Source organism: Coffea arabica, chromosome 5c (genome assembly GCF_036785885.1).
Source record: "Coffea arabica cultivar ET-39 chromosome 5c, Coffea Arabica ET-39 HiFi, whole genome shotgun sequence".
Classification (NCBI taxonomy): Eukaryota; Viridiplantae; Streptophyta; class Magnoliopsida; order Gentianales; family Rubiaceae; genus Coffea; species Coffea arabica.
Window position 1 is genome coordinate 16,457,374 of NC_092319.1, and position 72,089 is coordinate 16,529,462.

Sequence of the window (72,089 nt, forward strand, 5' to 3'; positions counted from 1 at the left end):
AGAACTTCACTTGTACACCCACCAACACCTTATCACCCTCACTGGCCAGTCACCTCACAAACTTGCCCGGGCGAACGAAATCACAAACTTGAGCTTGAGTCACAAGCTCGGGTCACAAACTTGGTCACCTTCTCGGTGAACCGGATTTACAAAATTGGTTCATAACATGAACCTACAAACTTGGTGACCTCAGACTAAGTTGGACTGCCTTCGACCAAGCCCTAACCGGCTCGAATAGTCCAACCAGGTCAAGAGTTCGCCCCAAACTCACAAACTTCACAAAATTATTCAAAATCACAAACTTTGCAAACTTTACAAACTTTATTTGAAAGTCGCCCCGAGCCACAAGCTCAAGGGTTTTGGTTCCAAAAGGTTCATATACATATGCCAAGTACAATTATACATCCAAATTAGGGTTTAGGTCGAGTGCGATAAAGTACACCCTTGCCTAAGTGCCCTTTTCACATATCTCAAACACATAGCAAAGAAAACACACCAAACTGGCCTGAATACTTACCCAGAAACTGAAATAGCAAAAGTACGAAGTCGGATCGAAATGAACAGCTAGTAGTGGGCCCCACCAGTTCCGCCCAACTCACCACCGTCTGAAATAGAAGATTGTGTCACATAATATCGCAAACGACTACTATCGTGCCTAAAACAAGCAAAATGGCAAAAACGGCACGCGCGCACGTAAATATGACGAACGGAAACGGAGACGGCCGTTAGCGGAAACGGCAGATTTGACACTCGTTTCTAGTTTACTCATAAGTTGAGTTACGAACATCGGATTAAGGCGTATGAGAGGCCATATCGAAGCTTAAAGGATGAACAACAACTGTTATGAAGACATCCAGAACTGAAACTGGAGGCTTTAGTCCCAAATGAACCAAACACAATCACTTACGAAATCTGGCCAATGTACAAATGGTCAGTTTTGAGTGCAAACTATTTTCTATGCTACACATGGTCAAAAGAGCTGAAAATTGGTAGTTAGATAGTTCATTCCAAATGGAACAACTTTCATGAAGGTCAGAAATCCAAATTCGGAACGGAAATTGGTCATCAGGACCAAAACAGATTTCTGGTCATTTTCACGGGCAGGCCTTGTTTGCTCGGCTATATCTCAGATTTTATAAATCCGATTCATGAAATTCCAAGGGCGTTAGAAAGCTCTGATATAGGGCTATAAGTTTGGTGTTTTGGTCGGAAGCCCAAACAGCTTGTAACTCAGTCAAATGTGAAGCCAAAGTTCCAGCCATAAACTTTCCAAAAACGTACTAGAATCACAAACCGTATTTGACCTCAATATGCGGTAATGGCACCAAATTCACTACGGTTATCGGATGGGGGTGTAAGACCCACCGTTTCGAAGCTAAGAAACAGGAGTACAACAATGTAGAAGGCCACTCAGTCCAAATCCTAGCACAACTAGGTCAAATATGCAAAATACAAATCCAGAATTACCAAAACAGGTTTGCAAATCACATAAAACTGTAATGACTATAACTTAGTCTATACAAGTCCAAATGCCGAAATTCCAAAGGAATATGGTAGCTAGGACGTCCAGCTACATTTCATCAGAAGACACCAACATCCAAATCCAAACCAATTCCAGTCAAAATGGCCAATTACCAGTACAGTTTTCGCATTCTGTCCAAAGCAGAAGATCTACAGTAATTTCGTCATATCTCATTCTACATCAATCCAAATGACCTGAAATTTTACAGGCACCTCAAACACATCAATACCTACAATTTTCATGTTTTGAGCAAAGTCAAATTCGGCCTCTAACCCTATGATCCAAAACCGGACAGAATTGGGATTTTATGAACCCTAGCTTTTCATTTTCCAATCCAAATCCATAATTGGTTGCATTTATCCACAATTCACACCCACTAGAGTCATTATAGTCCATTACCATTCATCATACAAGGCCACAACATCCCATTCATATTAAACCAGAAAAATTCCCAATAAAATAAAAACTTCACCAAAACTCTTCAAATCAAGAAATAAATCATATATTCCATCACTCAAGCCACCATTAAGCACAAAAAAACCATCATTAAGTATAGGGGAAAGGTTGAAGCATCACTCACCTAATAACAAGAGAGAGGAAGATGATGGACACCTTAGCTCTTCCAAAAAGCTTCAATAAGCCAACCAATATCACCAAAAGGAAAGATTGTATGGAGTAAAACTAACTTAAACTCTTGATTTGGTGGATTTTGGTCCAATTGGAAGCTTGAAAGTTGAAGAATTTCCTTCTTCTTTGAGAGAGAAAGGGCCGGGCAACACAAGGAAGAAAATGGTGATTTTTGAGCAATTTTTGGATATTTAATCTTTTGGTCAAAAAAGTCAAGAAAGTGAATAGTAATTCTTAAGTCTTCTCCAATGAAATGGTGACACTTGTCACCACCATTAATGCATTCCTATCCTTTCTTTTCTCTCTCACATCAATCATATCTCACTCTCTACTTATCTCTTAACACCCGATAAATTTTACACAGTATCCGGAATTTAACTTAATTGGCCGAATTTTTCCGAACTTTTCGCACTAGTGGGTCCCACATCCGATATACGTTCTTAATTTCTCAAAATCTAACCAATATTAGAAAAATCATCTAAAAACTATATTTACTCATAAAAATTATCTGGGGAATTTTCTAATAAAGAAAATGTAGAAAAACGGGTTTTCAATCTTAACCGGAACTTAGGGTTTAAATCTTAATCCCTACTTAGGGTTTTCGAAATACTCCCAAAACCAAACGTTACCACCCAATTAATGAATATATCAACGTAGAACGAACTGGGGCCTCACACTTTCAATAAGTTTTTCTAGTGTAAGTCAACTACTTTAATAGTGTAGCTTTGTAAGGGTTATTCGAGTGATTGTAAAACTTTCTTGTTTGACCAAATGTGGTTTGGAGTAAGGAGGAAGTGATTCTTTACTTGTACACAAAAGATTAGTTGTAAGTTAATTAACTTGAAGAAACTTACTCTGTAAAGTGGTATCCAAACTCAAGAGGAGTTTGACATTTGGTTTGATATTCTATCTCCTTTTACTTACTATTTTGATATATAAACTGTTCATCTCTTTTACTCACAAGCACTTGTGTTTTCTCTTCTATTGCTCGATTGTGTGGTCGTTTGGAAAAAGAGGACAAGTACTCAAAAAGTGACTCATATCTTGGTAAGTTTTTAAAACCATCTAATTCATCCCCCTCTTAGATTGTTTTCGATCTTTACATGAACCCTGGATCTACTGCTTTGTTGAGTGAAGTATTATCTCATCGATTAATTGATATGCTCAAGTATTACCACCACTGTTATATTAGAGTTCGGGCCCGGTAGGGGGTTTGAATGATGGATAGAGATTGGAGTTAAGTGGTGCACTACTGGACTAGTTACTCTATTTGAAAGTTGACGGAGTGTCAACTACTATTTGATGAAGTTATGGTAGAGTTAATTCGCAAGAGCTGTTGTATCCTTTTACTTGGAAATGTTGGATATCCAATGATTTGTTATTTGAAGTGTTATTGCTCATTTTTATGAACTCTTATACTCGTTACTTTGATATTTCAAGTTTTATACGGTGGTCAACTTGCTACTTGATTTTTGCATGATGTTTGGAACCTCACTCAATTTTGACTCACCCTATTAGTTTTGTTTTCCTTACAGGAGGTACGAGCGTGGGCGTGAGACTGGTACAGACTAGCATTGTCTAGTTTTTGAATTTTTAGAATTGCACTCGCGCTAGTGCTCGATTAGGATTGAAAATTATCTGGAACTTAAAATCTTTTGTTATATTTGAGAATGTATGAACGACTGAGACAGATTTGAGCATAAATGTACATTCTAAATTTGGAACTGTTGTTTCGTTTCCTTTTGAAGTTATAACTTGTTGTCTTGAAATCGAGAGTGAGTGAGTCCTGACGAGAGTTGGGCAGACGGTCCGCTAAACCCTCGGGTACGCCCTAGGGAGAAGTGGGGTCGTTATACAAAGTGCTACATGAAACCCAATAGAGTAAAACTACAACCTTTTGGTTCTTTTCCCTCAAAATTTTATAGGATTGTGTCTAAATGCACTTTACATGAATCCTAACTTCCTTATCTTGACATGCATGCAATATTTGACCTAAATCAAAGTAGGATAAGTGTGAATTATGAAGAAAACCTTGCTGAAGTTTCTATTTTTGATGCTGCATGTGGGCCGATGGAATGAAGTTGGGAATTTTCAGCTTTACCACCAAACATTTTGTTGGTTTTGGTTAAAAACTTACTTCGTATATCATCCATTTCCTTAATCTAGTCATACATGTGAAATTTGTTGAGATAAAAGTAAGAAAAGATCAATTTTTAAAAGAAACATCAAAGATGGAAAAATTTCTGGTTGAACCATGAAGGATCAACTTTAATTCCTCCCATTTTGTTCCAGAAATTTGTTGAAACGTACAAAGAATTCACTTCGTATGTCATTAATTTCAATTATCTTGACATGGATGAAGTGCATAGTGGATTAAGTAAGGAATTTTGAGATTTTGGGAAGAATTTGAAGCTTATAGTCTCTTGGTTGCATGTTAGGTTTTAAAAACAAGGGGAAAATGAATTTTGCGTACATATAACATATTTTTTTTGTTATGATATACATATTAAATATATTTGATTTAGGGTAAAAAAGTTGTGAAAACTTAAATGATAAAATGGGACGGAAGTTTTATTAAACTTAGGTGAATTTAGATCCTTAGAATTTATGGTACTAAAATTAAGAAGAAAACTAAAGATAATGAATTTTAAAACAAAAGAAAATAAAGTAACACTTAATCAAAGCTAGAATGCTAAGTTATTTGAAAATTATAAACACTAAACATAAATTTTCAGAAAAAGTTAGGGTTATTACATAAATATATAAAGTTTAACAAAATACGAAGGACTAAACTATAGCTCAAAACCATAATTTTTTAAGATTTAAACTTGTTAATTAGATTAGTATAGAAAATACACCATTTAGTATCTTAGAATAAAAAATTTGAGATAATTACATATGCAAAAATACTTATGTCGGATTTCAGGAGTTGAATTTAGTCAAAAACCCTACCTTGAAAACATTGTGTAAATTGAACCTCAATCGGTGAGTGTTCCTGTTGTTATATGTGATTGAATGATTTTGATTGACACTTGGTGTATACTTGACCAGTTTATGATTGTTAGAATTCAATGGATGGTTTGGATGACTTATTTTGAATCAATTGAATGTATAAAGGTATTATTGCTGGAAGGGGTGTACTTTATTGCCCTTATTCCAAATGGAATTGAAAAGTTAATGTTCCAAAAGTTATGTTACTTGTGCATGTATTGTGGGTCGGGTGCGTATTGTATCACATCGGCTGAACTAGGTCCTAAAACCCATCGCCAGACAGCATATTCGAGCTGACAATGGACTTGGTCAAATAGGCTAGCAGTCTTGGATGTCGTAGATTAGTTGACCCATGGGAGATTATGGGTTTTTTGGTGTGTGAAATTGTGGTATAATTGAGTATTGCCTTGTAGCCAGTGATGATTAAATTGCTTATTGAATGAAATAAATCATTGGACGATTGACAGTGGATAGTACGGTAATAGTGAATTGGCTTCCATAGTGGGCTCGTATTCTTTTAGTGAATTGTGCTATTTTACTTCAAAGTTGTTAATGAGCCTTGTGAAATTTGCATATGTTATTATAAATTGATACTTTGGTTGGCAAATACTTGTTTCCTGTACTATTGCTTGCTTGGGACCTCACTGTGCATAAACTCATCCATTAATTGTTTTCCTTGCAGGGACGGCAGGGTAAGGGAGGTAAGGAATAGTGGATTTCAGTCTCGATATTTTAAAATTGTAATAAACTTGATTTGTAGTTATGATCTATGATTATAACTTGTACTTCAAGTCCTTTTGAGTTGCAACTAGGATTATATGACTCTTTTATGGTAATGATATGTTTAGATGAATGTGAAATAAATTCTAGTGAGAACTAGGCAGGCGATTCGTTAAATCCTAAGGGGTATGCCTTGGAATATGGTGGGGTCGTCATATAGAAGCCTATAGATAGGTTCGTTTGGGTTGGAGATTATTTGAAATTTTTTTTTAATGATAGCGCTTTTTACAATTTGATATTTGTAAGATAACAAGGAGGCTGCAAAAATGAAATACGATTGAAATACATGTTTAGATGCAATAAAAAAAATTTAGAAAAATTTAGAAATCCAAATAAATTTTAATAGCATCTAAGCATGGTGTATTGAATGACCAACTCTATAAATTTTGAACTCCAAATCAACCATGTTTCTTGTTTTTAGCATTATCAACAAAAAAAAAATGTATACTTCTATATATAAAAAAAATTAGCTACTAAAAGAAAAATTTAGACATATGCGCATTCCCAAAAGAAACTAACAATATCCCGATCATTTTTAGACTTTAAAAATATTTTACATAGTTTAATTTTTAATAACAATTTTTCCCATTATTAAGTCAAATTAGCAAGATAGTCTTCTCAATCTAAAAATTGTGCAATTATGGAATGAAATTTAGCTGAGATCATATATATAAAAATATTATTTTTTATTATTATGTTAGGAACATTTATTTTTTAGATATTAATTGCCCTAGGTGTTAAATATTAAAGTTCACTAATAATTTTAATAACAAAAAACAAATTGATAAAAAATGACAGTAAGGAATAAAACACAAACAAGGTATACTTTAAAGGGATTTACCATAGTTAACTCTTAGAGATATAAATGTCTTTTTAATATCATCATTACATAATATTAGAATTAACTGAGAGTTTTGGGATAAAGTGAGAAAAAAAATGATACAAAGTGCAAAAGTGACTATACCTTAAGGGGAGTTTTTGTTAGGGGTAATTCCACTTTGTTCACTCAAATTATATGTAACTTCAATCTCTAAATTTCAAAATGGGACACTTAAATTCCTGTACTAAAAAATCCGTTTCACTTCACTTTAGTTTTTGATGAAATTCACAAAATCTAACAGAACAATTGCCAATAGTGTTAGTTTGTTATTTATACTATATATAATGTTTGAGCATCATTGTATGGTATAAACACATAATGTCATTTTTTAAAATTCCTAATGTACCCTTAATGACAAGGGTAAAGTTGTCCTAGTTTATTAGAAAAAATTTCCCTACAATTAGGAGAGAGCTATTTAAATCAGTTTTTTGTTGAGATTATTCGGCTTCAAATCCTTTGTCCCCAAAATAGTCTCTGTCCCCTTTGTCCCTTATTTGTATAGTTGACACGTGTCTCTAGCCTTTTGTTAACTGAAACTCAAATAAAATTGATAATAATCGATTTACAAGTTTTGTTAACCCAAATTCAAACAAACCGATAATAGTCGATTGACAGGTTTATTCAAAATCAATTAAAATAGATAAATAAGTTGATATAAACACACACATGGTTGATAAGAATTTGAGTTATTTGTTTTAATTGATTTTGAGTAAACCTGTCAATCGACTATTATCGATTTGTTTGAATTTGAGTTAATAAAATTTGTAAATCGATGATTATCGATTTTATTTGAGTTTCGATTAACAAAAGGCTAGAGACACGTGGCAGCTATACAAATAAGGGACAGAGGGGATGGAGACTATTTTGGGGACAGAGGATTTGAAGCCAGATTAGTCACTTTTCCACACTAGCTTCCAAGTGTCACGTAATCTGCTCAACTTCCATCATCTTTCTGTATATGTATCTACATTATAAAATAATTTAACTAATAAGAAAAGTATTATAAAGAGATAATTTTGATAAATATATTTTTTATTAACTGCACACATGTTAGGGTATGTCTCAAACACTAGTTGCAATTAAACTAAACCAAATCTAATAAGGACATAAATGTAATTTCATAAGTGCCAAAAAAGAACTATAGAGATTTGTAATCAATCAGAAATTTTCTTTTCTTCTCATTTTCCATTTATTTTTCTTCTATCTTCTTCCTCATTCCTTTCTTTCTTCTCTAGGAGCACATCATCAAAGGTCAAAAACCCATGTTGTTCTTCCCTTTGAGCAAAACGCCATATTCTTGGGATTTTTCTCTAGGGTCAAAGCATAGATAGTCATACTCTCCTCCTTAAAATCTTCTCAACCCATGATATCCATCAGATTCTTCGGATTTTTGGGGCAGAATAAACCTTAAGCTACCTTCAAGACAAAATACGTGTAATAGGAATTCTAGTGGAGTTTGTTTACTTGAATATTGAATATTAATTGACATGTTAGCACAAGTTAATCTTCCTAATTGCTCTATCTCTCTGCTCTAGTTTTTGGAATTTGGGTTCGTAGAAAATAGTGGTGATGCCTTCACGAGGTTAGGTGGTTTCCTGAGAGTCGTTGTAAGCACCAAATGGAATTTTTTTCATTTTTTGTTGTTATTCTTTTCTCATCTTCCCCAGAAGACACAGAAAACATCTTGATTTGGCGCTCCACCATAGCCTCAGCCCCTCACCTCACACTAAATCCTCACCCATAGATATTGTTAATTGTTTAATCCCGACTCCTATATTAATGCGAATTCCAGGAAGAGCCGTATCTAACCACTAATACTTCAACCCAAATTCTGTAAAATCACATGGGAGTCATAACTCGATCCATTATAATATATCTACTCCACATACCACTTTCCTCTAGTTTGAATTGCCCTATAACAAATAGAGGAAAAAGGAAAGAATTTAGTTTCTAGATAAATCACAAAAAAAAAAAATTTTATCACCCCAAATTTGATCTTGATTGGTAACCCGTCTTCCCTGTCTTGATTGGTACCCCAAATTTACAAACCAATAACCACTGTCCCTGGATTTCATTGGGCCTCTCCCCCCCAGTGTAGGTTAATATAGGAGTAGGAGTAGGAGTAGGAGTATGAGTAAGCTAAACTAACTGTTACCGTCTAATTAAAAAAAAAATCACTGTTTCCCTGTTCTCCACTATTGGCTCCATAGGTACAACCACTAGCATAATTTACTTCATCCATGTCTTGGGCAGATGCTGCCACCTCCAAGTGCGTAATGTGGCGGGCGTTGAGCACCAAAGCAAATGTCTCCAACACCTTCACCATATCACGATGTTCGGTCCTCACAGACATTAAACCCTCCAACTCCAAGTCCATAGATTCTCAATTGAGCCATCCCGTAGTCTGGTTTCAATATATGCTATTTCAATGTCATTGCATGTTTCATTAATTAGTTTGTAATTCGTACTTTTGTATTGCTTAAGGATTTAAATCTTCAATTGTTGCCGTCTTTATGTAGATTTGTTAGAAGAGAAGGGAACAACCAAACAAGAAAGGAATTTGTGAAGAGTGCTTCTTTTATGAAATAACTTGTATGTCCCTAGTTTTATTGGTATATTTGAGTTGCAGTGACGAGTTAATGAAGAAGGGTAATTATTCTGTTAACTTTACACATTCCATTACCAATTGGATTAAAATGGCACAAAATTAAGAGTTTAAGGAGTTAAATGTATCAAATTGAAGTTCAAGGACTAAAGTGGGGGTTGCAATATGGTTCAAGGGTGCAAAATAAAATTTACCCTTTTTGTTATTAGCCCTATACCTTTTTTGAAAAGAACAAGAATTATGTTGGTCAAAAATACTTTCGTCTAGGGATAATTTCAGAAACTTCCCTTGAGGTTTTTAATAATTTCATTATCATCCCCTAAGGTTTTGAAAATTTCATTTACCTCCCCTGTCAGTCATTTGGGACCCAATGTTTACGTCACTAATGGCCTTATGACTTTTTTAAACTTATAATTAGGATAATTACACATATATGTGAAGGAAAAAAGTTAAAATTTTGCTAACTACATTAACCATAATTTGGATTGTAAAAAGTTAATTAATTTGTCATCTAAACATAGAGTCAATATTAGGTGCATCTTTATTAATTTTTATATACTTGACAAATAAAGAAATTAGACGTAATGCAGTTGATAAATTAAAGGGAGAAATAATTAAACAGTTTACAAACTGAATTAACCATAATTTGAAATGTAGCAAAAAACTAATTTGGCATCTAAAGCAGATCCAATACTAGACATCTTTTTCTCCAATTTATGCACTTGATAAATAAAAGGAACAAGATATAAAGAGATTTCATTTGAGTTGATTTTTCTTATAATTGTGGTGATAGCAAAATTCTTAAGGTATGGAAAAAATGGTTTTTGTTAAATCTTGAAAGGTTTTATTTTTTGTTATGGATAATGGAAATTTTTTATTGACCATGTATAGTAATGGCCCCATAAGTAAATTAACAAGTTAGATCAAATATTTAATCTAACTAATATAATAGCTAAGGGACACTTTTAGCATAAACAAATCTTCTCACACCTGAAATTATCTTTTTATTGTTTTTTTTTAATTGGACTAAATTGTTATAAGAAAATTGGTTTCAGGACAGGTTAGTGATATTTTTAAAATCACAAGAAAGAACAATGGCCCCGTTTGGAACCTGAATTTTTTGAAGTTTGTTTAAAACTTTACTGTAGAACTTGTAGAAAAACTTACTGTATAAGTTTTTTAAAAACTTTACTGTAGCAAAAAATATATAAAATTTTTTTAATAACTTCCAAATAAAATTTTTTGCTACAATTTTTTACTGTAGCAAAAAATTTTGCTCCATATTACTCTAGCAAAATTATTTTGACTTTTCCAACTAGTTGATACATATAGGTAAACATGTAGATTTTCTTATATTTCACAGAAATATGGAATCTCAAAAAAGTATGCAATTAATCTGTTATGCCACAATAATTTGGAGACTAGCTAAAAATCTATTACATTCATACAAGTGGCAAGGAATCTGGTAAACAAGTATATGACCAGAAGATTTGTTTTGGTACATAACCAAATATTCATAGAAATATTTAAAAAGAGTCATATTATACAAAAAACTAGTTTGAGCTACGTGGAAATCAAGTAATCAGCGTGCAAATTAGACGTGGCAACCATATACTACTCGTTTCGGTGAAAGTACATGTGATCAGCCATTGCATTTCGTAATTCCTTCTAATCATGGAGTGCTTCTAGAGTGACGTGGAATTGTGGCATTTGAGCTCCCTCGGTACCTCCGTCATCCATATTAGTTTCATCCGTCAAACAGACGTCATATGACTGCATCTCCCTAATGAAATTATGCAGTACACAGCACGACACTCATGTTCTCTCTTTAGACTTCACCTAAACTCAAGTCCTTAATGCAAAAAAGAAGCAAAAAACCAGCCAACATGTAATGAAACAAGAAACCAAATTGCATAAAGATGTCCATGTATGTTATAACACAATGGACCGTAGAAGACATGGACAAAATGGTCCCCTTTCTGAACTATGCATGGTATAATTTCAGCACACTGATCAGGCAATAAAAGAAAGGAAACCAATAGCAAATGAAATATTTGCCAAACACCCGAGAAACATATTAATTAGAGCCTCAAACCACAGGAGTCTTCTATTAACTTATCACTGGACCAGAAAGTAATGCATAGGGAGTTCAAGGAAAGAATGAATTTACTGTCATGTAAAATGCACCACCGAAATAGTTTGATTGACTTTTTCCTCGAGCTCCATTCTCCTAAAATTTGAAAGTTAGGAATATGTATAAACAGAAGCAAAATGGTTGTACAAGAGAAGAAAATTATATAGTCATATGTTCATCTCAACAAGCCAAAATGAGCACAGAGCATGATATCTGTGGACAGGAACATGCAAATATACATATACGTTCAGGTTACATCATCCACATAGTTGCCAAAAAACCGTTCTGCGTTCCAGTCCCAATATCAAAATGGTCCACAAAGATTGTCACTTCAGCTTTCTTCCCCAACAAATTAGGAAGAAAAAAAGAGAGTAAAAGAGCACTGCAAATTAGCACGGCCACATTCTGAGAACAAACATACAGGCACACAGCATATATAGAATTTAAAGAGTAGCAAAAGAGAAAACTGTGGTAGAGATTCCAGTTTCGAAAACATCCTCAGCATACTACTCCAATCAAATTGCCTTCTAATTAATTAACTCAACAGCCTAAACCCAAAAATTAGCATATTTAATAACAAAACTGCCAATAATCCTTCACTAGTATCTAATACCGTGGGAGTAATTCACAAATATTGCCTTCTACTGTTGACTATACGCTGCGTAAAAAAAATATTGGAGAAGTAAAAAATGCCGAGCTCAATTCAAGAGTTGAGTTAGAAGAGAATGCACCTAAAATTAGTACAGCAATCTTCCTTTAGCAACGACAACAGCCGTTTCTTGCAGGGCTTGAAATGGTGGAGGGGATAAAAGTGCCACCGCCGGAGTGCCGGATGGAATTGCAAAAGCCTAGTTTCTGAACCTTCGGTGGACCAATCAAGCACACCGAATGGGTTTCACCAAGAAAAAAAATAATCTTGCCACTTCTATTTGCTCCGATCAGCTGCACACTCCGGTGCATTGCTTGGTCAACTTCAGAGAACTATTCAGAGAGCCCTAACCTTCTGTGCAACGAAAGAAAAACAAGAGAAAGAGTCTTCTATTTTGCTGTGAAGTCAAAGGGAAAAAACAAGTGTCAAAATGACGTTGTTTTCTTAAAAGTTTCAGAAAGGGGCGAAAGTTTTGTTTGACGTTTTTGAGGTTCCTGTAGCAAAAGTTGTTAAATTCTTAGTAGCAAACAAACTTGCCTAAATAGAGCATGTAGTTCTCCTTGGCATATACTTCGCTTTACGGTTGGGGAGCCTTTGATTCATCCGGGTATTGGACCAGCTGCTCAAGGCAGTGGAGGACTTAAGGCAAGTTTGTTTGCTACTAGGAATTTAACAACTTTTGCTACAGGAACCCCAAAAATTTCAAACAAACTTTCACCCCATTCTAAAATTTTTAAGAAAATGACGTCGTTTTGGCACTTGTTTTTTCCCTTTGACTTCAAAGCAAAATAGAAGACTCTTCCAATTGTTTTTCTTTCGTTGCACAGAAGGCTAGGGCTCTCTGAGTAGTTCTCCGGAGTCGACCAAGCAATACGCCAGAGTGTGCAACTGATCGGAGCAAATAGAAGCGGCGGGATTATTTTTTTCTTGGTGAAACCCATTCGGTGTGCTTGATTGGTCCACCGAAGGTTCATAAACTAGGCTTTTGCAATCCCATCCGACACTCCGGCGGTGGCACTTTCATCCCCTCTACCAGTTCAAACCCTGCAAGAAACGACTGTTATCGTTGCTAAAGGAAGACTGCTGTACTAATTTTCGGTGCATTCCCTTCTAACTCAACTCTTGAATTGAGCTCGACATTTTTTACTTCTCCAATATTTTTTTTACGCAGCGTATAGTCAATAGTAGAAGGTAATATTTGTTAATTACTCCCACGGTATTAGATACTAGTGAAGGATTATTGGCGATTTTGTTATTAAATATGCTAATTTTTTGGGTTTAGGCTGCTGAGTTAATTAATTAGAAGGCAATTTGATTGGAGTAGTATGCTGAGGATGTTTTCGAAACTGGAATCTTTACCATAGTTTTCTATTTTGCTATTCTTTAAATTCTATATATGCTGTGTGTTCGTATGTTTGCTCTCAGAATGTGGCCGTGCTAGTATGCAGTGCTCCTTTACTCTTTTTTTTTCTTCCTAATTTGTTGGAGAAGAAAGCTGAAGTGATAATCTTTGTGGACCATTTTGATATTGGGACTGGAACACAGAATGGTTTTTTGGCAACTATGTGGATGATGTAACCTGAATGATGTGTGCACGGACCTTGGCCCACGCAATGACCCAGTCCAAGTCCGCAATGACCCAGTCCGAGTCCCATTGGCCCACGCAATGATCCTTGGACAAACGTGCTACGTGTCTCGAAACAAGTTGATCGAGGAACGTATCACTGAATGTATATGTATATTTGCATGTTCCTATCCACAAATATCATGCTCTGTGCTCATTTTGGCTTGTTGAGATGAACATATGACTACATAATTTTCTTCTCTTGTACAACCATTTTGCTTCTGTTTATACATATTCCTAACTTTCAAAATTTAGGAGAATGGAGGTCGAGGAAAAAGTCAATCAAACTATTTCGGTGGTGCATTTTACATGACAGTAAATTCATTCTTTCCTTGAATTCCCTATGCATTACTTTCTGGTCCAATGATAAGTTAATAGAAGACTCCTGTGGTTTGAGGCTGTAATTAATATGTTTCTCGGGTGTCTGGCAAATATTTCATTTGCTATTCGTTTCCTTTCTTTTACTACCTGATCAGTGTGCTGAAATTATACCATGCATAGTTTAGAAAGGGGACCATTTTGTCCATGTCTTCTACGGTCCATTGTGTTATAACATACATGGATATCTTTATGCAATTTGGTTTCTTGTTTCATTACATGTTGGCTAGTTTTTTGCTTTTTTTTTTGCATTAAGGACTTGAGTTTAGGTGAAGTTTAAAGAGAGAACATGAGTGTCGTGCTGTGTACTGCATAATTTCATTAGGGAGATGCAGTCATATGACGTCTATTTGACGGATGAAACTAATATGGCTGACGGAGGTACCGAGGGAGCTCAAATGCCATAATTCCACGTCACTCTAGAAGCACTCCATGATTAGAAAAAATTACGAAATGCAATGGCTGATCACATGTACTTTCACCGAAACGAGTAGTATATGGTTGCCACGTCTAATTTGCACGCTGATTACTTGATTTCCACGTAGCTCAAACTAGTTTTTTGTATAATATGACTCTTTTTAAATATTTCTATGAATATTTGGTTATGTACCAAAACAAATCTTCTGGTCATATACTTGTTTACCAGATTCCTTGCCACTTGTATGAATGTAATAGATTTTTAGCTGGTCTCCAAATTATTGTGGCATAACAGATTAATTGCATACTTTTTTGAGATTCCATATTTCTGTGAAATATAAGAAAATCTACATGTTTACCTAAATGTATCAACTAGTTGGAAAAAGTCAAAATAATTTTGTTAGAGTAATATGGAGCAAAATTTTTTGCTACAGTAAAAAAAAAATATGGAAGTTATTAAAAAAAAGTTTATATATTTTTTTTGCTACAACAAAATTTTTTAAAAATGCTACAATAAAAAAAGCTTATGTATTTTTTTTGCTATAGTAAAGTTTTTAAAAAACTTATACAGTAAGTTTTTCTATAATTTTTACAGTGATCCATAATAAAGTTTTAGACGAACTTCCAAAAAATTCCGGGTCCAAAATTCCAGGTCCAAGTTCCAAAGAAGGCCAGGAAATTATTTAAAATCTCAGGAGAGATTTCCGAAATTATCCTTGGGTTTATGTAAGGATTGGGGACCTGCAGCTGCAGGGCCAACCGCCCAGTGCAATGGACGGCTGGCCCAATCTCCTACCGTCCATTGCACCCAAAAATGATTTCACCGCTTCGTTTCTCAACTCATTTCTCTCTCTCTCTCTCACAACAGTCGCATTGTCCTTTCCTCTGACAAAGCGTGACAGAAACAGACAAAAAGCTTGAGGGATCGTCCCTTCCATCTTCATTCCGAGCTAGTGGTAACCCCCATTTTCTCTCTTACCCATAGTTTCGTCGTCTGGGCTCTGCTTATTTTGTTCTTTTCTTTGCTCAATTCTTCTCTCCCGCTGAATCACGCTTTCTTGTATAAGTCTTCTTAGCTACTTTCCCCACTAAATCAAGCAAAGTTAGAAGCAATTTGGAATTTTTTGAGAATGTGGTTCTTGTTTATCACTTAAATGATCTAGGATTCTTTTCTTTCCAGTATTCTGTTCCTTTTTCTTTTTCTTTTTCTTTTTGGTTTGGCTGTCTTTTGCTTTTCTGCAGACTGCAGGGCTAGGGTTTGTAAATTTTTGCCTTCTTTGCTATCATAGTTTGAATTTTACTGTGTTTATTATATGGTGACTCCTCATAAAACTTAAGACTAAATGGTTAGTGTCACTTCATAAAACTTAAGACTAAATGGTTAGTGTTACTTAGCTGAAATTTCCCCGAAACCAGGACGCGACAAGAAAAGTTGTGCAGATTTATCAGATATTGTGTTGGCAAATATTCTTTTAATTTAAAGAGCTAGTTATTGAAAGAAAGCAGCTGAGTTAGAGGTGTATAGGGCCAATGTTACTTAGCTGCCAGCGTGTGGACATTATGAGAGAAGAGTTGAAGAATTGTGTTGAGATGTAGTACTTTTTTTTTAAACATTTTTTTGGTTTAGGCTAATAGTTGAATGGAAATCAAATGATTGAGGTTGCAAGTTTGGCATTAAACTGAACAAGTTGTTGTCACGAGTCATACTATAGAAAATTTGTATTTGATGGTTTTTGTGTTCAAAAGTCAGGAGTCTTCAAACATTAGTGCAAATTCCATTAGATGGTGAAATGCTAATCTGCCACTTGCGTAATTGTCTTGTTTGTTTGTTGAACAGATTTTTCATCTTTATTGTAGCAGCCAGGAAAAATGCTTAGCTTTTCAGGATTTATGATCTTTGATTTTTTCCACTTTTTACTGATTTCAGGTACTCATATGCCTCTTTTTGACAACTATGGTGAAGATGCTTTGTCTAACTGCACAGATTTCCTTGGTTTTATGTTGTTTTCCAAGTTGAAATTTTATGATACTTGCATTACTGGTTGCACGAATTTTATAGTTAGTTGTCGTACTAGGATACAATTGACTGGTTGTTGGCCTGATTGCTCTGTTTTGGTGCATATGTGCATGTCTACAAGCCTATATACCCAGATATGCCAACATGTAGATTGTTATGACATTTTTATCTGACCATAGTTTTGTGGTAAATATTGATGGAAGAACATTTAGATATTCTTTTGGTGCATACAGGTCATGGCCTCATCTGATGAAGACGGTGAGATTGTACCAGATTCCGTAACGGAATACTACTTTGTTGATCACATTGGGGAACTGGTTTCCTTTTCCACGCTGCCGCTTCAGTGGAATGATGGAGAGATAACAGAGGAGCTCTGTACGCAGATTTATGTATGTGGGACTTCTGATGATGGTCTTCAGCAAATATATAAGAAAGTCATTGCATGGAAATTTGATATTTCTTATGTCATGCCTGAAGTATATGTGCTTTCTAAGGATAAACTGTGGGTAAAACTTTATCAACCAAGAAAGAGTTATGAAGAGACGATCAAAACAATACTGATTACAATTCACTTTCTCCACTTTGTTAAAAAAAATCCAAGTGGATCTCAAGATGCCCTGTGGAATCAGATACTGAAAACCTTCAGGCATGCGTAATTTTACATTTCCTTTCTAATCTTGTTGGTTAGTGTTGTTTGTTTCTTTTGCTCACTAAATCATGTATTGTAGTACATTTGAGATTCTGCCATCTGAGAATGATCTATTGGGTCACATGCCATTGATCACTGAAGCTGCATTGAGGGATGAAGATCTTGCAAGATCTGAGGTTAGTTATATTATCATTACTCTGAATACACCAGTTTATTGATCCGTCTTATGCATCAACTGGTTTTTACTCATCTTTTCTGACTTCAACCAAGATTAACAATGCTATCTATTCAATTTCAGAACCTGACTCTCATTGTCATTTATCAGATTGTAATAGATTTGCTGCTGTGTTTTTTGCATAACCAGTTTACTTGCATGAGTAATAGGTAAATTACACTTCTAGAATTGACCACTATTATCACTTTGTTGATCAACTGCTTTTATATGTAACTTTGGACCAAAAGTCACAGTGCTTCCTAAATAGCACCAGTTACTAAAACACCTAAATAGTCAAATTGTACTTGACTATCTAGTTGGTAGACAAATAAGCCTTGCCACTATACTTTTTGTTTCCTTTCTATAAGCCCTTTCTATTGGTAAGAAGTTGCACCTTTAAGGAAAGTATTTCAAAAAAAAAAAAATATTGAAAGGAATACATTGTAGCCAAGGTGAATTGCTGGAAAATTATCAGCAGTTATAAGTATTGTAATCACCTGTTGACTCGCTTTCTGCCATGTTGTTCCTTCCCTCAGTATCCAATGCATGTTTTACTTTCGTTTCTTAGACTTGAGTTTTCCATAATGATGTCAATTTTTTGGAGTTTTTAGTAGTGATTGAGTCACAATAGCATTAGGCATATGGACAATAATGTCTTTTGCAAAGATTAAATTAAAGTCAACATCACACCAAATCCTTCCCTTCAGCATTATATGTATTCAGAAAGTGCGATATCTGTTATCTTGATCCTTAACCAAGAAAGCGTTTCTTGGTAACACATCTTACTACCGTTCTATGTACTTACAGTAGATTAATGAAGTAGACTGTCCATTTTGAAATGGAGGTAGTAGTAAACTACATTAGCTGGAAAACCATCGCTGTACCAAAAATACATCTGCCCAATCTACTTTGCTGGCATATTCCTGGTTCTCTGAGTGACGCTTCAGATGGCCTCTCATAATCAGCATTCCTATGCAGTGACATCCTATTGCTGTAATGGGACATCAGAACATGCAATGGTTGTTCTGGATATCAATGACGTAAAATTCTTTCCTAGGATACACCAGAAACCCGAAGATATTGCCACAGAGAACCATTTTAGGATAGTGATACTTTGTTCCTGAATTGCACAAGTTAACATGTAACCCTCATCTTGATGTTTGCCATCTTTTCCCCCCTCCATTTTGAGCTATAAACTGTAATTCCTGACTCATCAAATTCTATATCCAATTGTGTATTGTGATGGTTGTGATTAAGTACTGTCAGATTATTGATACTCAACAAATGTGCAAAGGTATTCTAAGTGTTTCCCAAAATTGTCTGCTTTTTTGCTGCTAACAATTACAATTTTTCTGACAGTATATGGCAACTTTTATTTCCAAGATGCATGATAAGAGAGAAGCTGCCAAGGAGGTCTGTGCTACCTATATCCTCCTTTTCCCTCATTTGGTGCTCATTAGATTTCTCTACACCTTGAACTTACTTGTTTTACGTTGCAGGACACTCAAGCTTTAAAGAATCTCAAGTTTGTTATTGATGATTGTGATGATGATATTGATGTTGAGGATGATGATGGTGATGAAGACAGGAAGCAACTTTTTGATTATGTCTGTGCATACTGTGATGATGGTGGTCAAATTTTGTGGTATGCAAGATTTTCCTAGTCTCTGTCATTTAATCCTATTAGGAGATTGATAATCAAAATGATTCATATTCTGGTTCTTTTCTGCCGGTAATGGAAGGGGAAAGAACAAAGGTGATTCTTGTAGAAATGCGTTGGATACACAATTTAGCAGTTTACTAGTCCTGCAACTTTGTTAAATGGATTTCACCATGATCCTACCCAATCACCCTTTTCCTTTTCCTTGATCAACATGCTAACCTGCCATTGGATTTATTATGATTAAGCATGTCTCTTTCTTCCTTCTAATATTGTACTCACTGTTGGCGGACAGTGTACACTATAAATAATTGGGTAAAACCTTTATGTTTTCATTCACTATGTAATCCACATGTTTTCTCTTCACATGCCTGACATCATACCAGGGTTAATTTAATGTTGTTATTCTTCCCTTTTAGCTTGTATGCTTTTACCAGAGCTGTTTCTGACTTTTTATCATGTCATTTTGCGTTACACACATTGCAGTTGTGAAGGAAGATGCATAAGATCCTTTCATCCTACCAAAGAATCTGGAGCTCATTCATTTTGTGAATCTCTTGGCTATAGTCACAAACAATTAGAAGTAGGAGCACTTTTAAGCTCATAGCCTCATTTTTGTGCTGTTGTAAGTAGTTCCCTGGCACTTGTTTGGAACTAGCTAACTCAGAATTTTTGTGTTGTGAATTCCTTTTTTCCAACAGGCAATTCAGATTTTCCTTTGCAAGAATTGCCAGTATCAGCAGCATCAATGCTTTGCTTGTGGCTCATTGGGTTCTTCCAACAGATCTTCTGGGGCAGAGGTGAGAATCTTACATATGATTACTAGATTACATATGATTACAGCATCACTGGAGGGCTTCTTGATAATGCATTCAAATTTGTTGGAATATTATAGTTGTGGCCTACGTCCATCGAGTTGTAAAGATAGCGTACATGTCTGTAAGTAATCTGGCATTATTGGAGAATAAGTACATGCCTCCAATATGACTACGACATTGTTGGAGAGCACTTGATAATGCATTCAAATTTGTTTGGATATTCTAATTGGGGCCTAAAATGATGCTTTTGCTTGGATGAATAAGCAATCTGTCATGAATTATTCTAACTGCATAAATGCAAACAACCTGCTGCTACATGTTCAGTAACTTTTGGTGGTATCTTATGGTAGTTAATTTCAACTTCCTTAATTAGACTAGCTCGTTTTGTAAAAGCAACAGTTGTCTTATTACACTAGTAGCGCCCTTCTCCAGGGTATATTTGACTCTGATATAGAGTCAATGAGTCAATTGCATCTATTTACCCACTAAATTTTCTAATTTTTCAGCATTTTCTATCCTATGTCTCTCTGGATCACCTAATACAGGCAAACAAAAATCCGCACACCCTATGGTAAAGATGGGGTGGCATGAAAGTGGGTATCACTGGAAGATACAACGCAGGGATTATGAGGAATGGAAACAAGGGTATTGCTGCTGTAAGAAGTGGTTAGAAGTAGGCTAGGAGAGTTAAATAGAAAGGACAGAAGATACTGCAAAGAAAGTGGGGAGTGGAGACATCTGACTGTTGAATGGTTCTAGGAGGAAAGAGGCTGCCTTGGGGGGAGTGGGGACAGCAGTCTGGCTGTTGAATGGTGCTGGGAGGAAGGAGTCTGCCTGGATAAGGGGGATGTGGATGGATCTGCGGGGTGTTTGGGGGTTGTTACTGTGCATTTAGAAGAGGTGGGGGGTGGCAGCGGGTAAAAAGAGGATTGGTTTGTCATGACTGGAGCTTGTAGTTGGCCTGAAGGAGATGGCTACTGGATTTGGGAGGCGAGTGTTGAGGGGATTGTAATAGGCTGCAAGGGTACGGGCTTGGAGGGGAAGGGAATTTGGTAAGGTTGTATTCTCTTGAGGACAAATACATGTAAGACTAAAAATTAGATTGATAGGTTGTATTAAAAAGAAAAATTTTTGAAACATTGTGGAGATAGATTGATGAAATTGAAACATCAGGGGACTAGGCTGCACATCGATGATCCTCTCATCTCCTTAAGTTCTCATCTTCAGTTTGGCGTTTACTCACGACATGATGAGTGCTTGGCGTTTACATTTGCAAGGGATGTATAACAATCACCAAACACGAAGCATTGTTATGTAATAATAGTAATTTGCACTAGATAGAGGGAAGCCCTCAATTCTTGTGTGGCTGGAAAGTCCAGCATCATGATTCAGAAGAATACACAGCTCAGATTTTAGTGTGAAGTTTACAATTTCTATGGTAATGGAAATTGAAAGGTGAACAGATTTGTAGCTCTTGAATATTCTCTTTCCAGAATGAATTCTGTGGTTGACCTGCATTTAGTTTCGGTCCTTATTCTGTTGGATTGTGAATATGTTTATAAATTCTTCTATTTTTTTATCTTCCTTTGACTTGCTGGAGCATTTAGCTTGAAGCCTTTAACGAATTTATCTCATCTTTTCAAGGTCTTCCCTTGTGTTTCTGCAACTTGCGGGCACTTTTATCATCCGAAGTGTGTTTCAAAGCTCCTTCACCCATCTGATGTTACAAAAGCAGAAGAACTTTGCAGTAAAATTGCTGAAGGAGATTCATTTACCTGCCCTGTACATAAATGTTTTGAATGTAAGCAAGTTGAAGATAAAAAGGTCTATGAATTGCAGTTTGCAATTTGCAGACGTTGCCCAAAGGCATACCACCGTAAATGCTTGCCCAGGTTTCCAAATTTAATTTTCCTATTTGAGGTTTCCATTCATGCTGTTTGTGAATTTGCCCAGAAGACTTAAGTTTCAGATAATGGTAACTTTTTCTTTATGGAAATATTCGTGTCAGGACTATAATGTTTGAAAGCGACAAAGAAAGAAGGATTTATCAACGGGCTTGGGAAAATCTTTTGCACAATCGTGTCTTGATTTATTGCATGTAAGTTTCTTTGAACGTACTGCTCGAGTTTTTGCTCATTTAGTGATTCCCTTGTAAACTGCCAAGCACTTCTTTGTCTAGGGACCATAATATAATTCCTGAAATTGGAACTCCAAAAAGAAACCATCTAGTCTTTCCTGATGTTGATACAAAGAAGCCGCAGCATACTTTAGGGTCGCTACCTGCTCCAGTGCAGGTTGTGTCTGGAAGGAGAAGTAAGGTTCTTGGGTTTCTTGAAGAAAAACCTGTAGCAAAAATGAATTATCGATTAAAGGGAATTCATAGTAACTTTAAAGTTGGTAAATTTGTTGAAAATGTTGAGCAAGGAGTTCGCAAACTAGTCCTGGTAGGAAAAGTTGGATCCTCTCCAAACTCTTCCAGGGATAATTGGATGCCCGTCAGGGACAAATACAGGCAATCCATAGCGGATAAAGGTAAGTCACATGTAAAAGATGATCAGTTGAAGTTTAAGAATGTATCGAGTGGCAATATTGACAGCACGCAAACAGCGACATCTGCTACAAACAAGGCACAAAGGATTGAGCCGTCAGGAAATGCAGAAGCAGAAAAGAGGTAATTGTCTTGGTCTTCTTTTTGCCTATTATAGAAGCTGCAATCTTAATGCCTTTCCTTTCTTTCAGCATCAAAAGAGTATTCTATTGCATTATACCTCTTTATGAAATTTATTAGTTTAAGTACAACTTGCCACTTTGCAGAGTACTTGCATTAATGAAAAGGTCCACTGCATCATTTAATGAAGAAGAATTTTTAAAGCAGAAAAAAAACAAAAGCATAGATGTATACTCAAAATCCATGGATGACAAGAGCATGACCATGGGAAAGGTAGAGCGCGCTGTAAAGGTACTGTCTTAGCTTACATCTATTGCTGACAACAATAGTTTAATAAGAAACTGGATTGAAGGCCTTGTTTCCTCAACTGATAATCCTTCTCAGGCTGTTCGCACTGCATTGAAGAAACTAGAAGATGTGGGCACCATAGAGGAAGCAAAAGCAGTCTGTGAACCGGAAATTCTTCATCAGTTAGTCAAATGGAGGGTATGTACTTGAAAATTTAAAGTCTAAATATGTACCAGGGAAGCAATTTTTTATCAGCGGACCCATTTCCTTAAGAAACTTTATACATCACTGAATATAACAAGTTCATTATAATGGCTTACCTTGATGTTTTTACTAGCTTCATTCTAAGCAAAAACTGTAGAAGTGTTTCAGAAGATAATGGATTGAAAATGACAAAATAAACTGGAGGGTGTCTAAAAAAATAAGGAATGATTCCTTGGGATCATGTTTGACGTCAAAGCTCTGTGAGCTGAATATTCTTTTGGTAAAATCACCGTATAACAAGCTCATCATATCCTGTTATAGGCAGGTTGACATTAGATTGGCCACAAATTGGAATGACTTACCTATGAATTAATTAAACTCTAAGATCCTAGACATATACGTAGACCCTTACTTGAACTAAGTTTCTAGTAGTCAAATTGGATGAATGGCCTGATGTATTCTCAGGCTTTATAGTTAAATAATTTAGCCCCCATAGACACTCTAGTGAGGTTTCAGCACTCTGCATCATTCTCCCTTGGTCAAACTTGATCTTGAGCTTTTCAACATGAGATTTAACCACTCTTTTGAGTGATTCTTGTGGTGAATAACAGGGCAGGACAGCTAGCTGATTTGACTTGTCTTCAAATCGAATGAGTAATTGACCTCTAACCTTTCAAAATAGTTGCTGGAATTGCTAAATCAATTTCTGTAGTAACAAAGCATATATGTCCTTTTCAAGTTATCTTAAATGTATTTAAGATCCTCTCCTTCTCAATACTTTACCTACCTGCACTACATTTACTTTGGTACAGAAGGTATCTTAAGTTTGCCACACAATATAGTATTCTTATTTGGGCTTGACAGCTTGGGATCCTTTATTTCTTAACTTAAGATTTGTCCTTTCCAAGAAGAGGGGTGGGGAGAAGGAAGGCGAGAAGAGAGAAAACTACTAGTACATTAAAATATTGTACTACAACAACATATTAGTTTAGCACCCAGTGGAAAGACCTTGTGGCCATGCCACTGTTCACAACTGAAAGACTTATAAATTTGACTTTCCTTTGTGCTAATGCCTTTTTTGTATGGAAATAGGAACTAAACATTTTACTCTAGGAACAAGGCTATAGTTCTTGACAAACCATTATGATCATCATCTGCAACTTTAGCATCTTCCAATTTGCTGTATGCAGAGTTTGAAGGGGGAAATTTCTTTCTGCTTCATTTGGCCATTATTAACATCAGAGCAATTTGTTGATATTTAGATTCATACTTAGTATCCATTGGTTTTTGGGAATTGTAAGTGCTTTATTGAAACATTATGATTTACCAACATAATTGCAAGTAGTTTTGGTCAGGAAAACTACATCATGTTTGTCCCTCTTGACCTATTCTCAAACATTTGTTCACGTGCTGACAAGTTGATTTGGAACATTATCAGGTGAACCATTGGGAACATTAACAGTGTCAAAGCTTTTATTCAGGCAGTTCATAAGCCATTGATGGAACACAATATGCAAAGAGTCCGTTAGCCAATGACTGCAGCTTCAATTCTGCACAATTAGGTTGCTTGAGTTTACAGACTACACTGACAAATGAGTCATCTCAGAAGGACTCCTAGGCTCTTAATCCATTTTAAGGCTGTGATTCTGCTTTTTTGTTTGCTCTACATAATTGATAAGATATTGCCGTCCTTCAAAAAATTTCCTTGTGCCCCTGGATGTTGTAATTTTATCCTACACATGTGGGATAACACGTTCTAGTGGGACTAGTCATCCCTTGTGAGAGATTCCATCAGAAAAGGGATAATACTGGATTAATCAAGCCGTCGATTGTTGCCTGCAAAGTAAACAAACAGTAACAGAAAGTTGAGCTGAAGACGGCACTTTTTTATTGCTGAAAACAATTAAGTGAAAATCATAGAGCAAAGGGTTGAGAATGTTTGAGTGCTTATGTTGGAACTTATATGCTTTTGTTCATGTTTTATGGGTAAATATATGAGATTGAGATGGTAAATAATTTCACATGCCAGTCATAATTTTCCAGTTGTAGAAGTCACATTGTAATTTTCAAATATTGGTATACTCAACTACATACCATTCAGGTTGAGTGACATGTTTGAGTGATGCTATACTCCTATAAGATTATGAGAAACTCTTCAATATTCCTTCATGATTTGTAATTTCTTGCATAGTTTCACAGTTATTTGACTAAGAGGTAAAAACGCTAAATGCATGTTTTGTTCAAATTATGCAGCAGAAGCTGAAGGTTTCTCTAGCTCCTTTTCTCCATTCTAAGCGCTACACTTCATTTGGTTGTCACTTCACCAAAGTGGATAAGCTGAAGGAGGCAAGATAAATTTTGTTCCTTTGTATTAGGACATCCTTGTTGCTCACTCTTGAAATGCAATGACAATTAGGACGCCTTTCTAACTCTGACTTGAGCTTTTGAACTTCTTTCCTGAATGACAAGTGGATAGGACATAGAAAAGTTAATCAGATGCATGTCTTAGAATTGTGATGTGTGAGAGAAGATTGTTTTATTTGTCTGATTATTGCTCTGATTATTGCATGTACTCGTTCATATTCTGTACTTGTAATCAGAAACTTCACACTTATGAAAACTATGAAAATGAGAAGAAAACTATAAAATGAGAAAACTAGCCGAAAACTATAAAAATGAGAAGAAAGTATAAGTTTACTAGCCGAATTTAGAAATTAAAAAGGCCTCAATGTTGTTGGAGAAAAATGTTTGGGCTTTATTATTGTAGTTCTCTTCTTAACTTAGAATATTTTGAAAGACCAATTACACACTGATGAGGTTTGGTCATATTATAAGTTAGACCCTGAAGTTTAGGTAAATCAAATTTATCTCTTAGAAAATAGTTAGAATAGAATTCTCATGGCTGTACTGTTTAATCTCATTTGACATGAAATTGTCAAAACTTGTTGGAAAGTAATCATATTCTCAATTGATTAAGAAAAGGAAGTAATTATGAGATGAAAAGCCAAAAAATTGTAGGAGAAAAAGTCTATCCCCTTCCCCACCAAGCTTCCTCATGTGCCACACATTGCGCAGCTTCATTCATCTTTCCCTTCCTCAATCTTGTTTCCTTTCCCTACCCCAGGATGTGCCATATATCTCTCTCCAACTCCCCACCTCCGATTTTTCTTCCCTTCTACTCCTTGTTCTCCTTGATATACACAGCCATGAAAGCTAGTGCACAGAACACATGATGCACATTCAAAAGATACATTATACATACACCACATCCCCAGAATGTGAAAAAAAGGAAACAAGAAACAAAAGAAATAGAAAAGAGATGAACAGCAATGGACGCAGACCATGTATGAATAATTAATATTATATACAGGCAGAGAACTTTATTGTCCTTGTCTTTTGTGTTGTACGTTTGTACTGTTAGGCAGTTTGCCTTGGAGTGATGATTGTAGGTACTGGTACGTGTTGTCAAAGTGATGGCTTTAATAATTATGGTGGATCTATTTAGATGTGGGATTTGAAATATTGGTGGAAGGAAAAGGTACTTGGGATACTTAAATGTTATGTGAAGAGCAATAATGTCCTTTAAAGGACTGTATGGGCATTTCAGGGAGATTTATTTAAGCATGTTGTTATTGTCATCATTCGTACATGACTAATGTGGACTTAAAATTTTAGGCCTTTAACTGCTTTGGCTATGTCATTCCAAAAGGCCTGTTAGTAGTTTGTCTAAACTTGACCATTTATCTTGTCATTTTGTCTGAATCTAAGGTGAAAATGAATTTAACTCTTTGTGAAAGGATTATGCCAGTACCACTCTTGGAACTCTGGACTTTCAATGCCTAAGCTCAGTGTTTTCATTTTGGCACAATTTTCCAATGGTGTCATTGGGTAGCTTTCTTCATTCACATCGCTGTTCTTGAGATCAACCTGCAAATAGTTAAAGAATTTTTTGCTAATCTCATAACGAAAATTACTGCATATTTCAAAGCAACTTATCATTTTACTTTAAGAACTCAGTTTGATATGATACAGCAAGGGTACTTTTATGGGATACTTGTTGGAAACAGCAACTTTGAAGAAGGGTGAGAGGAAGAACTCATGTTGGCCAAGTTTTGCACCTCTGGATGTTATAATGCCAAAAATATCATTTCCTATAGAGAGAACAAATAACTTGGACTTTTGGATGGTCATCTTACGTTGCTGTTTTATTAATCTTCTCTTACTTATTGGGTATTTGTGTAGTGGAAAGGGTTTCCTTCATCGAGATTTTGGGACAGCAAGCACAGCATGATGTGCTTCTATCCTATCATGTTTTGACTTGGATGTTGCGTTCTAATTGCTGACTTTATTGGATTTCATACTGTTGATTCTTAAGGTTCAGAATAAATAATACTTTTTCCAGATGTTTCATTTACAGCAGCCAAGCTTTTTGGACCTTCTATTATTTGAGATCTTAACTAGAGACCTACGTGTATAATTCATCTTTCTGGAAAAGGAAAACAAAAGCCGCAGTATGATTGTTTATGTGTTTGTGCATACATGAAAGTACTCCACATTTTTTGCATCTTCGTTTGTTTTTGCATTTTAATATTTTCTTACAATTAGCAGTATAATGAACCATTCTTGCTCCCATCAACTTATCAATTTTCTGTTTTTATGGAATAGTTAGCTATATGTGCTCTTTGCTTTTGTTTGAACATAAATACCTGCTGATAAAATGCTCAATTTCTTTTCTAGGTAGTTGACAGGCTCCGGTGGTACGTTGAAGATGGTGATACAGTAAGATCAAACTGATTTCATATTTATCATCTACTTTGATTTTGCGTATATAGTGGGCGGACTGTAGGTAGTGCAGAAATGATTTTACTCCTTTACATGAAAGAATTAGGTAGTTCAGAAATGATTATGTTGTTCCGCATGGCCAAAGTTCTCTGTTTCAGCAATTTTGTCTTTGGTGTAGACTTAATCCTCTGGTTTTATTAAACATAACCTATATCCTAGGCACCATTACTATATAGAACATGCTAAGTTTTATTGCTTTTAGCCATTTGCACTATGGAATGATTGCATTGGAAACAAGAAGCAAAATGTGCATTTGCATGGTCTTCTTAAATGTTGTTTATCTGGGTGATGTATGAAGCATAAATCTGTAGATATCCATTTTCTGTGGAAACATGCCAAAGTCATCTACCATAAAATGTTTAAGAAACTATTGAACTTTTGCCACGCTGGATATCATTTCACCATTTTAGCTTGGCATCATACTCTTTGACATCATGGGCTGCGATTGTGGCAACTGAAAATGAGGTCTTTGATTATTTTTGTCCGTTGATATGTAGAAGATTTATGCATCTGTATAATATAAATGTGCAGAAGCTTTTCATTATAATACATCTGCCTTCACATCTAAAATATCACCATTTTACAAGGCTGCACATTCCTAATCCTCGTGTTGTTTCGATGTGCTTGGCACTCTTCAAGTTTTAAATTTCTGACCATTTACTGAAATTCGCTACATATCCGCACAATACATGAAGTAATATGACCAAGTTTACTTCCTGAATATTATGGGTTAGGAGCAAGAAAGTGCAGCTGTAGTGTAGATTTGTCTGACTGATGGAAGAATTCAGGATGAAAATGGAAGTTTTCAACTATGTGCTTTCTGGTTTTATGAAACGTGTACTTTCTTGAGTTAAATAGTATAGTGAGTTAGATGGTATGTACAACAGGAAGAACTTATTTTGGCTGTCATGGTTTTCTTTGAAATGATTGGTTTAATCTTCATTGAGATTGCCTTGACAATCTGCAATTGGAGAGATTGCCTTGTTAAATTATTAAACTGCTGGGGGAGTCTTTTGTATCCCTGGCATCTGTAGTATTATGGTTGTTAATGTTCTTTTGATTTCATATCTGATTAAATTAACGCCGTTGAGCAGATAGTCGACTTCTGTTGTGGCTCAAATGACTTCAGTTGTTTAATGAAAGAAGCTCTGGACAAATTGGGCAGGAAGTGCTCCTTCAAAAACTATGATATTATACAACCCAAGGTGCAGTTTTCATCATATGTTCTTGGCATTGCTTTCTGAGAAATGTAGCTTGAGGCACTTTTTGCTCACACAATCTAGATGCAAATTCTCGATTTTGCTTCGCATAATGACAGCTTGCCTTAGTTGAAGACTAAGGACCTTTGAATTATGTTCGTGACTGCATCTAGTTTTATTCCTTGTGTTGTTCTGTGTCAAAAACCAAACAAATCTTTATCTATGTTAATTTGATTTTAACATTTGCTTTTGAATTGAGTTAATAAGTAAACTCTTTACCATAAGTATCTTTATTTAGCTTAATCATTATGAGAATAGCTTATTGTGCATTTAATGCTTCATTGATGTCAACCTGCCACGTATTCTAACCCTGTTTATCATGGTTTGCAAAATAAAACAGTTCAAAATCTTCTGCCGAACATTTTCCGAACATTTTCTAAGAGATCTAAAGGAAAATAGCCTCTGGGTAAGTATAATAACTACTGAGTATGGTTCACAAAGTAGGAAATCATAGAAGGTGTAATAGATATTCTTCTGAACCTCGTTTAAAAGAAAATAAAACTAGTTATGACATGAAACAGAAATGAACACAAAAGCTTGCAACTTCTCTTTGGCCAAGAGAACTGGGCCATCTAAAGGTAGTAGTGATCTTGGTGGCCCAAGTTCAAAGTACATACAGGTTCAAAATTGCCTTTCCAAGTTAGATTAATGATTTTTAGCTTTAGCTTCTACTAGCTTGGTCCAGCATTTGTTTAGGATTTTAAAAGATCAAATTATTTCAGACCAAGCAATGTTCAGTAATGGGGGATCTTTGCATATCCATACAGGATAATCTATTACTGCAGTAAGTGCTGCTTAGAGATATATTTGAGCAAGTAGATTTTGCAAAGAAAGTTAGGGTAGGCATACATGTTCTTAGCAAAAAGCCATGGTCGAGCTGTTGTTGATTGGCTTGAAATATTTGAAGAATACTTTCAGGTATGACTTCCAACAGATCGGGTGAAACTAGTTGATATATTAAAAGTTGAGCATTGAATTTCTGAAAGAAGGTTTAGGGAAAAAGGTGAATGACTTGTGTCTTTGGGAGAAACAGAAAGATGCATCTTATTGAAAGTTTCTTTTTCAATTTTTGTTCCAGGACAATTTAAGGTTTATTTGTCTTAGCAGTTAAAATCCCTTGGTTCTTTTTACTCTAGTCCTTGTTCTTGCCATTGTCAAACTTAGAGTTTTCTCGACTGACAAACCCCTGTATTATGATTCATGATTCTTGGTGAAGGATGCTTGTGATCAGTTTATGCTCTAAACTCAGGTAATCACTTCTGAATATGTGCGTGATGGGTAGTTATATGTGATACAAATAGGAGTCACAATGTTGATCTGACAATCTGTCAGATCTGTTACAATCGTCCAAGATTCAATGCATTAGAGATGCAGTTCATTGCTCTTTGGTGTAGAGTAGGTTCAGAGGGATTCAAAAGGTATCCTTTCCATGGGTTGAACAATCACAGAAGATTAACACTTCTTTCAATAAACGTGTCAATTGCTTAAGATGGTGGGTTTTGAATAAGAATGCTTTGTTTATTTTATAAAGGTCAGTGCTAGTGAGGCATGTCTCCTATCAACCAATGTCATTGCTGGGTTTGCTCTTTCTTCTTCGTGCTGCTTGGAAAGCAATATAAATATTTTCTGGAAGGTATTGAATAGAACAAGGTTGTCGGGCAAAATACCAATATTACTGTGCGAGCTGCTTTTAATTCCATGGTAAGTTTGTGTAAACTTTAAAAAAGAAAAGGAAATAAACAAAATTCTGCTTTTCTTTATTTTCCCACACACCGAATATGCTTACAAGGTAGGCATTTATAGGACAACCCTATCACAGTTCTGCCACAACTTAAGGTAATAGAACCATGATTTTAGGGATTACGTAATCAACTCATATCCTATCTTTTATTTTAGTTAATCTATTCAAACTTGATTGATCATAAGCAATAAAATCCCATAATCATGGGAGATAATATCTCTCATAATCATGGGAGATAATCATGGGAGATAATATCTTCGACAGTTTGGATTGTTGCTTCATGTGTCTTGTACATTAGGTTAGATCTGACATATACATCTCCATTTTTTTGTTCAAAGACGGGCATTAGAATCCATGCTGAGGATAAAATCTTTAATTGAAGAAGAATCAGTAGCCAGGATTAGCTTTTGCTTTGTTTTTCTAGTGAGGGATCTTCTTATTTTATGTGCTGTTATAATTTATTGTTCTCCTATGGGATGATACTTATCTTTCTTTCTTTTTTTTTTTATATTGTATCTTGTAATATTGAGATAGGAAAAAGGAAGTGCTGAAAGGGAAAGTTTCTTTTGCTTAGGTTTAGGCATTGAAAAGAAATCATCTTCCATAACTTTAGAAAATGTGGATGGGACACAAGGCTTGTTTCACCGCAAAGACTTAACTTGGTTAACCTGAGTATCATTAATTTTCTCCTTCAGTGCAGCTAGAGCTTTAATATTTGGGGAAAAGAGGTAATGCATGCATCTTCATATAACAACGCTTCCTTTTTCCCTAAGTTTACTGCAAACCTAACAAGAAACTACTGGGGACATGCATAGTCAATTTGCTTCTTAGGCAGACATTAAAAAAAAGTATATTACTGGAAATTCATGATATTCGCATCTCTCCTACAGTCTTTCTAAGGTAGTAGCAACTTAAAGTGAAGAAGCATGTCCTGGCCCAATTGTTTTACGTTCCATGCGTGGATCATTTTTAAGTATATATAAGGCCATAGCCGAAAGTAATAAACCTAAAACTGTTTAGGCTATATCAGTTCATGATCATGTTCAAGGTCATTGCTAATGTTTTGGTTTTCATCCCACATCTTTTGATCTGATAAAGATTGTGTTTATTGCCACTCATGAGCAATGATTTTTAATGTTTAGTTTTCTCCTTTTAATGCGTTGCTACTGTTCTTCAGAATGCTTTCAGTTTTGAGAAAAGGGATTGGATGAGTATTTGTCAAGATGAATTTCCTGCTGGATCAAATCTTGTAAGTTGTGAAATAGGTGGCTTTCTGTGACTTTGTCTATGTTGTAGTGTTATATTTGAAGATCCTCACTATTCATCGTGAACAGATCATGGGGCTGAATCCTCCTTTTGGCGTTCATGCATCTCTGGCTAATATGTTCATTTCTAAAGCTCTGACATTCAGTCCAAAGCTCATGATTCTCATTGTTCCTAAAGAAACTAAAAGGTAAAATTACTTAAAGAAGCTATAAGATAAACTTCGTACTTCAGAAATTCCAGAAAGTATGATTTACCTGCTCATTATTATTGTTATTATTTTCCTTCTGGCAACTACAGACTTGACAGGGGAAAGTTGCCATATGATTTGATTTGGGAAGATGACGAATTACTTTCTGGGAAGGTAAGAAAATTAGCAATTAGCATCTTCTCACTCTCCCCTTCACTGCCTGCCAACCCCCAGATAGTGATCTAATTTGAGGATGAAGTAAATCACTTACTCAAATAATTTTTTATCAGTCCTTTTATCTGCCTGGGTCAGTGGATGTGCTTGCTCAGCAAATGGAGCAGTGGAACGCGGAGACACCACCATTATATTTATGGAGTCGCCCTGATTGGACTGTCAAGCACAAAGCAATAGCTCGAGAGCATGGCCATATTAGCATGGAACTAGATGTTGGCCGTATCAGGGAAATCAATGTTGAACCTTCTGTTTCCAATTATCTAATGGAAGATAAGCATGACTGTTACCATGATTTTTCTAGTGTCATGAAAGGCTACAGTGACATTACCAGTATGCTGGATGATTTGCCTGATGAATTTGATGGGACTCAACCTAATCAGCTCAGGGACACTCGTGCTGAGATGCAGTTTGATCGCCAGCTGGAGAACAGATGTCCTGATGCTGAAGATCATAGTGTCGACATGGATTGGGAAATTGTGTAGGCTCTGTTAAAACTGCTCGCCATGATTAGACAAATGGGTGTTCCAAGTGCAGTTTTCTGCTGTATCCGCGAAAGTTCAAAAGCAATGTTAACAATTACTCAATTCTACTGTCTCCAACTTGAATGAGCTTCAAAGCCTATTAAGGTATTGACAACTTCTGTTTGCCTTGGAATGTTCGGTAACTCGCTACCAAAATTGTACGACTTAAAAAGTATAATCCATTACCTTGGGTAAACTGTTCGTACTGTTCATCTACGATGAATTATCTTGCGTTACTGAATGTGTTCTTTTTGCTGTATTCTAGTTTCGTTTCTTTTTGAACTTGTACAAACAGTTTATGTGCAACCTCAGCGTCATGAACTAAAAGCAGGAACCCAAAATTCAGGAATCAGTGTTCGTACTGTTAGTCTCGTGCGTCATCTTCTCTGAAAGTTTTGTGAGGTCACCCTTTGCCTGTGGAGGGCCCTGATATTGTCGCTTTTTTGTTTCTTTTTTTTTTTCGTGATTATTATTAATGTATAATACATTTTAGTTAGGAGCGTGGTAATTTTTTTTATGGTCTGTTTTTTTTTTATTTTTAAATTGATTTTATTTTAGTGAGAATACGATTTGATAAGGTTAATGATGCATCTATTTTAGCAATTTGAGATTACATTATAGCAATCCAATGAATTATTACTTTGTTGGATTAATGGCTGTAGGGTGATAAACATGTCGTGTTGTGTCACTTTTGTGCTGTGTTATTTTTTTGTTCATATCAAAATCTATATAAACTCATAAATTACACATTTAAATTTTATGTCATGTTCTTATCTAACCTGTTTGTTTGGTAATGTGTCAGTATCGTGTCTTGAACTCGTTTTGGAACATTTAATTTTGGATTAATATTTTATATAGTGACAATATAATAATTTTTTTACACTAGTAGTTATGAATTAACTTTTTAAGTGAAAATTACTAATGAAACACAAAATTTCGAGAACGTAAAGCATAAGCATATAAAAAGGAAACAAAGTGGATTAACAAGAAATAGTCCAAAGCACTAAAATATTAAAATATTATAAAATAACAATCATTTGTAAGCCAACAATCATAGAGCAATTGACAAAAAAAAAAAAAAAAAAATCATAGAGCAAACTAATCTTCATCAGCCAAGAGAATGTAAATTGGTGAATGTCCCAATCTGCCAAGAGAATGTAAATTGATGAATAAAGTATCATACTATGACTGGTTAGTACCCAAGCTTTATCCTTTAGCTGGCAAGTTAGTTTTGAGTCTTTTGAATTGACTTTGAAGCGCTTTTTTTTTTATTTTTTTTAAAGAGATTTTGGCACCAATACTCTCTTATTACTTATTAGCCTTTAGGAGGCAAATAATATTTATCATGAAAAAAGAAACAAAAAAGAGAGAAGTAAACTATTTTTAGTCTTGACATTAAATTGGTAGGAATCCAAAAGAAATTTGGTAATTAAATATAAGACTGAATATATATATATATATATAAATTTGTGAAGCTAACACAAAAGAAATTTTTTGTTAAGTAAAATATGCTCTCAAGCTTCCAGAATCATTATTCTAATGATAATGAAGCTCATAACAAAAGTTCAAAACATTGTTGAAAACTATCAGGCTTGCTTTCTTTTATTTTAAGATAACCTTCTAGTGATAACACCAAAAAAAGTCCAAAATAGTTCATGATCAATATTATTCAAATCAAGACAAAAACAACAAAATAACATAGGCAACAATATTTAATTAGTCTAATTGTCGTTGCAACAAATATTCATTTAGACAAAAGTTTATTCAAACTATAATTAAGCATGAATAACCAAGACAGGCATAAGATGGCATGAAGTTTATGGAATCTTGTGTGGATAAATGGTAGAAATTCCCTAAGCACATATCTCAGTTAGCTCAAAAGCCTGCATTCGAACAATTTCATCAACATTCAATTGCTTACTTAACGGTTAATGCCACGCATTCTTGTATATCTTGCTAAGAATAAGATATTCAAAATGATAATGTACAGTTTTCAATGACTCAAGAAACTCCCAAGCCAACAACTAAGCAGAGACTTAAAAACCGTCAAATTTTCCACAAAAAAATGAAAGAGAAACAAAATCAGGGACAGAAATCACTAATAAAACAGTTAAGAAAAAAAAAGGAGCACTGATCAGTTTGAACATGCAGCATGTAGAAAAAATATGGGTAAAATGCACTAAATCCCATTGTGGTTTGGATTATTATTATAAACCCTCCTCATTATTTGAAAAGCCCCAAAGAACCCCCCTCGTTGTTTGGACTAATTTGGATAATGAACGGAAATCGTCCAATTTGACAAAATGGGGTGGTTTGGATTATTATCATAAACCCTCCTCATTGTTTGAAAACCTGCAAAGAACCACCTCGTTGTTTGGACTAATTTGGGCAATGACGGAATTGAATTTTGTCAAATTGGACGATTTCCGTTCATTATCCAAATTAATCCAAACCACAAGGGGATTCTTTGGGGGTTTTCAAACAATGAAGAGGTTTTATAATAATAACCCAAATCACAAGAGAGTTTAGTGTATTTTACCCAATAAATATTGCTGTAATTCACTACACACATAACGTAATTGTTTTCTTATCATATATATATATATATATATATATATATATATATATATATATATATATATATATATCACATCAAACAAGTTTTAAGTAATTAATACAAAAAATATATACAATAATCTTCAATCAAAATGCAATAAAGAAGCCGAAAAGGTCAATGCCAAGTCAGTCAGTGTAGATGCATTACATAAACTACAACAAAATCAATTGAAGATATTTTTGCCTTGAAATGAGCTAAAAGGGCAAAAAAGAGAAGAAAATTTTGTGGCTGTGAAGGCATGGACAATCACCATCAGTCACGCAAGATCAGAGCCTCACAAGTTTCATTATATTCCATTTCAAGGTAAAATGATCGTTTTAAAGTTGTTACATCATATTTAACTTTTTTTTTAGCACACCACACATCCAAAATTTTTTTAAGCCATCTTCCAACCTCATAAAGCTTGCCCTAGTTGTAGTGGGCGTGGTTACATAGTTGTTTTGTTGCTGGTGGTGGAGCTATATAGGAGTGAAGGGTGGACAATTGCACCCTTCAAATTTGATAACAATTATATAACGGCCTTGAAACTTTTCAAGATTTATCACCATATATGCACCCCTGAATTTTATAACATACTCTCCTTTAGTTGCATTGTTTTCCTTAGATTTTAGAAAATTTCTTTCTCTATATAAATCATCCTCTTAATTTTTTTTATATTCTCTCCCCATTCTACATTGACCCAATAAAAGATTTTTTTCATTAATTACCTCTAATAACAAAATATTTGTACCTATTCCAAATTGACTGTTGCCAATACTTTAATAGAGAAAAGGGATTTGGCATTTTAAATACATTGAACATCAATAGTATATTATCTGTATCTATATAAATTTGGGAAGGAGTTTTTAGAATGGTTATGTCAAAATGCTTCCAACTCCTCATTCTTTTTTATATAGGATTTTGAATTTTTTCATTATTACATATCCTTTCATGCCTTTTGAATTTAAAATCCTATATATTAATGTGAGGGTAAATAAAGAGTAAACATCACCAAACCTATTAAAAATTAAAAAGTAAATAACAATATTTTACCCTTCAACTTAGTAAATTAAACTAAAAGGCAAATTATATAGAAAACAAAAAGGAAATAATATTCATTGGTCAAAGATTTAAAAAATCAAGAATGGTATCATTCATGAAACCTAAATTATGAAATCACTAAACAAAAAATAAAGTACTACTAGTGTTTCGACATGGAAAGATATAGAACATTTGACCCTAAATTGTATCTACTTAATTTATATATATATATATATATATATATATGGCATAGCAGTTACATATTTATATATGAAGAAAAGAATAATAATACATAAAATAATCAATAATATTTTATGTATTATTATTCTTTTCTTCATATATAAATATGTAACTGCTATGCCATATATATATATAGTAATTAGGGGTATTCTAAGATATTATCAATTTTTTGTTTGCATTTTCAGATGCCAATACTTGCAATCATTGTGTTTAATTTTCAATTTTATATGATTTTCATATTATGGGAGGTAAACTTAAATATATTGTAAAAATGTTAAGACAAATTGGAGGTTATGGTTTTCTTTTGCTTCAAATTTTATCTTTTTAATTTTATTTTGAAAGTACAATTATAAGTACATTTCAAAAGTGTAAAACCAAATTACAAGCTATTGAAATTTTTTCGTTTACCTCAAATGTTAACTGCTCAATTTGGAGGCTGAATATACATTCAACCACAAAATTTCTCCTTTGAAAATTTGAAATCGTTCAATTCAAAAATTTTCTTGTGTGTGGCCAATTCAAAATTAATATGAAAAATAACTTTATGATTTTTATATTATAAATTTTGATATATGAGTATAAATTTTAATCTATATTATAACTTTTAGTATACATTTTTTTAGCCTTTTTCATATACTTTATCTTGTACTGCAATATATAAATATATATTATTGTTTTGAATTCACATATGAATGCATAGGTCAAAATCCTAGTTTAAAGAATGTATATAAATTGGAAAGAGGGTGTCAAAACATGGTCGTCCTCCGTGTGCATTGCACGTGGTTTTGTGTGAGAAATTTTTGTTTTGAGGAATATTCTTTTGTGCGTTGGAATCCAAAACAGATTAATAGAAAGGCTCTTCTTTTGTTGTCAACAAAAAGGGCTTAGCATGCCTATATAAAAAGCATGAAAAAACAAACATGGACAAGGGGCACAAACGGTTGCAGGTACAATCGTTTCTGTCGGTTGTGTGCATTTTTCATTGTGCGTAACTTTGATTGCACACGGTGTAATTTTCTTTGGACACGATGTAATTTTAGAACAAATTTTTGTGGGTCCCACACACGACGTGAAAATCGAGTTACAAGATATGATCTGAGCCGCACAAATTTTTTTGGCCAAATCATGACCGTCAACTGCCAGGAACGGTTGTCCCATCTCTAACAACCGTTCCTGCCCCATTTCCAACCAACGGATCCGAGGCTGGAATGGTTGTCAGAGCAACCGTTCCGGAAGGTGTAACATCATTTGCACACGGTGTAACATCATCTGTACAAGGTGTAACAATAGAACAATAGTTAGTAACACTAGAACAACATTTTGTGGGTTCCACACGGCCTGAAAATCGAATTACAAGGAGTGATCTGAGGCGCACAAATTTTTTTAGCCTAATCATGGCCGTGAACCTTCCGGAACAGTTGTCTCTGACAACCGTTCTAGCCCCTCCTCCCCAACAAATATGCATCTGCTGTGGCTCTTTGCCCAATGTGCCAGTCACACTTCCCATCTAATCCGTTTCACCTCCCTCCTCTCAGAAACTTTCTCAAAGTCTCTCACTTCTATTCGTTTGCCCACCAGAATAGAACAGAAAAAAGCAGATGACTCCTTTGTCTCACCCATTCCTCATCATTTCTTTGTTGATGGCCGATTCCTCTCAAACTCTCTCTTCAGTTAACAGGAAAGGGGAAACAAGGATGAAGGGGGAAGATGTTTGATTCTTCTTAGCCATCTGAATCACTTTCTTTCAAATGTAATCATGGTAAACTCTCAACCATTTTGCCTATGTTTAATGGTGCTTGTTTCTTTTTTTTTTTTTGGGGAAAATCGTTCAAAACATCCCTCACATTTTACAAGATGACTTTTTTCGTCCCTCACTTTTAAAAGTATAATTTTACGTTCCTTACAAATTCATATTGACCAAATTTGGTCCCTACCTTGGTTTCCGATTAATTTTTTGTCGGAATCCACCACGTGACTTGCATGTGATCATTTTTTAAGGGCAAAATTATCAAATCAAATTTTTACACAATCTGATTCATAGTCCCTCACATTTCACAAAATGAATTTTTTCGTCCCTAACGTTTTACAAAATGAATTGTTTTGTTCCTCACATTTCAAAAAATGAATTTTTCCATTCCTCACATTTTTCAAAATGAATTTTTTCATCCCTCATTAATCATGTATACAAATAGGTTTTTTTTCTATAAACCCACGTACATGTCTATTTGATTTTATCTAAACAGTATGAATAACATGTAATTTATCTTTATTGGATTTTATCTAAACATGCTAATCGTAATTATACACATGCTATTCAATAGGTATATATAGGGATTTAAAACTAATAATTTTGTTTGAAACCCATGTATATATTTATATGATTTCACCATTTGAACCTATTCAATATTTGTGACCTTTCTCTTTTAGTAATAATTTATTTATTGAGTTGTATAATAAGGTCATCTAATTAATGGGTCCTAACTCAAATTCTATAATTGTGCTAACAAATTTCAGTTTAAATCTGAAATTTCTACTCGATACTTTTAAGGCCAACAGTTGAATTACTTGCCTTGTGATTGTCTTACAATTTGATAGTGCCAATCACTTATTTCTTTTTGTCATACTTTTCTTTTGTTTACTTTTTCTATCCAAATTTAATTCGATATAAATACTCGATAATATTTAGGATTAAATGTCTTCTTTATTTTCAAATTTCGAGTAAAAAAAATGAATATAAGTGAAAAACTAACAATTTTTTAAACCCATATATATATATCTATTTGATTTCACTTGAGCAGTACGAATAGTATGTAATATATCTCTATTTGATTTTACATGCTATTCGTACTATTCAGGTGAAATTAAATAGATATATACATAGACTTAAAAAAAATATTCACACACATGATCAATAAAAGATGAAAAAATTCATTTTGAAAAATGTGAAGGATGAAAAAATTCATTTTATGAAATATAAGGGACGAAAAAATTTATTTTATGAAATGTGAAGAATTATGAATCGAATTATATAAAATTTGATTTGACAATTTTACCCTTAAAATATGATCACGTACAAGATACGTAGTGAATTCCGACCAAAAACTAGTCGAAACCTAAGTAGGACCAAATTTGACCAATGTAAATTTGTAAGAGACGTAAAATTACATTTTTAAAAATGAGGGATGAAAAAAATTATTTTGTAAAATGTGTGGGACGTTTTAAACGAATTTTCCTTTTTTTTTTGGTAACATTTTCCTTCTTTGTTTTGATTTAGTCTCTCCAAACATAGGAGCAAGAACCTTCGTCCCTCTGCTAAGATGTGGAATAATCTGATATAGGTACCCATCATATCTAGAATTTTTTTACCTTCATAAACAATTTCGTTGACAGATATCATTTTTTTGGGTTTTGTTGCAACTTTTTTTTTCAGAAATATGTGTCTAGTTATTTTTTATTTAAAGTTTGCAATTTAGGTTAGAGATTTTATTAAAAGGTAAGGTTTGTATGCCCTCATTTCTTATTTTATTGCGTATTTTTTATCTATCTTTTTCTTTCTTCTGCTTTCTCCTTGGCTTAGAGCATTTCAAACCATTAATGAAAAATTTTAGGAAGTCTAAAAGGAAAGAAGGGAAAAATTAGAAAGTTTCTTTTCGCGAGAGTTTTTTTACTGCTTTTAATTTCCAATGGTAAAATTCAAGATGAACAAATAATTTTATTGTTTGACAAATAAATAAGAAATGAAAAACTTCCGCTAAATTTGTTTTTTCTTTCCATTATGCCCTAATTACTTACTCTCTTGCAATATGTTTCGTGTGTCGTTTTTAACTAATATTTCCTTGGCACGAAGCATCTCAGACCATTATTGACAAATTTCAGATAATTTCTTCTCGCGTGAATGTCTACCCTACTCTTAAATATCAATGGTGGAAATCAAGTTTAAAAGGTAATACCTTTACCTTTCAACCAATATTTTTTCTTCAGCAAGAATAACAAAGATGCAAATGTCTCGCTGTTGGAGCTCCTGTTTTCCTTTTAGATTTGTTATTAGTTTTTTTTTCCAGTGTTGTAGTTGCATGTTTGAAGATTTTGTCATGGATTAGTAACATTCCTCAGCAGATGAATGGTATGTTTTATGGAACTGAAAAGTACTTGTTATATATTTCCTTTTGACCGATGAAGAAAATAGTTAGCTATCTTTCTTTAAATTTGAGAGATTTCTCGATTTCACGTGGTGCTTTAAGGCTGTAAATTTTGGCTCTTGTGCAATATAGCAGAAAGTTACTCTATTCCTTGAGTTTGTTCTTGAGTATGGTAAATATTCAATGCATTTTAGTTGGCTTTAATTTAGGTGGTTTTACTCCCTAGCTCTTTCGAATGATTAGGAACAAATGGTCACTTGTGAAAAGATTATCTAGAAATTTTGAAAGTGGGAAAAGTCATTTGATTCTAAGAATTTTTTTTGCTATTGTTTTTACTCTGGATTTTCAGCTGATCTGATTTTGCTTTTTTTTTTTTTTTTCTTTTTTTGTGGTTATCTACCTTGCAGGTTTATATACAACTCTTGACTCACAAAAGGCAATCTGTGAGATGTCTCAAACAAAAAGGCAGTCATTTTTTAACAGACTGTAAATTATGTATCATAAACTGGAAATGGATCATATTGCTACATCATTATTATATTTCTCTATTAATCTAAAAATTTTCATAGTTCATTGCATCCATCCAAAAAATGGCTCTTCCTTTGTTTTTGAAACTTATTTTTACTCAGCTTACATATCTTGGTTTGATTCCTTTTTAGGTGAAAATGTGAACAGGAGGTGATGGTAATTTTGCTAGAGGCTTCAAGATTTTAATTGATTTACTCGTAAATGCTTCAAATTGAATAGCAAGAGGTATATCTACACTTCCTTCGTGGTTTGCCTCAATGTACTTGATTATACAAATATACTATGGGAAATTCTATGTAAAACACTCCATAATTAAATAAAATTTTTCTTAACTTTCACCCTTTTGTTTGCCCAAATAAAACATGAAGGAACTTCACCATGCAGTTTATTTTCTATATTTTTTTAACTTCAACATGCTGATATTTTTTCCTGCCTATAAGTTGACATGTAATTGATCTTTTGGAGGTGATAATCTAATGAAAATAGAGGGATATTTTCTTCAGAATTAGCAATCAGTAGCTGCTTCAAGTTTGTCTGTTTCTAAAACCAATCATAACTACTTCTCCATCTCTTCGGTATTTATGATATCAATATTTTTATCTTTCGGGATTTTGATTGCATGTATCCTATTAAAAATATGGAGTTTCATTCTAATCACCACGTTGAGATATGTAACCTATGTCAGGATACATGTCATTTGGGTCAATTTTAGTTAGTGATGAACTACCATATATTGGTTTTGATGTCATTTGGGTAGATTTTGCTATGTCACTTCCCCTGCTATACTGGGATTTGAATTTGTTGCCTACACTGTAGCGTTATGGCTTTCAACCCTACTTTTACAGCAAAAAGGAAATTGTGTATTCAAAAATAGAAAGAAAGGAAAAAGTTAGAGAAATTAACTAGGAATTGGCTTTATTAGTGAAAAATTTTGAGTTTCAGTTAAGGTGATTCTCAATACGTTCTTCCCAGCAACTGCAAAACTTTTTCTACCCACAATGTACTAACCCAGTGGTTCACCTTTTGGTTTTTTGCAAGGGGGTGAGGACGCTCTTGCTTGCATGGTGCTAGATAATTATCCCATTTACCAAGCCTTTATTGTCTCCAAATGAGGTCAGAGTTGTCGGAGCTCATAGTAAACTTTCCTAATACCACCTGAGAACCTAAATTGTATTCCACCCTGTTTCTTTAGCAAATGCTCTCTTCCTCTCTCTCTCTCTCTCTCTCTCTATCAGACACAAACACTACACCCTATTTTTTTTTTTTATTTCCTTCTATAGTTTCCTTTTTTTCTGTTTTTAAATGGACTAATAGGTCATCTACATTGTTTTCTCAACACCATCAAATGTTCATACATGTTAGAGATGCTACCGTGATTTTGTTGACTTGATATATGATGAATCAAGAAGCCAATTATATTTTAAGAAATGCCATGCACCTGCTCAGATTAGAAGTTGGAGTGGATTTACTGAAAAATGTTGTTCACATTTTGGTTGTTGATTATTACAGAAATTGACTACTTTCACAGTGGTTAAGGTCCTAAGGATAACTTGAGACGTGGTGAAGAGGAGGATGATGACGATGTAACTATTCAAGAAAAGGTAAGGCAGTGGGATGATTGGAAAAAAGATAACCTACATAGTGTTGGCAATCAGAAGCTCAACTCTTATAGAGTATCGTTTTCATGTAGACGATAATTCTTGTAATGTTAGTCTTGTATTTTAAAGATAAATAGATAAGTTTTAACTTCAATAGCAGTAAAAGTCTATTTGTCCATTTCTTAGCTTTAATCATACATTTGTTACTAAATAATAACTCAAATACAACAAACTAATATTTCTTTTCTGTGAATATTAAAATTGACCTGTGTCCAGCTATTATTCAATTGTGGATTAATCCTACTAAATATCGTATAACAAAAAATGTTATTCTTATTTATGACCTAGTTTTTGTTAAAAGATTAACACATTAACACACTTAAAACAATATTATGCAATTTTTTTCATATATAATATTCATAACTATTAGCCAAAACTGCGTAGGGCATAATTATGATTTTTCACCATGAACATCTGCTAGTTTATATGAATCTAAGAGCATGATTAATTTATGCTAAAGTTGACCACCTTCTCGCTATAGGGTCCAGCTTCTGCACTGCTAATAGTTTGGCACGTTTTGCTTCAGCTTCAAATTCAAGATTGAGGCTTCTGCCATCTAAGTGAGGTGCTGCTGATGCTTTTGATGTTGTCCATTCAGGCAAAAGCTGTTGTACTGCTATCTCCATCAGTTGATACTTTGAAATTTTTATCTCTACACAACTTTCTGGCATTGAATAATTTTTTGGAGAATTATGTAGATTCAGATATAGATTTTGTTGGATTCAAATGGGGCTGAATGTGTACATATTCAAAGATCATGTGACAAAGTGGAGAAACTTTGAAGCTAAATTTCTTGCTAACTTCGAAAAGCTATAAACTAGTACTAACTAAAAGATAAAAGGAATTGTAAACTTGAAAATTGGCATATATGAAACACTAAAGCAACTGTTAGAATGAGATTTACATGACAGCATGATTAGAATTATTAGTTTAAACCTCTAGAATATTAGATGTAGCTGGAAGATAATAAACAAGGATGGTACTTAATGTTGTTAAAAAGCGCAAACCATGGCTGCAATATGACGAGAGCTAATAGACTCCTTTCTAACATTTGGACGACTAAACACTTTTGAAGTACAAATTTCCTTAAGAAAAGTAAATTTTCACGTCAAAATCGTTTTCTGTTGTTGTAGTTATTACTGTTTTCCTAACAGCTAATAACCCTTCGAATAATTGATTTAAACAACAGCTTAAAATTTGTCATCCTTTCTTTTCTTTTTCCTTTTTTTTTTTTCAAATTTGCCACCCTTAATAAAAGAAATATTAAATTTTTCATAGAAAGTAATGCAACTTGCTAGTAATGATCATACTAAGACAAGAGTCTACAATGACAAGTGAGAATCAGATATTTTTCACAACAAAGAGAATGAGAAGAAAAACTTATAATGATAGCATACATAAATAAACAATATTTTCAAGGAGGGCTGTTGAAGAGGGAGGGGGGTGGGGGAAGGGAAGCGTTATAAGTGAAATCTTTGGCAAAAATCCAACGTCATTAAAAGAAGTTTATTACGATGCGTGATCTGGTCAATTACTTGTTCCATGAACGGAAAAAAGAATACAACTGTTTTTGTTTCATAATTTGTATTCATCTTCTTTGTGCATTAAAATAAAGTACCTACTGGAGGTTCATTTGGCTTGGTGTTTAGTTGAACTAAGAACAAATTTAGATTATACAGTATACATGTTGCCAAGTTCCAATAAATGTTATCATTGTCAATGTGCTCTTGATAACTTCAATAATCGTCCATTTGTCAAAAAAAAAAAAAAAATCTGTTCTTTACTACATTGGTGGTATCAAATATTGGGAATATTTAGATAGTGTATTATTTAAAATAATTACTATAGAATGTTTTTGATGTACGTGAAATAACAAGAAAAAGTAGTTGAAAATACTAGAATTTTACTTGTAGATGTTAAACTCAGTCATGAAAAAGGTTTGCCCGAGTACACAAGATTAGAAAACTCAGAGATAGGAAAATTGAATTGCTTAGTTGTCTAATTAATCCAGCAAACAATCTAGACCTACCTTTTGAAATATGAGGAGGTAAAAAGACAACTTTGCCATTTGAATTCTTGCAGTCGGATGCAAAGCTTAATCATGCAATAAGCAAACGAGACAAAAACCAATAAAAAGCCAACAAGAAAGAAATCACTACACAGTTACAGTTCAACCCACGTCCACAAAGGGAACAAATTACAATCGACGGACACCTGAAAACGGCAAAAAAACCCAGGTGGCGGAGAGAAGAGCACTAATGATTACTCGAAGATGAGCACCTGCACCTTGCCGGTGTAGTAGCTAATGAGAAGTTTTGGTCGTTGACCTGGCAATTTTGTTATGTCCTTTTAGGATGTTTGTTATGTCTGCCTACAGTCACTATGGCAATTTCCGGATCAAGGCCGCCCAAGTTGAGCAGCGTCCAGTTCAAATTCGTTCGCGTAATTTTTATAATTATTTATATAAATTTATACGCTTTGGATGTAAATTTGATTTTTTTTAATTCATACAACTAAGTTGACGATTACAACAAAATTGTACAAATTTATACCAAATGTAATAAAAATTACATGAGCTTATTCGAACTAGGTAGACTCAAATTATGAGGTCCCTTCCAACAATTTCTTCTGTGCGCTAGTCTTTGTGGGCAGCAAAATCATCAATTGCAATTACAGTTCCTACCTTTCTACAACTTTTGTTTTGACCCTTACATTTTAATAATATTATAAAGATCCCAAATATTTGAAAAGTTTTCAGCTAAATCCTTATTGAATGCCCTTTTTTTATATTTATGTCTGTAGTCAACTTGGCTTTAAAACTTACTAGCAATTTCTAATATAAAAATCAGTATAATTTTGTAAATTCCAAAAAAAACTAAGATACACAAAAAAATGCAAAAGTCACAAATATCAAAATAATGTAAAATGTTAAAAAAAAGAGTAAAAATTTTGTTTTTTTTCACTCATGCTTAATCTATTTGATTAGTATATTGTCGCCTAGTCAATTGAATAATGCAATTACTACTTTTTCATGACTTTTATTTAGCATTACAACAATCTTAAAACTACAAAATAAGTTTTATTTGTTTATTATACTGTCTTAATTAATAAAATTTAAAAAATTGTCAATTTTGTCCCCAATAAGAATATTACAGGAGCGAACAATAGAATCCATCCCAAGACTGATCATTTCTGATGCGAAAATGGGATCCAATGATTCAAATTAGGGCTGCAAACGAGCCGAGTCGAATCGAGTTTTGGTCTAATTGAGCTGAGCCTCGACATAATTTCATTGAACTCGAGCTCGAGCTCGAGCTCGACGAGCTGATAATTTCAAGCTCGAGCTCGAAAAAAATAAAAAATAATTATTTTAGTTTTAAAAAAATAAATAAAATAATTTTTTTCTTAATAAATAATAAAATATTAAGGATATATATGTAATTTTACTATTAAAATTTAAAAATAAAAAATACATATATACTTAAAATTAAAAAAAAAATATATATATATATATACTCGAGCTCGCGAGCCTAACGAGTTTAATATTTTGAACTCGAGTTCGAGCTCGATTTCGACTCGAGCCTGGTCGAACTCGACTCCAGCTCGATATTGATTGAGTTCGAGTCGAGCTTAACTCGAGCGGCTCGGTTCGTTTGCAGCCCTAATTCAAATTCAGGAAATTCATTTTACAAGTCTTCACATTCTAATAATGGTTTTGGGCTCAAGAATCATTGAAAATCCGAACCCGTGTCATGCTTATTTCTTGTTATCATTTATTTAATTGAGTTTTCAGCAATGTTAGTTGTTAATTAGAGTTAATTAAGTTGTTTGAATTAGGGAATAAAAGCTAAGGTCATGTTGACCACAGTTAAGCCAATTTGATTTAGTTAGTTTCCTATTCTAGTCTAGTTAGAGTTTTAGGAAAATAGTTAATTGCTTCCAAATTTGTTTAGGAAGTTGTGTCAAGTTTAGAAGCCAAGTCAAATAAGAAAACTTGTATTGTTTCCAATTTAGATTAGGTTTTTGATTCTTGTAAGGCTATAAATAGCCAAGCTTATGATATTTTTCAAAAGGGAGGCAACACAATTATGAGATAAATAAAAATTGAGAGTTTTTCTTTTTCTTGTTCCTTTGGAAGCGTCCCTTGATACAAAGTGAGTTGTGTTTCCTTTGTTCAATTTTGACATATCAATTCCAAAACCACGTTAAATTATGGCGTCATTCTACCAACACATTTTGGTTCGCTATCTTGTTGAGTTGTGGGTCGCGATTAGATTCAAGATTCACAATTTTGTGAGTTAGAAGGGTCAAGGTTGTTCCATCTTTGTATCCATAACCTGGTCGAGATAGATCATTCCGCTGCTTGTGCAATTCGTTTTTTCGAGAGCGGGAGTTTGGAGAATCGAGTACGCATCAATTTCCTAGATGTTAAAAAACAAAAAAAAAAGAAGAAAAAATTAAAGGAGACATTTTATTGGCTCAAATAAACCATTCAACACTGTACATATGAACGTACACAATAGGAATTCTATCATTCGAGATTACAATTGTTTAGTAACTCTTTATTACAAAAACTAGCCCAATGTACATCTAATCGAGCTTAAGATAATAGGAAGTTATATCATTAGAGTTACTTCTACTGGTTGAACCAACCTCAGGATAATAGGGAGTTCTATCATTAAAGTTACAATTGTGCAGTAACTCGTGATTACATAAACTAAGTAGTTAACAAGCAAAGATCCAAGAGGATTACGAGTTTAGTCTTAGTTGGGACCTGACTCAACAAATTTTCACTTGATTGTTTAGTCTGTAATTTCAAGTTGCTGTATTGTTGTGTTTGTTTTATATTGTTTTGTATGACTATGGTTTTGTCCTCGTGGGCTATCCCCTGGTTTACACGTGACTTATAAAAGTCAGGGTAAATCTTTTATACACTGACAGTGTATTCACTAGTGGGTCTAGATGCATGACACATATACAAATTTTGTTGTTTAAAGTTAAATTCAGATGACGTGGCATTCATCCAACCCCGTCAATGTATATATTGACAGTGTAGGAAAGATTAATTCTAAAAGTTATGCTTGAATTTTAAAAAAATTAACTAACAATATATATTTGGCCGCCATTGTATAAGCACGAGCTTGATCGTGCATATTCTCCCCTCTGGTATGTTATGGGCAAAATAAGAATTAACTAACAAAATATATCTGGCTGCCATTGTAAATGCTGGTATGTTATGGGCAATATCTTTTTTAACTTTCATATATTTAATTTATGTTAAATACAAAATCTACCGGTTTCCCTTTCATAAAAATATTAGTGTAACACTTTGAATTTTACTTACAAACATTTATATATTTAACATAAATTAAACAATTCAGAGTAAAATGCCCATAAATAACTAGTGCTTTATTCATGTAATGGAGGAAACCCATAAAGAACTGGTATGTTAGGGGCAATTTCTTTTTTTACTTTCACATATTTAATTTTTATTAAATACAAAACCTACTAGTTTCCCTTTCATAAAAATATTAGTGTAACACTTTTTTAATTTTAGTTACAAACATTTATGTATTTAACATAAATAAAATGATTGAAAATAAAATACCCATAAAGAACCGATACTTGTTCATATAATGGAGGAAAGCCATAAAGAGTTAATACTTTATAGGCCATTTCTTTTTTTAAAATATTTAATTTGTATTAAATAGATAACCTGCCTGTTTCCTTTTTGTAAGAGTATTAATGTAACACTTTTTAAATTTTACGTACAAAAATTGATGTATTTATCATAAATTAAATGTTTGAGAGTAAAATGCCCATAAAGAGTTAGTACTTTCAATAAGTAATGCCCATTTGCCCATAAACTACACCTCTTGAAGTTTATTAATTGTTAATTATTTTGTAGTGCTTTGTCATTCATTTGCTAATATTACTTGGTATGTAGCACAAAGGGCAAATCTGGCACAGTTTCTCATCTCACTCCTTAAAGCCATATTTTAATGGCACTTTTTCTAACTTGGACTGAATATGCAACAGAATCAGTAAGTTCAAGAGATATCAGTGCTATTTCTTAAACCACAGGGGATGTGAGTGCTAATATCACAAACCTCATGGAAGGTTTATGCAATTTTCCCTTAAGTCAATTGTTCGTTTTAAGTCAATTTACTAATATATTTACACTCCCTCCCTCAAATCACCAATCCATTCCTCCTCCCTTACTTATATATTTCTAATAACTATTTCTTAATGTATTTTATTAAAAATTGTAATGGGTGGAAAATTTTGCTAAATTCAAACAATTAGTAAAAGTACTCTTGCTCAGGTTGTAATGGTTTATATAGCTGTTCTAACTAGAAACTTTCATTAATTTTTCAGTTAAAAACCTATTACAATTTGAGTAACTATGACTCGTTCAATAAATCACCAAATTTACAAGATGTAAGGCCCAAAACAACCAATGCAAAGATCATAAACGAAACAATAAGTAAATAAAAGGAAAGGATTGCAAACCAATTAACTACCCAACTCCTTTTGAGTTTGTAGATTAATTGAAACAAGCTACTTCAAGTTGATGAATTACAATCACTCTTGTGTACAAAGGAAAGTTCACCTCCTCCTTGCCCCAAGCAGCACTCGGTCAAGCCAGGACGTTTTACTATCCCTCAGGACAACCCTCACAGAGCTACACTCATGAAAGATTCACTCACAAATGAAAAGCTTACAATGAACCTCATACCACTAAGACTACAAATATTCTTTTTGGATTATTTTCTCACTAAAATCTCTCTAGATCTTTTGTATCTTCAGTGTGCCAAAGTTATTTGAAGTATCTGACCAACCACTATTTATATAGGACCAAGAAAGAGCCTCATTAAAGCTTCCAACGGATAGAAAGTAGTTGAAGAGTCAACTAGCCGTTGAAGTGTCGGACGTCCGATAGCCCTGTTTTATGCGTCCGACAGCAGGCAGTGAGTTTCAGAGATTTTCTTCAATTCTTTCGGACGTCCGGTGCAAGCTCTTTATGCGTCCGATAGCAAACAAACAGATTTGAGAAATTATCTTGTTTCTATCGGACGTACAGATTTGAGAAATTATCTTGTTTCTATCGGACGTCCGGTAGAGACATATTCAGCGTCCGATAGGTCCGATAGTTTCGTCGACTTCGAAGGATCCTATCGGATGTCCGAAGCATGCGTCCGAAGTTGTGCAATGATTATCGGACGTCCGATCCTGACATCTTGAGCGTCCGACAGATTCAGCATACTTTGTCATCGACTTGATCATGGAATCAAATAACTTCATAACTGAAAATATATCTTGAAGAAACATTAGTATCATCCATTTGTTTTGTAAACATCAAAAGATAGGGATCAAGATCAATAATCTCCCCCTTTTTGATGATGACAAAACAATGGATGGAAAGAAACAAAAATAAGTATAAGCTCCCCCTCAATCATTGCAACCAAAACTTTTAAGAGCCAAACTCATAATCTCAGAATAACTCCCCCTTACACATTGCATCCATTTCTCCCCCTTTTTGTCATCATAAGAGTAAAAATCAACTACTATAATCCAGCAACAATAACAGAGAATTCAATATTCCAAAAAAAAATAGAGAAATGACAGCAATCACAGCAAATCATCATGAGATCAGCATTATTCTTTTATCTCTCTTTTTGACATCATATAGATTCAGTAGTATTCAAAGATATCAGCGAAAACTCAGATCAAAGTATCAAAAGAAAAAATATTCTGAACAAGAATCACTGCAATGATTAGACAAAACCTCCTACTTGTTAAAATTAGCATCATGTCTAACTATCCACATGCATTTCATGCCTTTTTTTATATTCTTTCTCACATAACAATCACTTTTCATGTGACCTTTTTGACAACAGAAATTACACATAATCAGGGAATTATTCATATGAACAGGTTTAATAAATCTTACTTGTATTCTCCTATGGAAAGCAAACTCATTTGCAGCAGAATTTATCTTAAAATGAGGTTTTGATTTATTACTTTGAAAACAGTCCTGTTTTTTATGTTGAACCAACTCATTTAAATCATCCATTCTTCTTTTCAAATCATCTTGTTCCCTTTTGAACATTTCACAAAAACTTGTTTTTCTATCAAGATCCAAGTGTAAAGCAGTCTCACATTTTTTGAAGTAATCATTTTCAGCTTTCAACTTTTTGTTTTGTTGAAAAAGATTTGCATTATCTCGAAGCAAAAAACTAATTTTCTGTTTTAACTCCTTGTTTCTAACATAAGATTCTTTCAAACTATCATGCAATTTTATAATGAAAGATTCAAGATCATCATCATCACTTTCAAATTGAGAGCTAGAAGATGTTATCTCGTCATCTCCAATGGCCATGAAAGCCAATTGAGCAGATTGATCTTCCTCTTCAATTTCACCATCGGAATTGCATTCATTCCATGTGAATTGAAATTTGTTTATTCTTGATTTTCTTCCTTCTTTCTTCTTCATCACTGGACAGTCACTTGCATAGTGTCCAGGTTGGCCGCATTCAAAGCACTGATCAGTTTGCTTTTTGTTGAACTGATTTGGGAATGAATTGCTAGGTCCACCATTTCTGAATCTCCTCTTGTTGAGTATTCGTTTGAAACTTTTTGTGATGAGAGCGATATCATTGTCATCACCTTCCACATCTTCTTCATCTAGGGAGGCAGAATCATCTTCATCTTGTGAGGCTTTTAGAGCAATATTCTTTCGCACTTTTGCATCCTCTTCCTCTTGCACCTTAGTCTTAAGTTTCAGCTCATAAGAGGTAAGAGAATTAATAAGAGATTCAATAGGCATAGTATTCAAATCTCTAGCCTCCTCAATAGCAGTCACTTTATTTTCCCAATCATTGGACAAGGCATTCAGGATTTTTCTATTTTTCTCACCAAGAGAATATTCTTTTTCCAGCACCTCTAAATCTTTAATGAGATCATTGAATCTACAATACATTTGATCAACATTTTCATGAGGTTTCATCTTGAAAGATTCATACTTTGTAACTAGAATGGACTTCTTTTGTTCTCTAACATTCTCACCACCTTCATGAATTTCTTTCAGTTTGTCCCAAATTTTTTTAGCTGACTTGCAACCCTTGACTCTAATAGATTCATTTGAGTCTAATGCACAATATAACACATTCATGGCTTTTGCATTTAAGGTGAGATGAACTCTATCCACAGCAGTCAGTTCACTTCTTGTTTTCAGTCTAGATGCATGAGTATTTTCATCTATAAGAGAGGCATCATATGGACCTTCACTAATAATAAACCACAATTCGATATCAATAGATTGCAAAAAGATAATCATTCTTTCTTTCCAACTCATATAATTTGACCCATTAAACACAGGTGGTCTAATAACAGAATGTCCTTCAAAAAACATAGCATTATTGGTTGTCATCTTTACTCCAAAGCCGATTGAGCTTAATCTCTAGGAGACCAAGCTCTGATACCAATTGTAAGGCCCAAAACAACCAATGCAAAGATCATAAACGAAACAATAAGTAAATAAAAGGAAAGGATTGCAAACCAATTAACTACCCAACTCCTCTTGAGTTTGTAGATTAATTGAAACAAGCTACTTCAAGTTGATGAATTACAATCACTCTTGTGTACAAAGGAAGGTTCACCACCTCCTTGCCCCAAGCAGCACTCGGTCAAGCCAGGACGTTTTACTATCCCTCAGGACAACCCTCACAGAGCTACACTCATGAAAGATTCACTCACAAATGAAAAGCTTACAATGAACCTCACACCACTAAAACTACAAATATTCTTTTTGGAGTATTTTCTCACTAAAATCTCTCTAGATCTTTTGTATCTTCAGTGTGCCAAAATTATTTGAAGTATCTGACCAACCACTATTTATATAGGACCAAGAAAGAGCCTCATTAGAGCTTCCAACGGATAGAAAGTAGCTGAAGAGTTAACTAGCCGTTGAAGTGTCGGACGTCCGATAGCCCTGTTTTATGCGTCCGACAGCAGGCAGTGAGTTTCAGAGATTTTCTTCAATTCTTTCGGACGTCCGGTGCAAGCTCTTTATGCGTCCGACAGCAAACAAACAGATTTGAGAAATTATCTTGTTTCTATCGGACGTCCGGTAGAGACATATTCAGCGTCCGATAGGTCCGATAGTTTCGTCGACTTCGAAGGATCCTATCGGACGTCCGAAACATGCGTCCGAAGTTGTGCAACGATTATCGGACGTCCGATCCTGACATCTTGAGCGTCCGACAGATTCAGCATACTTTGTCATCGACTTGATCATGGAATCAAATAACTTCATAACTGAAAATATATCTTGAAGAAACATTAGTATCATCCATTTGTTTTGTAAACATCAAAAGATAGGGATCAAGATCAATAATCTCCCCCTTTTTGATGATGACAAAACAATGGATGGAAAGAAACAAAAATAAGTATAAGCTCCCCCTCAATCATTGCAACCAAAACTTTTAAGAGCCAAACTCATAATCTCAGAATAACTCCCCCTTACACATTGCATCCATTTCTCCCCCTTTTTGTCATCATAAGAGTAAAAATCAACTACTATAATCCAGCAACAATAACAGAGAATTCAATATTCCAAGAAAAAATAGAGAAATGACAGCAATCACAGCAAATCATCATGAGATCAGCATTATTCTTTTATCTCTCTTTTTGACATCATATAGATTCAGCAGTATTCAAAGATATCAGCGAAAACTCAGATCAAAGTATCAAAAGAAAAAATATTCTGAACAAGAATCACTGCAATGATTAGACAAAACCTCCTACTTGTTAAAATTAGCATCATGTCTAACTATCCACATGCATTTCATGCCTTTTTTTATATTCTTTCTCACATAACAATCACTTTTCATGTGACCTTTTTGACAACAGAAATTACACATAATCAGGGAATTATTCATATGAACAGGTTTAATAAATCTTACTTGTCTTCTCCTATGGAAAGCAAACTCATTTGCAGCAGAATTTATCTTAAAATGAGGTTTTGATTTATTACTTTGAAAACAGTCCTGTTTTTTATGTTGAAGCAACTCATTTAAATCATCCATTCTTCTTTTCAAATCATCTTGTTCCCTTTTGAACATTTCACAAAAACTTGTTTTTCTATCAAGATCCAAGTGTAAAGCAGTCTCACATTTTTTGAAGTAATCATTTTCAGCTTTCAACTTTTTGTTTTGTTGAAAAAGATTTGCATTATCTCGAAGCAAAAAACTAATTTTCTGTTTTAACTCCTTGTTTCTAACATAAGATTCTTTCAAACTATCATGCAATTTTATAATGAAAGATTCAAGATCATCATCATCACTTTCAAATTGAGAGCTAGAAGATGTTATCTCGTCATCTCCAATGGCCATGAAAGCCAATTGAGCAGATTGATCTTCCTCTTCAATTTCACCATCGGAATTGCATTCATTCCATGTGAATTGAAATTTGTTTATTCTTGATTTTCTTCCTTCTTTCTTCTTCATCACTGGACAGTCACTTGCATAGTGTCCAGGTTGGCCGCATTCAAAGCACTGATCAGTTTGCTTTTTGTTGAACTGATTTGGGAATGAATTGCTAGGTCCACCATTTCTGAATCTCCTCTTGTTGAGTATTCGTTTGAAACTTTTTGTGATGAGAGCGATATCATTGTCATCACCTTCCACATCTTCTTCATCTAGGGAGGCAGAATCATCTTCATCTTGTGAGGCTTTTAGAGCAATATTCTTTCGCACTTTTGCATCCTCTTCCTCTTGCACCTTAGTCTTAAGTTTCAGCTCATAAGAGGTAAGAGAATTAATAAGAGATTCAATAGGCATAGTATTCAAATCTCTAGCCTCCTCAATAGCAGTCACTTTATTTTCCCAATCATTGGACAAGGCATTCAGGATTTTTCTATTTTTCTCACCAAGAGAATATTCTTTTTCCAGCACCTCTAAATCTTTAATGAGATCATTGAATCTACAATACATTTGATCAACATTTTCATGAGGTTTCATCTTGAAAGATTCATACTTTGTAACTAGAATGGACTTCTTTTGTTCTCTAACATTCTCACCACCTTCATGAATTTCTTTCAGTTTGTCCCAAATTTTTTTAGCTGACTTGCAACCCTTGACTCTAATAGATTCATTTGAGTCTAATGCACAATATAACACATTCATGGCTTTTGCATTTAAGGTGAGATGAGCTCTATCCACAGCAGTCAGTTCACTTCTTGTTTTCAGTCTAGATGCATGAGTATTTTCATCTATAAGAGAGGCATCATATGGACCTTCACTAATAATAAACCACAATTCGATATCAATAGATTGCAAAAAGATAATCATTCTTTCTTTCCAACTCATATAATTTGACCCATTAAACACAGGTGGTCTAATAACAGAATGTCCTTCAAAAAACATAGCATTATTGGTTGTCATCTTTACTCCAAAGCCGATTGAGCTTAATCTCTAGGAGACCAAGCTCTGATACCAATTGTAAGGCCCAAAACAACCAATGCAAAGATCATAAACGAAACAATAAGTAAATAAAAGGAAAGGATTGCAAACCAATTAACTACCCAACTCCTCTTGAGTTTGTAGATTAATTGAAACAAGCTACTTCAAGTTGATGAATTACAATCACTCTTGTGTACAAAGGAAGGTTCACCACCTCCTTGCCCCAAGCAGCACTCGGTCAAGCCAGGACGTTTTACTATCCCTCAGGACAACCCTCACAGAGCTACACTCATGAAAGATTCACTCACAAATGAAAAGCTTACAATGAACCTCACACCACTAAGACTACAAATATTCTTTTTGGAGTATTTTCTCACTAAAATCTCTCTAGATCTTTTGTATCTTCAGTGTGCCAAAATTATTTGAAGTATCTGACCAACCACTATTTATATAGGACCAAGAAAGAGCCTCATTAGAGCTTCCAACGGATAGAAAGTAGCTGAAGAGTCAACTAGCCGTTGAAGTGTCGGACGTCCGATAGCCCTGTTTTATGCGTCCGACAGCAGGCAGTGAGTTTCAGAGATTTTCTTCAATTCTTTCGGACGTCCGGTGCAAGCTCTTTATGCGTCCGACAGCAAACAAACAGATTTGAGAAATTATCTTGTTTCTATCGGACGTCCGGTAGAGACATATTCAGCGTCCGATAGGTCCGATAGTTTCGTCGACTTCGAAGGATCCTATCGGACGTCCGAAACATGCGTCCGAAGTTGTGCAACGATTATCGGACGTCCGATCCTGACATCTTGAGCGTCCGACAGATTCAGCATACTTTGTCATCGACTTGATCATGGAATCAAATAACTTCATAACTGAAAATATATCTTGAAGAAACATTAGTATCATCCATTTGTTTTGTAAACATCAAAAGATAGGGATCAAGATCAATAATCTCCCCCTTTTTGATGATGACAAAACAATGGATGGAAAGAAACAAAAATAAGTATAAGCTCCCCCTCAATCATTGCAACCAAAACTTTTAAGAGCCAAACTCATAATCTCAGAATAACTCCCCCTTACACATTGCATCCATTTCTCCCCCTTTTTGTCATCATAAGAGTAAAAATCAACTACTATAATCCAGCAACAATAACAGAGAATTCAATATTCCAAGAAAAAATAGAGAAATGACAGCAATCACAGCAAATCATCATGAGATCAGCATTATTCTTTTATCTCTCTTTTTGACATCATATAGATTCAGCAGTATTCAAAGATATCAGCGAAAACTCAGATCAAAGTATCAAAAGAAAAAATATTCTGAACAAGAATCACTGCAATGATTAGACAAAACCTCCTACTTGTTAAAATTAGCATTATGTCTAACTATCCACATGCATTTCATGCCTTTTTTTATATTCTTTCTCACATAACAATCACTTTTCATGTGACCTTTTTGACAACAGAAATTACACATAATCAGGGAATTATTCATATGAACAGGTTTAATAAATCTTACTTGTCTTCTCCTATGGAAAGCAAACTCATTTGCAGCAGAATTTATCTTAAAATGAGGTTTTGATTTATTACTTTGAAAACAGTCCTGTTTTTTATGTTGAAGCAACTCATTTAAATCATCCATTCTTCTTTTCAAATCATCTTGTTCCCTTTTGAACATTTCACAAAAACTTGTTTTTCTATCAAGATCCAAGTGTAAAGCAGTCTCACTTTTTTTGAAGTAATCATTTTCAGCTTTCAACTTTTTGTTTTGTTGAAAAAGATTTGCATTATCTCGAAGCAAAAAACTAATTTTCTGTTTTAACTCCTTGTTTCTAACATAAGATTCTTTCAAACTATCATGCAATTTTATAATGAAAGATTCAAGATCATCATCATCACTTTCAAATTGAGAGCTAGAAGATGTTACCTCATCATCTCCAATGGCCATGAAAGCCAATTGAGCAGATTGATCTTCCTCTTCAATTTCACCATCGGAATTGCATTCATTCCATGTGAATTGAAATTTGTTTATTCTTGATTTTCTTCCTTCTTTCTTCTTCATCACTGGACAGTCACTTGCATAGTGTCCAGGTTGGCCGCATTCAAAGCACTGATCAGTTTGCTTTTTGTTGAACTGATTTGGGAATGAATTGCTAGGTCCACCATTTCTGAATCTCCTCTTGTTGAGTATTCGTTTGAAACTTTTTGTGATGAGAGCGATATCATTGTCATCACCTTCCACATCTTCTTCATCTAGGGAGGCAGAATCATCTTCATCTTGTGAGGCTTTTAGAGCAATATTCTTTCGCACTTTTGCATCCTCTTCCTCTTGCACCTTAGTCTTAAGTTTCAGCTCATAAGAGGTAAGAGAATTAATAAGAGATTCAATAGGCATAGTATTCAAATCTCTAGCCTCCTCAATAGCAGTCACTTTATTTTCCCAATCATTGGACAAGGCATTCAGGATTTTTCTATTTTTCTCACCAAGAGAATATTCTTTTTCCAGCACCTCTAAATCTTTAATGAGATCATTGAATCTACAATACATTTGATCAACATTTTCATGAGGTTTCATCTTGAAAGATTCATACTTTGTAACTAGAATGGACTTCTTTTGTTCTCTAACATTCTCACCACCTTCATGAATTTCTTTCAGTTTGTCCCAAATTTTTTTAGCTGACTTGCAACCCTTGACTCTAATAGATTCATTTGAGTCTAATGCACAATATAACACATTCATGGCTTTTGCATTTAAGGTGAGATGAGCTCTATCCACAGCAGTCAGTTCACTTCTTGTTTTCAGTCTAGATGCATGAGTATTTTCATCTATAAGAGAGGCATCATATGGACCTTCACTAATAATAAACCACAATTCGATATCAATAGATTGCAAACAGATAATCATTCTTTCTTTCCAACTCATATAATTTGACCCATTAAACACAGGTGGTCTAATAACAGAATGTCCTTCAAAAAACATAGCATTATTGGTTGTCATCTTTACTCCAAAGCCGATTGAGCTTAATCTCTAGGAGACCAAGCTCTGATACCAATTGTAAGGCCCAAAACAACCAATGCAAAGATCATAAACGAAACAATAAGTAAATAAAAGGAAAGGATTGCAAACCAATTAACTACCCAACTCCTCTTGAGTTTGTAGATTAATTGAAACAAGCTACTTCAAGTTGATGAATTACAATCACTCTTGTGTACAAAGGAAGGTTCACCTCCTCCTTGCCCCAAGCAGCACTCGGTCAAGCCAGGACGTTTTACTATCCCTCAGGACAACCCTCACAGAGCTACACTCATGAAAGATTCACTCACAAATGAAAAGCTTACAATGAACCTCACACCACTAAGACTACAAATATTCTTTTTGGAGTATTTTCTCACTAAAATCTCTCTAGATCTTTTGTATCTTCAGTGTGCCAAAATTATTTGAAGTATCTGACCAACCACTATTTATATAGGACCAAGAAAGAGCCTCATTAGAGCTTCCAACGGATAGAAAGTAGCTGAAGAGTCAACTAGCCGTTGAAGTGTCGGACGTCCGATAGCCCTGTTTTATGCGTCCGACAGCAGGCAGTGAGTTTCAGAGATTTTCTTCAATTCTTTCGGACGTCCGGTGCAAGCTCTTTATGCGTCCGACAGCAAACAAACAGATTTGAGAAATTATCTTGTTTCTATCGGACGTCCGGTAGAGACATATTCAGCGTCCGATAGGTCCGATAGTTTCGTCGACTTCGAAGGATCCTATCGGACGTCCGAAACATGCGTCCGAAGTTGTGCAACGATTATCGGACGTCCGATCCTGACATCTTGAGCGTCCGACAGATTCAGCATACTTTGTCATCGACTTGATCATGGAATCAAATAACTTCATAACTGAAAATATATCTTGAAGAAACATTAGTATCATCCATTTGTTTTGTAAACATCAAAAGATAGGGATCAAGATCAATAATCTCCCCCTTTTTGATGATGACAAAACAATGGATGGAAAGAAACAAAAATAAGTATAAGCTCCCCCTCAATCATTGCAACCAAAACTTTTAAGAGCCAAACTCATAATCTCAGAATAACTCCCCCTTACACATTGCATCCATTTCTCCCCCTTTTTGTCATCATAAGAGTAAAAATCAACTACTATAATCCAGCAACAATAACAGAGAATTCAATATTCCAAGAAAAAATAGAGAAATGACAGCAATCACAGCAAATCATCATGAGATCAGCATTATTCTTTTATCTCTCTTTTTGACATCATATAGATTCAGCAGTATTCAAAGATATCAGCGAAAACTCAGATCAAAGTATCAAAAGAAAAAATATTCTGAACAAGAATCACTGCAATGATTAGACAAAACCTCCTACTTGTTAAAATTAGCATTATGTCTAACTATCCACATGCATTTCATGCCTTTTTTTATATTCTTTCTCACATAACAATCACTTTTCATGTGACCTTTTTGACAACAGAAATTACACATAATCAGGGAATTATTCATATGAACAGGTTTAATAAATCTTACTTGTCTTCTCCTATGGAAAGCAAACTCATTTGCAGCAGAATTTATCTTAAAATGAGGTTTTGATTTATTACTTTGAAAACAGTCCTGTTTTTTATGTTGAAGCAACTCATTTAAATCATCCATTCTTCTTTTCAAATCATCTTGTTCCCTTTTGAACATTTCACAAAAACTTGTTTTTCTATCAAGATCCAAGTGTAAAGCAGTCTCACTTTTTTTGAAGTAATCATTTTCAGCTTTCAACTTTTTGTTTTGTTGAAAAAGATTTGCATTATCTCGAAGCAAAAAACTAATTTTCTGTTTTAACTCCTTGTTTCTAACATAAGATTCTTTCAAACTATCATGCAATTTTATAATGAAAGATTCAAGATCATCATCATCACTTTCAAATTGAGAGCTAGAAGATGTTACCTCATCATCTCCAATGGCCATGAAAGCCAATTGAGCAGATTGATCTTCCTCTTCAATTTCACCATCGGAATTGCATTCATTCCATGTGAATTGAAATTTGTTTATTCTTGATTTTCTTCCTTCTTTCTTCTTCATCACTGGACAGTCACTTGCATAGTGTCCAGGTTGGCCGCATTCAAAGCACTGATCAGTTTGCTTTTTGTTGAACTGATTTGGGAATGAATTGCTAGGTCCACCATTTCTGAATCTCCTCTTGTTGAGTATTCGTTTGAAACTTTTTGTGATGAGAGCGATATCATTGTCATCACCTTCCACATCTTCTTCATCTAGGGAGGCAGAATCATCTTCATCTTGTGAGGCTTTTAGAGCAATATTCTTTCGCACTTTTGCATCCTCTTCCTCTTGCACCTTAGTCTTAAGTTTCAGCTCATAAGAGATAAGAGAATTAATAAGAGATTCAATAGGCATAGTATTCAAATCTCTAGCCTCCTCAATAGCAGTCACTTTATTTTCCCAATCATTGGACAAGACATTCAGGATTTTTCTATTTTTCTCACCAAGAGAATATTCTTTTTCCAGCACCTCTAAATCTTTAATGAGATCATTGAATCTACAATACATTTGATCAACATTTTCATGAGGTTTCATCTTGAAAGATTCATACTTTGTAACTAGAATGGACTTCTTTTGTTCTCTAACATTCTCACCACCTTCATGAATTTCTTTCAGTTTGTCCCAAATTTTTTTAGCTGACTTGCAACCCTTGACTCTAATAGATTCATTTGAGTCTAATGCACAATATAACACATTCATGGCTTTTGCATTTAAGGTGAGATGAGCTCTATCCACAGCAGTCAGTTCACTTCTTGTTTTCAGTCTAGATGCATGAGTATTTTCATCTATAAGAGAGGCATCATATGGACCTTCACTAATAATAAACCACAATTCGATATCAATAGATTGCAAACAGATAATCATTCTTTCTTTCCAACTCATATAATTTGACCCATTAAACACAGGTGGTCTAATAACAGAATGTCCTTCAAAAAACATAGCATTATTGGTTGTCATCTTTACTCCAAAGCCGATTGAGCTTAATCTCTAGGAGACCAAGCTCTGATACCAATTGTAAGGCCCAAAACAACCAATGCAAAGATCATAAACGAAACAATAAGTAAATAAAAGGAAAGGATTGCAAACCAATTAACTACCCAACTCCTCTTGAGTTTGTAGATTAATTGAAACAAGCTACTTCAAGTTGATGAATTACAATCACTCTTGTGTACAAAGGAAGGTTCACCTCCTCCTTGCCCCAAGCAGCACTCGGTCAAGCCAGGACGTTTTACTATCCCTCAGGACAACCCTCACAGAGCTACACTCATGAAAGATTCACTCACAAATGAAAAGCTTACAATGAACCTCACACCACTAAGACTACAAATATTCTTTTTGGAGTATTTTCTCACTAAAATCTCTCTAGATCTTTTGTATCTTCAGTGTGCCAAAATTATTTGAAGTATCTGACCAACCACTATTTATATAGGACCAAGAAAGAGCCTCATTAGAGCTTCCAACGGATAGAAAGTAGCTGAAGAGTCAACTAGCCGTTGAAGTGTCGGACGTCCGATAGCCCTGTTTTATGCGTCCGACAGCAGGCAGTGAGTTTCAGAGATTTTCTTCAATTCTTTCGGACGTCCGGTGCAAGCTCTTTATGCGTCCGACAGCAAACAAACAGATTTGAGAAATTATCTTGTTTCTATCGGACGTCCGGTAGAGACATATTCAGCGTCCGATAGGTCCGATAGTTTCGTCGACTTCGAAGGATCCTATCGGACGTCCGAAACATGCGTCCGAAGTTGTGCAACGATTATCGGACGTCCGATCCTGACATCTTGAGCGTCCGACAGATTCAGCATACTTTGTCATCGACTTGATCATGGAATCAAATAACTTCATAACTGAAAATATATCTTGAAGAAACATTAGTATCATCCATTTGTTTTGTAAACATCAAAAGATAGGGATCAAGATCAATAATCTCCCCCTTTTTGATGATGACAAAACAATGGATGGAAAGAAACAAAAATAAGTATAAGCTCCCCCTCAATCATTGCAACCAAAACTTTTAAGAGCCAAACTCATAATCTCAGAATAACTCCCCCTTACACATTGCATCCATTTCTCCCCCTTTTTGTCATCATAAGAGTAAAAATCAACTACTATAATCCAGCAACAATAACAGAGAATTCAATATTCCAAGAAAAAATAGAGAAATGACAGCAATCACAGCAAATCATCATGAGATCAGCATTATTCTTTTATCTCTCTTTTTGACATCATATAGATTCAGCAGTATTCAAAGATATCAGCGAAAACTCAGATCAAAGTATCAAAAGAAAAAATATTCTGAACAAGAATCACTGCAATGATTAGACAAAACCTCCTACTTGTTAAAATTAGCATTATGTCTAACTATCCACATGCATTTCATGCCTTTTTTTATATTCTTTCTCACATAACAATCACTTTTCATGTGACCTTTTTGACAACAGAAATTACACATAATCAGGGAATTATTCATATGAACAGGTTTAATAAATCTTACTTGTCTTCTCCTATGGAAAGCAAACTCATTTGCAGCAGAATTTATCTTAAAATGAGGTTTTGATTTATTACTTTGAAAACAGTCCTGTTTTTTATGTTGAAGCAACTCATTTAAATCATCCATTCTTCTTTTCAAATCATCTTGTTCCCTTTTGAACATTTCACAAAAACTTGTTTTTCTATCAAGATCCAAGTGTAAAGCAGTCTCACTTTTTTTGAAGTAATCATTTTCAGCTTTCAACTTTTTGTTTTGTTGAAAAAGATTTGCATTATCTCGAAGCAAAAAACTAATTTTCTGTTTTAACTCCTTGTTTCTAACATAAGATTCTTTCAAACTATCATGCAATTTTATAATGAAAGATTCAAGATCATCATCATCACTTTCAAATTGAGAGCTAGAAGATGTTACCTCATCATCTCCAATGGCCATGAAAGCCAATTGAGCAGATTGATCTTCCTCTTCAATTTCACCATCGGAATTGCATTCATTCCATGTGAATTGAAATTTGTTTATTCTTGATTTTCTTCCTTCTTTCTTCTTCATCACTGGACAGTCACTTGCATAGTGTCCAGGTTGGCCGCATTCAAAGCACTGATCAGTTTGCTTTTTGTTGAACTGATTTGGGAATGAATTGCTAGGTCCACCATTTCTGAATCTCCTCTTGTTGAGTATTCGTTTGAAACTTTTTGTGATGAGAGCGATATCATTGTCATCACCTTCCACATCTTCTTCATCTAGGGAGGCAGAATCATCTTCATCTTGTGAGGCTTTTAGAGCAATATTCTTTCGCACTTTTGCATCCTCTTCCTCTTGCACCTTAGTCTTAAGTTTCAGCTCATAAGAGGTAAGAGAATTAATAAGAGATTCAATAGGCATAGTATTCAAATCTCTAGCCTCCTCAATAGCAGTCACTTTATTTTCCCAATCATTGGACAAGGCATTCAGGATTTTTCTATTTTTCTCACCAAGAGAATATTCTTTTTCCAGCACCTCTAAATCTTTAATGAGATCATTGAATCTACAATACATTTGATCAACATTTTCATGAGGTTTCATCTTGAAAGATTCATACTTTGTAACTAGAATGGACTTCTTTTGTTCTCTAACATTCTCACCACCTTCATGAATTTCTTTCAGTTTGTCCCAAATTTTTTTAGCTGACTTGCAACCCTTGACTCTAATAGATTCATTTGAGTCTAATGCACAATATAACACATTCATGGCTTTTGCATTTAAGGTGAGATGAGCTCTATCCACAGCAGTCAGTTCACTTCTTGTTTTCAGTCTAGATGCATGAGTATTTTCATCTATAAGAGAGGCATCATATGGACCTTCACTAATAATAAACCACAATTCGATATCAATAGATTGCAAACAGATAATCATTCTTTCTTTCCAACTCATATAATTTGACCCATTAAACACAGGTGGTCTAATAACAGAATGTCCTTCAAAAAACATAGCATTATTGGTTGTCATCTTTACTCCAAAGCCGATTGAGCTTAATCTCTAGGAGACCAAGCTCTGATACCAATTGTAAGGCCCAAAACAACCAATGCAAAGATCATAAACGAAACAATAAGTAAATAAAAGGAAAGGATTGCAAACCAATTAACTACCCAACTCCTCTTGAGTTTGTAGATTAATTGAAACAAGCTACTTCAAGTTGATGAATTACAATCACTCTTGTGTACAAAGGAAGGTTCACCTCCTCCTTGCCCCAAGCAGCACTCGGTCAAGCCAGGACGTTTTACTATCCCTCAGGACAACCCTCACAGAGCTACACTCATGAAAGATTCACTCACAAATGAAAAGCTTACAATGAACCTCACACCACTAAGACTACAAATATTCTTTTTGGAGTATTTTCTCACTAAAATCTCTCTAGATCTTTTGTATCTTCAGTGTGCCAAAATTATTTGAAGTATCTGACCAACCACTATTTATATAGGACCAAGAAAGAGCCTCATTAGAGCTTCCAACGGATAGAAAGTAGCTGAAGAGTCAACTAGCCGTTGAAGTGTCGGACGTCCGATAGCCCTGTTTTATGCGTCCGACAGCAGGCAGTGAGTTTCAGAGATTTTCTTCAATTCTTTCGGACGTCCGGTGCAAGCTCTTTATGCGTCCGACAGCAAACAAACAGATTTGAGAAATTATCTTGTTTCTATCGGACGTCCGGTAGAGACATATTCAGCGTCCGATAGGTCCGATAGTTTCGTCGACTTCGAAGGATCCTATCGGACGTCCGAAACATGCGTCCGAAGTTGTGCAACGATTATCGGACGTCCGATCCTGACATCTTGAGCGTCCGACAGATTCAGCATACTTTGTCATCGACTTGATCATGGAATCAAATAACTTCATAACTGAAAATATATCTTGAAGAAACATTAGTATCATCCATTTGTTTTGTAAACATCAAAAGATAGGGATCAAGATCAATAATCTCCCCCTTTTTGATGATGACAAAACAATGGATGGAAAGAAACAAAAATAAGTATAAGCTCCCCCTCAATCATTGCAACCAAAACTTTTAAGAGCCAAACTCATAATCTCAGAATAACTCCCCCTTACACATTGCATCCATTTCTCCCCCTTTTTGTCATCATAAGAGTAAAAATCAACTACTATAATCCAGCAACAATAACAGAGAATTCAATATTCCAAGAAAAAATAGAGAAATGACAGCAATCACAGCAAATCATCATGAGATCAGCATTATTCTTTTATCTCTCTTTTTGACATCATATAGATTCAGCAGTATTCAAAGATATCAGCGAAAACTCAGATCAAAGTATCAAAAGAAAAAATATTCTGAACAAGAATCACTGCAATGATTAGACAAAACCTCCTACTTGTTAAAATTAGCATTATGTCTAACTATCCACATGCATTTCATGCCTTTTTTTATATTCTTTCTCACATAACAATCACTTTTCATGTGACCTTTTTGACAACAGAAATTACACATAATCAGGGAATTATTCATATGAACAGGTTTAATAAATCTTACTTGTCTTCTCCTATGGAAAGCAAACTCATTTGCAGCAGAATTTATCTTAAAATGAGGTTTTGATTTATTACTTTGAAAACAGTCCTGTTTTTTATGTTGAAGCAACTCATTTAAATCATCCATTCTTCTTTTCAAATCATCTTGTTCCCTTTTGAACATTTCACAAAAACTTGTTTTTCTATCAAGATCCAAGTGTAAAGCAGTCTCACTTTTTTTGAAGTAATCATTTTCAGCTTTCAACTTTTTGTTTTGTTGAAAAAGATTTGCATTATCTCGAAGCAAAAAACTAATTTTCTGTTTTAACTCCTTGTTTCTAACATAAGATTCTTTCAAACTATCATGCAATTTTATAATGAAAGATTCAAGATCATCATCATCACTTTCAAATTGAGAGCTAGAAGATGTTACCTCATCATCTCCAATGGCCATGAAAGCCAATTGAGCAGATTGATCTTCCTCTTCAATTTCACCATCGGAATTGCATTCATTCCATGTGAATTGAAATTTGTTTATTCTTGATTTTCTTCCTTCTTTCTTCTTCATCACTGGACAGTCACTTGCATAGTGTCCAGGTTGGCCGCATTCAAAGCACTGATCAGTTTGCTTTTTGTTGAACTGATTTGGGAATGAATTGCTAGGTCCACCATTTCTGAATCTCCTCTTGTTGAGTATTCGTTTGAAACTTTTTGTGATGAGAGCGATATCATTGTCATCACCTTCCACATCTTCTTCATCTAGGGAGGCAGAATCATCTTCATCTTGTGAGGCTTTTAGAGCAATATTCTTTCGCACTTTTGCATCCTCTTCCTCTTGCACCTTAGTCTTAAGTTTCAGCTCATAAGAGGTAAGAGAATTAATAAGAGATTCAATAGGCATAGTATTCAAATCTCTAGCCTCCTCAATAGCAGTCACTTTATTTTCCCAATCATTGGACAAGGCATTCAGGATTTTTCTATTTTTCTCACCAAGAGAATATTCTTTTTCCAGCACCTCTAAATCTTTAATGAGATCATTGAATCTACAATACATTTGATCAACATTTTCATGAGGTTTCATCTTGAAAGATTCATACTTTGTAACTAGAATGGACTTCTTTTGTTCTCTAACATTCTCACCACCTTCATGAATTTCTTTCAGTTTGTCCCAAATTTTTTTAGCTGACTTGCAACCCTTGACTCTAATAGATTCATTTGAGTCTAATGCACAATATAACACATTCATGGCTTTTGCATTTAAGGTGAGATGAGCTCTATCCACAGCAGTCAGTTCACTTCTTGTTTTCAGTCTAGATGCATGAGTATTTTCATCTATAAGAGAGGCATCATATGGACCTTCACTAATAATAAACCACAATTCGATATCAATAGATTGCAAACAGATAATCATTCTTTCTTTCCAACTCATATAATTTGACCCATTAAACACAGGTGGTCTAATAACAGAATGTCCTTCAAAAAACATAGCATTATTGGTTGTCATCTTTACTCCAAAGCCGATTGAGCTTAATCTCTAGGAGACCAAGCTCTGATACCAATTGTAAGGCCCAAAACAACCAATGCAAAGATCATAAACGAAACAATAAGTAAATAAAAGGAAAGGATTGCAAACCAATTAACTACCCAACTCCTCTTGAGTTTGTAGATTAATTGAAACAAGCTACTTCAAGTTGATGAATTACAATCACTCTTGTGTACAAAGGAAGGTTCACCTCCTCCTTGCCCCAAGCAGCACTCGGTCAAGCCAGGACGTTTTACTATCCCTCAGGACAACCCTCACAGAGCTACACTCATGAAAGATTCACTCACAAATGAAAAGCTTACAATGAACCTCACACCACTAAGACTACAAATATTCTTTTTGGAGTATTTTCTCACTAAAATCTCTCTAGATCTTTTGTATCTTCAGTGTGCCAAAATTATTTGAAGTATCTGACCAACCACTATTTATATAGGACCAAGAAAGAGCCTCATTAGAGCTTCCAACGGATAGAAAGTAGCTGAAGAGTCAACTAGCCGTTGAAGTGTCGGACGTCCGATAGCCCTGTTTTATGCGTCCGACAGCAGGCAGTGAGTTTCAGAGATTTTCTTCAATTCTTTCGGACGTCCGGTGCAAGCTCTTTATGCGTCCGACAGCAAACAAACAGATTTGAGAAATTATCTTGTTTCTATCGGACGTCCGGTAGAGACATATTCAGCGTCCGATAGGTCCGATAGTTTCGTCGACTTCGAAGGATCCTATCGGACGTCCGAAACATGCGTCCGAAGTTGTGCAACGATTATCGGACGTCCGATCCTGACATCTTGAGCGTCCGACAGATTCAGCATACTTTGTCATCGACTTGATCATGGAATCAAATAACTTCATAACTGAAAATATATCTTGAAGAAACATTAGTATCATCCATTTGTTTTGTAAACATCAAAAGATAGGGATCAAGATCAATAATCTCCCCCTTTTTGATGATGACAAAACAATGGATGGAAAGAAACAAAAATAAGTATAAGCTCCCCCTCAATCATTGCAACCAAAACTTTTAAGAGCCAAACTCATAATCTCAGAATAACTCCCCCTTACACATTGCATCCATTTCTCCCCCTTTTTGTCATCATAAGAGTAAAAATCAACTACTATAATCCAGCAACAATAACAGAGAATTCAATATTCCAAGAAAAAATAGAGAAATGACAGCAATCACAGCAAATCATCATGAGATCAGCATTATTCTTTTATCTCTCTTTTTGACATCATATAGATTCAGCAGTATTCAAAGATATCAGCGAAAACTCAGATCAAAGTATCAAAAGAAAAAATATTCTGAACAAGAATCACTGCAATGATTAGACAAAACCTCCTACTTGTTAAAATTAGCATTATGTCTAACTATCCACATGCATTTCATGCCTTTTTTTATATTCTTTCTCACATAACAATCACTTTTCATGTGACCTTTTTGACAACAGAAATTACACATAATCAGGGAATTATTCATATGAACAGGTTTAATAAATCTTACTTGTCTTCTCCTATGGAAAGCAAACTCATTTGCAGCAGAATTTATCTTAAAATGAGGTTTTGATTTATTACTTTGAAAACAGTCCTGTTTTTTATGTTGAAGCAACTCATTTAAATCATCCATTCTTCTTTTCAAATCATCTTGTTCCCTTTTGAACATTTCACAAAAACTTGTTTTTCTATCAAGATCCAAGTGTAAAGCAGTCTCACTTTTTTTGAAGTAATCATTTTCAGCTTTCAACTTTTTGTTTTGTTGAAAAAGATTTGCATTATCTCGAAGCAAAAAACTAATTTTCTGTTTTAACTCCTTGTTTCTAACATAAGATTCTTTCAAACTATCATGCAATTTTATAATGAAAGATTCAAGATCATCATCATCACTTTCAAATTGAGAGCTAGAAGATGTTACCTCATCATCTCCAATGGCCATGAAAGCCAATTGAGCAGATTGATCTTCCTCTTCAATTTCACCATCGGAATTGCATTCATTCCATGTGAATTGAAATTTGTTTATTCTTGATTTTCTTCCTTCTTTCTTCTTCATCACTGGACAGTCACTTGCATAGTGTCCAGGTTGGCCGCATTCAAAGCACTGATCAGTTTGCTTTTTGTTGAACTGATTTGGGAATGAATTGCTAGGTCCACCATTTCTGAATCTCCTCTTGTTGAGTATTCGTTTGAAACTTTTTGTGATGAGAGCGATATCATTGTCATCACCTTCCACATCTTCTTCATCTAGGGAGGCAGAATCATCTTCATCTTGTGAGGCTTTTAGAGCAATATTCTTTCGCACTTTTGCATCCTCTTCCTCTTGCACCTTAGTCTTAAGTTTCAGCTCATAAGAGGTAAGAGAATTAATAAGAGATTCAATAGGCATAGTATTCAAATCTCTAGCCTCCTCAATAGCAGTCACTTTATTTTCCCAATCATTGGACAAGGCATTCAGGATTTTTCTATTTTTCTCACCAAGAGAATATTCTTTTTCCAGCACCTCTAAATCTTTAATGAGATCATTGAATCTACAATACATTTGATCAACATTTTCATGAGGTTTCATCTTGAAAGATTCATACTTTGTAACTAGAATGGACTTCTTTTGTTCTCTAACATTCTCACCACCTTCATGAATTTCTTTCAGTTTGTCCCAAATTTTTTTAGCTGACTTGCAACCCTTGACTCTAATAGATTCATTTGAGTCTAATGCACAATATAACACATTCATGGCTTTTGCATTTAAGGTGAGATGAGCTCTATCCACAGCAGTCAGTTCACTTCTTGTTTTCAGTCTAGATGCATGAGTATTTTCATCTATAAGAGAGGCATCATATGGACCTTCACTAATAATAAACCACAATTCGATATCAATAGATTGCAAACAGATAATCATTCTTTCTTTCCAACTCATATAATTTGACCCATTAAACACAGGTGGTCTAATAACAGAATGTCCTTCAAAAAACATAGCATTATTGGTTGTCATCTTTACTCCAAAGCCGATTGAGCTTAATCTCTAGGAGACCAAGCTCTGATACGAATTGTAAGGCCCAAAACAACCAATGCAAAGATCATAAACGAAACAATAAGTAAATAAAAGGAAAGGATTGCAAACCAATTAACTACCCAACTCCTCTTGAGTTTGTAGATTAATTGAAACAAGCTACTTCAAGTTGATGAATTACAATCACTCTTGTGTACAAAGGAAGGTTCACCTCCTCCTTGCCCCAAGCAGCACTCGGTCAAGCCAGGACGTTTTACTATCCCTCAGGACAACCCTCACAGAGCTACACTCATGAAAGATTCACTCACAAATGAAAAGCTTACAATGAACCTCACACCACTAAGACTACAAATATTCTTTTTGGAGTATTTTCTCACTAAAATCTCTCTAGATCTTTTGTATCTTCAGTGTGCCAAAATTATTTGAAGTATCTGACCAACCACTATTTATATAGGACCAAGAAAGAGCCTCATTAGAGCTTCCAACGGATAGAAAGTAGCTGAAGAGTCAACTAGCCGTTGAAGTGTCGGACGTCCGATAGCCCTGTTTTATGCGTCCGACAGCAGGCAGTGAGTTTCAGAGATTTTCTTCAATTCTTTCGGACGTCCGGTGCAAGCTCTTTATGCGTCCGACAGCAAACAAACAGATTTGAGAAATTATCTTGTTTCTATCGGACGTCCGGTAGAGACATATTCAGCGTCCGATAGGTCCGATAGTTTCGTCGACTTCGAAGGATCCTATCGGACGTCCGAAACATGCGTCCGAAGTTGTGCAACGATTATCGGACGTCCGATCCTGACATCTTGAGCGTCCGACAGATTCAGCATACTTTGTCATCGACTTGATCATGGAATCAAATAACTTCATAACTGAAAATATATCTTGAAGAAACATTAGTATCATCCATTTGTTTTGTAAACATCAAAAGATAGGGATCAAGATCAATAATCTCCCCCTTTTTGATGATGACAAAACAATGGATGGAAAGAAACAAAAATAAGTATAAGCTCCCCCTCAATCATTGCAACCAAAACTTTTAAGAGCCAAACTCATAATCTCAGAATAACTCCCCCTTACACATTGCATCCATTTCTCCCCCTTTTTGTCATCATAAGAGTAAAAATCAACTACTATAATCCAGCAACAATAACAGAGAATTCAATATTCCAAGAAAAAATAGAGA

General features: G+C 34.6%; 1 protein-coding gene across 8 annotated transcripts; it reads left to right on the plus strand.

Moving 5' to 3' along the window:
- The first annotated feature begins 15,405 nt into the window (after positions 1-15,405).
- LOC113690844 (protein ENHANCED DOWNY MILDEW 2) lies at positions 15,406-33,411 on the plus strand. Of its 8 annotated transcripts, XR_011815022.1 has the most exons (21): positions 15,408-15,563; positions 16,535-16,564; positions 16,858-17,270; positions 17,353-17,449; positions 18,847-18,900; positions 18,987-19,132; positions 19,634-19,730; positions 19,849-19,947; positions 21,610-21,857; positions 21,974-22,063; positions 22,145-22,636; positions 22,780-22,924; positions 23,018-23,119; positions 25,379-25,471; positions 27,863-27,904; positions 29,062-29,172; positions 30,758-30,927; positions 32,145-32,216; positions 32,302-32,420; positions 32,531-32,594; positions 32,711-33,411. XR_011815022.1 is itself a non-coding variant. In XM_072050637.1 (20 exons), exons 2-20 carry the CDS (start codon positions 16,562-16,564, stop codon positions 33,134-33,136), a joined length of 2,913 nt encoding a protein of 970 aa, XP_071906738.1. In that variant the 5' UTR covers positions 15,437-15,563; positions 16,535-16,561; the 3' UTR covers positions 33,137-33,411. The 8 variants fall into 8 exon arrangements, 7 of the variants coding, with proteins under 7 accessions (XP_027064723.2, XP_027064726.2, XP_071906738.1 ...); XM_072050637.1 differs by lacking the exon at positions 30,758-30,927 and having other exon boundaries at positions 15,437-15,563; XM_027208921.2 differs by lacking the exon at positions 30,758-30,927 and having other exon boundaries at positions 15,437-15,563; positions 25,382-25,471.
- The last annotated feature ends 38,678 nt before the right edge of the window (positions 33,412-72,089 follow it).

Coding starts and splice junctions, on each gene's coding strand:
- LOC113690844 (XM_072050637.1), top strand. Junction 23,120..25,378: donor ATCAGTTAGTCAAATGGAGG/GTATGTACTTGA, acceptor CAAATTATGCAG/CAGAAGCTGAAGGTTTCTCT. Junction 25,472..27,862: donor AAGTGGATAAGCTGAAGGAG/GCAAGATAAATT, acceptor TTTCTTTTCTAG/GTAGTTGACAGGCTCCGGTG.